Source organism: Macrotis lagotis, chromosome 1 (genome assembly GCF_037893015.1).
Source record: "Macrotis lagotis isolate mMagLag1 chromosome 1, bilby.v1.9.chrom.fasta, whole genome shotgun sequence".
NCBI lineage: Eukaryota > Metazoa > Chordata > Mammalia > Peramelemorphia > Peramelidae > Macrotis > Macrotis lagotis.
In genome coordinates, this window is record NC_133658.1 from 643,908,686 (window position 1) to 643,980,774 (window position 72,089).

At 39.1% G+C, this 72,089-nt stretch overlaps 1 long non-coding RNA gene across 2 annotated transcripts; it reads left to right on the forward strand.

Annotated features, from left to right (window-relative positions):
• Positions 1–5,051: 5,051 nt before the first annotated feature.
• LOC141522252 (uncharacterized) lies at positions 5,052–34,992 on the forward strand. Of its 2 annotated transcripts, none has more exons than XR_012478169.1 (4): positions 5,052–5,118; positions 10,119–10,208; positions 11,245–11,391; positions 34,917–34,992. It is a non-coding gene; the product is annotated as an uncharacterized LOC141522252 (long non-coding RNA). The 2 variants fall into 2 exon arrangements; XR_012478168.1 differs by lacking the exon at positions 34,917–34,992 and adding an exon at positions 13,361–13,445.
• The last annotated feature ends 37,097 nt before the right edge of the window (positions 34,993–72,089 follow it).

A 72,089-nucleotide genomic window follows, 5' to 3' on the forward strand; every position in this document is an offset into this window, starting at 1 on the left:
AAGCCTCCTATGCCCTGGACTGCTTCATGATGACCCAAAGCAGATATCCTTGGTTTGTATTGAAACAGTAGTGTCTCAATTGCAGTCAGGAAGTGGGTGGGGTAGGATGGGAGTTGGGAGGGGGCAGGATGTAAAGTGGTTCCAGGTTCCCAAGTAGATAATGCTTTATTGACAGGTCGTTTCATTTTCAGTAACCAGTTCTGAGCACAACAGATCAATTTGCAATCATAGCAGTTCTATTTCCCTGGCCTCTCCAGACCCAGCACAGTCATCAACAACCAACATGAGGGGATTGAGCCTGAGCTGGATGCTCTCCTTACTTTCTCATCACAGAGATGCAGGTTGGAGGAGATCAGAGCAGGGACCTGTGGCACTTAGGATATTTTGGGTTCCTTTTCCTGTTGCTATTAAATGTCTCTTTGGTGTAGAATCAAGATCCTGGAAACTAGGTGGAGGTGGGGGGTGGTTAGTGGTGGTGTGGAATACAAGGAAAGGAGGAGATTTGGTCCTTCACCTTCAGGGAGCTTCCAGTCTAATGGAGAAAACCAAGGAAACTTAAGACATTTATAAAGAAACAAAACTCATTGTAGATGACAGTATTGCTTATAATGCTTGTGAATGTGAAAGGACAAGGCTATTCAGGAAAGGTTTTATAAAGAAGGTGAGTGTTGAGAAAGGTTTGGAAGAATATTAGGGAGGAGATATGGCCAGGAGGAAAGATGAGAGAGAGGCTCTTGTCAGCAGGTAGAAAGGCCTGTGGAAAGCATGAGGCAAAAACAAGCAAACTTGAATTCAACAACAAATATATCAAATGTTTATTAAACACACACAGTTTTCAAGAATCTGAGGAAGCAGAGTAGATAAATATAAACTAATAATAGCTCACATCTCTGTAGTACTTTTGTTGTTGTGGTTCAGTCATGTCTGACTCTTTGCAATCCCATTTAGGGTTTTTTTTTGGTAAAGATACTAAAAGGGTTGCCATTTCCTTTTCCAGTTTATTTTACAGATGAGGAAAATGAGGCAAAAAAGTTAAGTGTTTTGCCCAGGGTTTCTGAGGCCATATTTGAACTCAGGAAGATGAGTTTTTCCAGATCTACCAATCTATCTACTATACCACCTATTTACAGATCTATATTACAATTGACAAAATGTAAATTGTAAAGCAAAACACTATTTCATGACTCTGTGAGGTAGGTCATGGAGGTATTTTTATCTTCATTTTAAAGAGGGTAAAACTGAGACTCAAAGGCATTAATGTGACTTGCTCGAGGTTCCAGGTCTGGAAACTAGGCCTTCCTATTGAGTTCAGTGCTACATCATAATGAGATCCAGTTCCATTCAATTCCATAGGACAATACTTATGAATAGTGCTTGACTACTTGGCATGGGAAATCAAAAACAGTCCCTGCTTTCAAGGAGCTTATATTCTAGGAGAGGGAAGAGGAAGAAAATGTATACAATAACATAAATACAATATTCTTTCTTTAAAGGGGCAGTATTGGTAACTGGGGGACTCAAGAAAGACTGCCTTTAAGTTGAGAGATAAGGAGCTGAGTTTTGAAGAGAGCTTGGAGATAGAGGTGAAGAGGAAAGACATTGCAGTGAAAAATCATAGAGGTGAAATGTTAGATTCAGGGAATGAATAGTTGGAAGCTGTGTTTGTGCACGTGTATGTGCGTGTGTGTGTGTGTGTGTGTGTGTGTGTGTGTGTGTGTAAAAAGATTTAGAGGTCAAACTGGAAAGGTGGGTTCAGTCAGATTGGGAAGGGCTTTAAATACCAAACAGAAAAGGTTTTATTCCTTTTTATTTTTTTATCCCAGAGGCATTAGAAAGCCATTGGAGTTTCTTGAATAGGTGAATAAATATGTCTTATCAGTTTGATGTTAGATGAAGAAGGGATTGATGTCAGAAGAGAGTGGAAGTAGAAAGACCATTTAGGAAGTTTTTGCAGTAATCCCAGCAAAAGGTGACAAAGGTTTGAAGTCCAGGTAGTGACCTTAGAAGTAAAGAGAAGGGAATAAAAATGAGAGAAATAAGGTAGTCCTGAAATTCCAGGGACCCTATTGATTTCTCCCTCCTTTGCCAACAGAAATCCAGTATGAACCAGAGAATTTGTCTTTTTTGCCTTTGGAATCAGCTCTTATTTCCTCCCTATCACACCATCATGAAGAGGGTGATCTAAGCCCTGTACTCTAGGCAGCTGAGAATGGGTATATTTTAGTCTGGGTTCTGAGGTCTGGGTGGAGTTTCAGGGACTCTGCCCTTTGTGGCATTGATGGATATTCTGGTGGGAAGCAGTGAGGGCTGCAACCCGATCAATACTCTAATCAACACCATACAGAGCCTGAAGCACCCCCCCCTCTCCTAGGTAGGGGGTGGAGAGAGGAGACGAACGAGCAAGAGATTAACTCCCACTGCTTAGGACTCCACTCAGTGAATAATTGAATCAGTAGGGCACAGAAGGGAGGAGGAAGAGGAGGAGTAGAAGGAAAATCTTAGAGCTAGGCCCAGCCAAGGGGTGAAGGGTTTTTAGCTTTGAGTGAGGCTTAGGCAGTCTCTAATTGGAGGGAGTTGCTGATTTGATAGGGGATGCAAAGTAACAAGGCTTGTGACTTTGGGGTAAGATCCTGGACACACAAAAGGAACACTGCAAAGGGAAAGGTACTTTATCACTGCAATTATTGTAATAGTAATGATTATTAAAACTATGTACACACAAAAACATGCTCCAATATATTCAGCGGTTCATATTGCCTGTGAAGTTGAGTCCAGACTCCTTCATGGTACATTAAGGGCCTTGCCACCTATACACTCTATCTGGAGCCACCATGTCTTCTCAGCTGCATCTCCTACTATCTCAGCCTATAAAGTCTAGTCAAACCATCACTTCTCTCTGGCCCTCTCTGGCCCAACATCTATGTGTTAATGTTATCTCACTTGTTATTTCCTATTCCTAAAATTCTAAAATGTCTCTTCTTCTTCCTTTTAACTGTCAAATACATCCTCTTTTAAAGTCTAATTCAATAGCACCTCTTTCCTGCCATCCTCTCTCCATTTCCCTAGTCCCAGGGAACTTAATGAACTGCCCTCCTTTAAATCTCCCATAATAACTGACTTTCTAAATACCTGATGCACTTAGCAAACCTTGAATTTCTCACCTATCTAATCGATTTGCCCTAAGCTGTTAAAGCAAGCAGGTAAATACAGACTTGAAGCCAGGAAGATCTGATTTCAAATCTAGCCTTAGGCACTTCTAGATGTGTGACCCTTGGCAAGTCATTTAATCATCATTTGCCTCAATTTCTTCATCTGTAAAATGGGAATGATAACAGCACCTACCTCCTGGGGTTGTAGTGAGGATGAAATAAAATAATAAGTTGTTAAGTCCTTTGCAAACCTTACATTGCTATATAAAGGCTAGCTATTAATAGAACTCCTCGAAGGAAGGGACTTGGTTTAAGTTTTCCTCTTTATCTCTACCTCTTAGCTTCCTTTAAGTGCCAGACAAAATCCCACCTTCTATGAAAAACATTTTTCAAATCCTCTTAATGCTAGTGCCTTTCCTTTGTAGATTATCTCCAATTTACCCTGCATATATTTTGTTTGTACACATTGTTGTTGGCATGTCATTTCCCCATTAGACTGTGAGATCCTCCAAAGAAAGAACTGTCCTTTGTCTTTCTTTGTAATAATAATGACAATTGATGATTAATAATTAATTAATAATTAATAATAATTAATGGCAACAATAATAATAATAATCTCCCAACCTTTTTCCTTGCTCCTGGAATTCTAAGCCTTCCTGGAACTTCCCTTAGTCCTAACTTGGAATAGCCAACTACTCCATGCCCTTCTCAAGGAGGAACATCTTTCTGGAAGCCCCTCTCTTTCTTCCATTGGTGACTTCCATCTGGAGTCTCTATTTGTGGAGGAGCTTGGGTCAGCTCGCTCCTCATTCCCCTTCTAGTCCTGGTCTTGGTTTCCAGACTTCCTAACCCAGCCCCTTGCTTCACCCCACACTCCTGCTTTTCTGCTCCTTTTTGTTATGGTCTTTCCCCATCAGAAGGTAAGCTTCTTTGGGGACAAGGAGTTATTCCCTTTCTTTATTTTCACCTCTAATAATTAGCACAGTGCCTTTATTTAGTAAACTCTTAATAAAATGGTCTTCTCTCCTTCTCTCTGGTCCTCCCTTCTCCCTTTTCTTCCTTAGCTATAGGGGCTAATTTAATAAATGCTTGTTCAGGGGCAGCTAGGTGGTGTAGTGGATAAAGCACTGGCCCTGAAGTCAGGAGTATCTGGGTTCAAATCTGGTCTCAGACATTTAATAATTACCTAGCTGTGTGGCCTTGGGCAAGCCACTTAACCCCATTTGCCTTGCAAAAACCTAAAAAACAAATAAATGCTTGTTCAGAGGCAGTTAGATTATGCAGAGCCCTGGCCCTGGAGTTAAGAGAATCTGAGTTCAAATTCTACCCCAGATACTTATTAGCTATAATGCCCTAAACAAGTTACTTAACCCTAGTTGCCTCTAAAAAAATTCCCCTCCCCCACCATGCTTGTTTATATGAAATGAATGTAAATTAATGCTACTAAAGCAGTTTTATCTCTCTCTCTCTCTCTCTCTCTCTCACACACACACACACACACACACACACACACACACTTCACAAAATTCCTTAATGACTTCCTCTTACCTGTAAGATAAAGTAGAAAATCCTCACCCTGGAATGTAAAATCTACTACAATCTGGTCCTTGTCTACCTTTTCAGTAATATTTCATTTTCCTGTTAACCTGTTAGCTATTCCCAGTTATTATTAGTTTCTAATTCTTTAAATTACTGTGTATTCATATACTTTATATACTTTTATTATAGGTCTAGATGGCACAGTGGATAGAATTATGAATCTGGAGTAAGAAAGACCTGAGTTCAAATCCAGCTTCAGATATATACTTGCTGTATGACTGACTCTGGGCAAGTCATGGAATCTCTGTTTGCTTCAGTTTTCTCATCTATAAAATAAGGATAATACTATTACTTAACTTCACACCAGTATTGGTGTGAAGATCAAACTAGATAATAATTGTAATGGACCTAACACTGTGTCTGGCATAGGGTAAGTACAGTCTCAATGATAGCTGTTATTATCATTTACTTACTTATGGACATGTTCCACTCTCCATCCCTACCTCCTTCCCTAACAGAATGTAAATTCCTTGTTCACAGGGACTGTTTAATCACTCTTTGTACCCTTTGGCCCAATGCACATAATAAATGATTAATTAGTTGAACTGAAATGGATATATTACATTATATATTAATTTTATAGTCATATGTATATGTCTTAACCTCTTCTATGCTGTATAATATCAGGGGCCTTTTCATTTAAAAATTTTATATTTTTTCCCTAATGCATGGCATCCTACTCTGTATACAGCAGACTTTTCATAAATGTTCATTAGACGAATGTTAAATGCACAGTGAACCAGTGAGTCTCCATGCTGGTGAAACAGAACAGTGACACAGATGATTTCCAACAGGAAATTCAATCATAAATTCTTTTTAACTTTGGGAGGGAGGCCTTATATGTTGAGAGAAATGAGTTTATCTTCCTAATATGTGATTCAGGTTAATATTCAAATGAATTTATTACCTCATGCTTAGGCTTATATCTTTCCTATTTCCTTCATCTTCTCTAGGTCCAACCCATTTTTGAAAAATTTAACTTATGTCTTGTCTCTTCTCCAAAATGGCACCTGATTTCCCTTGTCTACAGTGCTATCTTTTTTTACACTGATATCTCAAAGCACTTGTTGTCTAAATGCCTCATTTCTCTCATCATTTATTTATAATATGGTATCATTATTTAAACCAGAATAGGAATGGAGATCTACAAAGATTTTTTTTAATCTTTTCTTCTTAAAAATAGATTTTCATTGATATAATTTGTTTTTTATCACTACATTTCCCAACATATCCCTTCTCATCCCACACTCAGAAAGACATCTTTTATATGCAGAATAGAAAAGGGGAAAAAATTTAAAAAGCTAAGCAATATATCAAGAAAACCTGGTATCATATATAGTGTTCCATATCTATTGTCTCTTATCTTTCCAAACCTCTTAAAATTTTTGGAGTTAAACTAGGTCATTATAACTTCTCAGCTTTAATTTTTAAAATTTTCATTGTTGTTCTTTCTATTCACAGTGTTGTAGTCATTGTTATATTGTTTTTCTGATTTTTGCTAGCTTTATTTTGCATCAGTTCGTATATCATCCCATATTTCTTGATAGTTATCATATTTATTTTTTCTTTTGATATTTAACTCTTCCATTTCATTTATATAGTACAACTTTTCTTTCTTAGCTGATTGGTTGTTGTCCTTCTTTCTCAAAGAGGACAAAAATGACATTACTATGTTGGAGTCAAGTACAATATGTCAGACTGTGGCTAATCAGATCAATATGAGCTCAGAAGGCCCCACCACATGAACATTTGGAGTGCTAATGTCTCTAAATTTCTGCATCTAACAGTATGATTTGCAAATACATTAGATTTAAGTGAGGCAGAGTTGCACAAAATTATTGACCTCATTCTCTTTTCCAGAATCATTGGAGTTCAGTGGCCAGAGTTAAGAGGACTGATGATGACTGATGACTTTGATGTCTTTGAAGTATAATTAAGCTCTAAGATTCCACAATGCCTGTTTCAAATGACTTTATGGCCATTGGAATAAATTGTTCTCATTCACCCATTTCACCTGGGGAAAGTTTTCACATGCTTGGGATAACCATTCCTTAACTCATCAATGGATTTGAGACTCTGTGGTTACCCTCAACCTACTGAAATGGTTTATCAGGATATGTCTCCTGCACATGCTATATCTTTTTGTAGTAATAGGTGAGAGACAAGTGAATCAGGTAGGCATCAAAGGTTGAAAGCAGCCCTGAAAAGGGTTGGGCAACCCTCACAGCAGAAGTACTAGTCTTCCCTGAAGAAATCCCTTTTCTTAGCTTTTCTCCCATTAGTGGGCATCCACTTTATTTATAATTCTACTGAAAAGATTTTTGTAACAATTTATTTTAGTCATCAAAAGCACTGAAGCTATCACAATTCTACTCTACCATAATAGTCCCACATCTACTTATAGAAAGAATAAAAAAGACATTATAGAAAATAAAAATTGGAAAAGCACTTTGATTAGACCATAGAGAAGAACTATACTGGAGGTGATGTAATTATGAGAGCATTGAGGGAAACTAAAAGATTCGAAAGAAAACTAAAGGAGTGATAGATACCAAAGGTATGGAAAACATTTGGATATTTATTAATATTGAAAAAAGGTGACCAAAAAAATCCATAACTTTTGGCCAATATAGCAATTCTTTCCTATCTGGGGATAATAATAGCATCTGTCTTCCAAGGGTATTGTATGGGTAAATTGAGTTTATATTTGCAAACTTTAAAATCTTATTTGCTAGTTATTGCTGAGACTTTCAATCCTATGGTCCTAAGTCCAATTTCTTCCCTGGTCAGGAATTCTGGAGTTGGAATTCTTGCACTGTAGAATGTTGGACAAGATGATGTAAACTTTCTTCTGGCTCTCTTTCTCTCTCTGAATCTCTGAGAAAGTTAGGAAAGAAGAAAAGAGGATAGGCCTGAGTATTATCTCAGTATTCTTTCTTTGGATCAGTGTGGACATAAAAAGAGGTCAACATTACTAATGAGGAGACCTGGATTCTGATTCCATCTCACTATCAGGTAGTTGTGTGACATTTGAAAAATCAGTTCCTTTCTTTAGGTCACAGCTTCCTCATCTTCAAAATGAAAGGGCTAATGGACATCTGAAGTCCTTCCTACCTCTGACATTCTGAGATCTGATTCTCCTTCCTCACAGGCATCATGTCTTGAAGTTGTTTCCTTTTCTTTTGTTAAATCTCTCCTCCAAGGCCATTTTTTGTTTGCTGCTTGGACATCAGTAGCCAAGACCCATCATCCCTCCCATCTGTTCAGAGTCATCTCATCACTTTGGCTCGAGGGCCTAACCCAATTCTCAGAGGTATGTGGGCATGTGTGCAGATATGAAAAGATACAAACAACATGTTGGAGAACTAAGGTTGATACAGCAAAGTAAGGGATAAAAGATAAGAACGACTGGGTCTTAAAGGACAGATGCTTCTAGTGGGACATTTGAGAATTGAACAAGGTCAATAACCAGGTCACTCATTCCCTTATGGGTCACTGGGTTATTTATTTGAATCTTTCATCTGAATAACAAAAATGAATTTTATTTCAATAAGCATCAACTGGGTTAATGTTTAGTTGACTTAAATTAATTTCTTGCTGAGTCAATAGAGTTAATTCTTGTAGAGATGCAGAAGTGTATCAGAGAAGTATTAGTATATAACTGGGAGAGACAACATGGGTCATTTAGGTCACTCCCTCTTCCTTTATTTTTTTATAGGTGAAGAAACTGAAAGTCAAAGGAGTTTAGAAACTTGCTCAGGGTCACCCAGATAGTCTAGTGCCTATTTACCACACCATAACCTTTTTACCCCCGGTTTCTCAACCAACTTTTTTCAAAAAACAGCAACCCTGGAAAAAACAATACTAATAACATATATTTCACCTAACTGCAAATATGTAGCAGTCAGGCTCAGAGCCACACACTTTTCAGAGTGCTATGTTCTCTAGTTTCTGTGGACTTTGTGTTGACCTAATGTGGAAGAAAAATCATCAACTTCCTTTAATTTTTTTTTTATTCATTAAATTTTTGTTTTGAGTTTCAATTTCTCTTCCTCCCTCTACCCCACCCCCATGCATTGAAAGGGCAAGAAACATGATTACTATTATTTACATGATGTCATATTTTCATATTAGTCATGTTGCAAAAAAAGGGCAAAAAAATAAAGTTAATAAAACAACATGCTTCATTCTTCACTCAGAATTCTTCAGTTCTCTCTAGAGGAATTTTTTTTATCATGAGTTCTTTGGAATTGTCATGGATCATTGTATTGATCAGTATAGCTAAGTTGATTGTCATTACTCCATTACTATTACTATGTACATTGTTCTTCTGGTTCTGCTCACTTCACTTTGTAGTAGTTCACATAAGACTTCCCTTTCTAGACCCACTTCCTTCATCCCTTATCATTTCTTCCAGAACAATAGTATTTTTAAAATCACAATCATATACCATAATTTGCTTAGCCACTTCTAAATTGATGGGTAATCCCTCAATTTCCATGTGACCAACTTCCTAGCCCACATCCATCCCTTTCCCCATCAGACAGGGAAGGAGTAAGCAATTAACTGATAGTACTGCTCAGCCCTTCCTCAGTGTTTTAATACTTTAAAAGAGTTGTGATTCAGTAGTTATACGAGTTTCTTTTGCTGAGGCAAATCTCAATTGCCTTATGCCTTAGTATTCAATTAATATTTTTAAAGTATCTACTAAATACAAAGCACTGTGCTGGGTACTGGGAATATAAGTCATCACCATCATCATCATCATCATCTTTATCTCCATCATCATCGCCATTACCATCACCTCCATCACCAATCACATGCTCAAGAAACTGACATCCTCCTAGATTAAACGCTGGGTCTGCTTGTAAATATTTAATAACTGGCTTTCTGAAAAAAAGTTGCTATGATGTACTTCAAAGATTAATCTATATTTCTTATGTCTAAAAATCAACAACATAATAAAATGAACCCAATTTTCTAGGTGTAAATGTTACAAATCTGAAAGAATGAAAAGATGTTTATGCTCCCAACAGAAATAGGAAAGTATGAAGCTGCTATGATCTCAGAAATTCATTCACACTAGTTATCTTTCTATTGGTAGGCCTCTTTGAACTTTATCTGACCATCAGATACCATCTATAGCAAATATATAATTGGTTGGATGCCAGTAACTATGTTTGATCATCGTGACCTTCAAGAACCCATGGTTACCACCATGCTATGATGAGGCATTATAATTCCATATGTTTTTACTTTGGCAGCCTTGCTTATAGCATATTGATGAGGTTTGGAAATTTTCTCAAATATTTTATTTTCAAATGTTCCATTATCCTAACTTTATCATCTTCTGTTTGATTTTGGACACAGATACCTCTTCTGGGCAAAGTGGAGCTCCAGAAAAGATTATAGTCATCTCCCAAGCAGCTCTATATAGTAACTGGGGGACCAGGAATAGAGGTAATTTTTCTAACCTTGGTAATATGTCAAGGATGCTTCTGGAGCATGAAGTTAGATAGAAGTTATCTTAATATGGAGAATCCTGGAATTGGAGTCAGAAGATTTGGAACTCAAAATCCCTCAATACCTTTGTGTCCTCAGGAAGGATATAATTTTTCAAAACCTCAGTGGTCTCATCTATAAAATAGGGATAACTGCACTTATGCTAACTTTTTTTTTATAAAGAGTGTGTCATTCTATCTTATTCACAGAAGTACAGTGGCCACTCATGGACCTATCTCAATACTGATCAGCTTTAACTTCTTCTATTCTTCTGACCTAAGCCATTCACTGGTACTAAAAGTCCTGCGTTTGGTGGCTTCACAGTCTTCCACTCCTGAGGTTTCACTATATTTGGTGCTGGACTTAGTAAGGACACAATTAGCTGTACCTCTAACAAAGTTCAGAATATCAGAACTCAGCTTCCCCAGGGACAGGGCCCACAGGAATGCTTCACTACACCCAGCCTCACTAACAAAAGAGAGAAATGCTATGTAATGGTCAAATGCCACATTTTTTTTGAACAATTTGGCTTGTGGATCATTGCTTTTAAATTCACACTATCTCTCTCCACACTTTTCCTTGTTTATAACTAGAGGGGATTAGAGTGAAAGCAGGGAGATCAGTTTAAAAAAATTTTCCAAATGTGGGGAGTATTCAGCAGTCCTTTGATGAAGTTTCTTTACGTCATATAGAGGAAAGAGCACTGCCCAGAATTTCACAGGTATAGATTCCAGTTCTTTTTCTGACACCTTGGACAAATCACTTCATTCTGTTGGACACTAGGCATCTCATCTTTAAAATGGAAGCCATTTGTCTCACCTGGAAACTTAGAATGTTACAGCCAGAAGGATAGAAACAACTAGGAAGACCAGTGGTTGTTGCTTATCCTTTGTTATTGAAGAGGACCAAGGGGGGTGATGTGTTGATTTGTGTGTGAATGTGATTTAAGTGAGGCAGCACTGCAGAAAAGTCAGCTTCACTCTCTCTTTTCCAGAGTCATCAAAGTCTAATGATGACTTGGAATGCAGTGGATGACCTTGGTGTCCTCAATGTCTGACCAAACTCTAAAGCGCTCCACAGCGCCTGCTTTCATCTGACTTTATGACTGGAAAAGATTGCTCTCATCTGTTCATTCTGCCAGGTAAAGCCTTCACATGCTTAGGGTAGACATCCTTCTAATTCACTGGCAGGCTATAGATGTATCATTACTTTCAACCATCATCAGAGATGGTATTACGGTGGGGGGGTGGTGGCCGCAGCTTAATTTATAACTTCTTGTAGCAAAGGTAGACACCAAAGATGAATGAGCAGTCCTGTAAAGGGCTTGCAAGTCCTCACACCAGAAGTGTATCTTTATTGAATACCCCACACACCCCAAGAGCAGTGGATAGGAGAATGAGGAAATTCTGAGTTGAAGTCTGACTAGCTGTGTGACCCTGGATAAATCATTTAACCTTTGAACGAGTCCATTTCTAAAATTGTAAAGTGAGGATCATAATAGCACACACCTCGCAGGCTTTTAAATTCACACTATCTCTCTCCACACTTTTCCTTGTTTATAAGTAGAAAGGATTAGAGGGAAAGCAGGGAGATCAGTAAAAAAACTCCAAATGTGAGGAGTATTCAGTAGAGTTCGTCCTTTGGTGACGTTTCTTTACATCATATAGAGGAAAGAACACTGCCCAGAGTTTCACAGGTATAGATTCCAGTTCTTTTTCAAATTTTTGTAAAATGTTTACCACAATGTCTGACACATAGCAGGTGCTTAATAAATTTATGATCCCTCCCTCCCTTCCTGCAAAGGAACTTTATAGTGGAAAAAAGTGAAAAAGACATGGATTCCTTTGCTATTTCCACCTACCTGACTTTGAGACCCAGATGCCTTTTGTTAAGATTAAATGAAAGTTCTATGAAAGGGGGTCCCTGTGGATCCCCAAATATTGAATGAAGGATGCAGAAGAAATTTTCCAACATGCTGAAGGGCGACCTCATTGGAGAATTACAGAGATCACAGACAAGAATCACAGAGGATGAAAAGGAAAGACTGGATTGTGATCTGCACTGATAGATAGGCTACCCACTTCATGGAAATCAAATCTTGGTAAAAGCATTGACTTGCAATCTGTGCATTAGGCCCTGACTTGTGACAATATAGTGGTAAATAAATATTTGAGTTATTGCTCAAATACACATAAACCTTCTTACTTATTCTAGAAAGAAATAGACAGTGCCAATACCTGATTTGTTTTTTCCTGAACCCCTATATATCTGCCTTATCTTGGGAAACATTTAGAATGCTAATACTTGATTTGTTTTGTTACCCTTCTCTCTCCCCAAAAGGATGTTCCTCAGTTTCCCCGTAAGCATTCGGATGGAGACATTACATCCAGGATGGGTTTTATTTAACCTAACAAAATTTACTAAACAGGCCCTTACTCTAGTCCCCCAGTAGTTACAAAATATTTCCTTTCCCGGAGGGTGTCAAACTTTCCTCCCTTCTGGTGGATTCCACTTTTGACTCACATCTCTCTTGACTTTTTGAGAAGGGATAAGTTAGAACTGCTTCTTAGAACCTGTGATTCTGTATTTTGCTGACTCTTCTTCCACTTCAGGACCATATCAAAAGTGTGACCTGTGAGCTTGTTTCCATGTCCAAGGAGATTGGGGGGTCTCTGACTCCCTGTCTTTTCTTGTTGAGGCTTTGAAACAGTTCCTGTCTTTCATAAAGACTCCATATCCTTTGCCTTTTTCCATCAAGGTCCTGTCCCTTTTGCCTGTAAACTCATCATCTCTCTTCTAGGCATTGCCTTTTTCTGTGTCTCTGTCAGACACTGACCTCACATTTACACAGAGGCCACCTGCACACACATGTTTCTCTCTGGCTCTAGACACAGCACAGTAGTGCCGGCATGTCTCATTTTCAGGTCCAAGCCTAAGGTCCAGCTGGGCTTTGTAGAGCTTTTTCATTCTTGGGAAGTCAATTCTGAGGAAGTTATGAGTCAGCAACTGAACAATGGTCAGGAGAGTAGTTAGTCAATCAGTCAATAAACATTTATTATATAGCAGTGGTGTGCCAGGAAACTGAATTGCTTCCATTTAAATTGTCTTAGGAAGATTCTGAAGATCACCTGGCAGGAGAAGACATCAGACACTGAGGTCCTTTCTCGAACTAAACTGCTAAGCATTCACACTTTACTGCAGAGAGTGCAACTTTGATAGACTGGCCACGCTGTTATTTGAATGTTAAATGTGAGCTTGCCAAAAAAGATTATTTTATGGAAACCTCATACAAGGTAAATGGTCAGAAGAAGAGATACAAGGACATTCTCAGGGTCTCTCTTTTTTAAAAAATTTATTTATTCTTGATTTTACAATTTCCCCCAATCTTGCTTTCCTCCCCCCCACCCCCCACAGAAGGCAGTCTGATAGTCTTTACATTGTTTTCATGCTAATACATTGATACAACTGAATGTGTTGAGAGAGAAATCATATCCTTCAGGAAAAAAATAAAGTATAAAAGATAGCAAAATTACACAATAAGATGCCACTTTTTTAAAAAAAATTAGAGGTAATAGTCTTTGGTCTTTGTTCAAACTCCATAGTTCTTATTCTGGATACAGATGGTATTCTCCATTGCAGAGAGACCCAAATTGTCCCCGATTGTTACACTGATGTAATGAGCAAGTCCATCAAGGTTGATCATCACTCTCATGTTGCTGTTAGGATGTACAATGTTCTTCTGGTTCTGTTCATCTCACTCAGCATCAGTTCATGCAAATCCTTCCAGGCTTCTCTGAAATCCCATCCCTCCTGGTTTCTAACAGAACAGTGGTGTTCCATAATGTACATATACCATAATTTGTTCAGTCATTTCCAATTGATGGATATTCTCTCAATTTCCAATTCTTTGCCACCACAAACAGAGCTGCTATGAATAGTTTTATACAAGTGATTTTTTACCCTTTTTCATGATCTCTTCAGGGTATAGGCCCAGTAGTGGTATTGCTGGTATGCACATTTTTATTGTCTTTTGGGCATAATTTCAGGGTCTCTCTTAAGAACTTTGGGAGTTGATTGTGTGACATGGGAGACACTGGCATAGAACCACCCAGCATGGCATGTCCTCATCAGAGAAGGTGCTGTCATCAGCAAACCAGAAATGTAGCTCAAAAGAAGTGAGATGTGCAAATTTGGAGAATACTCTACTTAATGGGCTATTTGTGCTTGATCTGTGGTAGAGCATTCTGAACTAAATTGATCTGAGGAGCTACAGTTGAACACACTAGAACTTGACTCTAACATACTGATGCCATTTTGGTCTTCTTTGAAAACCAAGGACAATGGCCAACCAGCCAGTCGACTATATATTAGGCACTGTGTTAAAGCACCAAATACAAATAAGGGGGAAGGGAGTGAAGAGAGAAAAGGAGAGAACCCCTGACCTCAAGGTGCTTACAATCAAATGGAGGAAGGAAAACACAAAAGGAAAAGGTGGGGGGGAGAAGGTGCCTGAGTTGGGTCATGATGCAGAGTAAGAGAAGTCTCAGAATAATGCTTCCAGGTGATGGAAAATGAGAATAGAGCAGAAGGAGGGAGGAGAGGGGAGACAATGAAAAGTCACACTTTGTCTAGGAGAGAGAATGTAGCAAAATGGATAGAATGAATGGACCTGGAGTAAGGAAGGAGTAAATTCAGCCTTAGACACTTACTAGCTGTGACCCTGGGCAAGTCACTTAACTCTTGTCTGCTTCAGTTTCCTCAAGTATCAAAAAGGTTTAATAGCACCTTTTCTTCCAAGGTTGTTGTGAGGATTAAATTAGATGATATTTGCAAAGTATTTTGCTAACTATAAATGCTGGGTATAATTACTATTATGTGACACCTCTTGGCCTACGCCTGCAGCATTAGCTTGTGAAAATTTGAATAAAAATGTATGGGGTTCTTATTATTGTTATTCATGCAGTTTTCCTACCTCAGAATAATAACACCTATAAAGCTTTAATGTTTTCAAATGCTTACATTCATTATTTCATTTGATCCTCATAACAATCATGCCAGGTTAAGTGTTACAGCCATTATTTTCTCCATTATATGAATGAGGAAAGCAAAGCTCAAGGAAGGTTAAGTCATGGCCAGACAGTAAGTATCTGACAGGAAGAATTTGAATCCAGATCCTTCTGATCCAAGGCCTATACCATAGTGCCCCAGTGGTCTCTCTTGGTTAGGAGAACCAAGAAGCTAGTGTTCCCATGACAGCTATTTCCAATTCCTGTCACAGGTGGTAAGTTGTTGCCCCCCAGCAAATGGGGAGGGACAGGTTTCACTGGGGCTTCCTTAGGTTGGGTCTTGGACTGCACCAGAGAACACGTCCCACTCCATTCATCCTGCCTGTGAAATATATAAGAATTACTTCTGATGGGAGATGAAGCCTATTGGAACATAAAACATGCAGAAAATGAAATATTCACTTTCCTCCTGGACCTAGTAATGGCTGTTATGTTTTGTATTATGAACCATTAAAGTGCTGAGGCCAGAATGGAAAAAAGATCCTGGTTCCTATCGGGTCCTGTGGATAAACAACTGCAGGTTGTGGCTAATAAAATGAGAAAGTTGAAATACAGTTTCAGTTTAGTGCGAGTTGGATATTAATAGCTCCAGGGACAGGCTCAAAAGGGAGGAGAAGGAGGGAAAGAAAGGCGATGTGAACACCATTAACATCCAATTTCCCCAAGAACCAGGAGCAGTTTGAGATGCTCCGACTGCCTGCTGGAGAGAGGCCGAGGAGGGAGATAAGAACCCGAGGTGTTACTGTCAAAACGGCTGACACTGCAGCTTATCTGGAATCGGGCTCTGCTTTCAGAGGGCAGTTCCTGCTGGGGGGTGGGGTGTAAGGGTGAGGAATGCAGCCCCAGATATTGGGGGAGAGAGAATAAAGGAGAAGTTTGGGGAAGCCTGGGTCCTGAGATCATTTGTACCCAGGCTCAGAGCTCTCTACTTATCTGCCCACCACCAGAAAGGTGAGAAATAGTCCTAGAAGGCTTTTGCCCAGGGCAGAGTGCTTATAGGTTTGAGCCTTTGCTGCTTCCCTGCCTCCCCAAATATATAAATATGTAGGACCTTCCCCTTCCTTTTAATCTCTCCTTTCCTGCCCCTTATATGCCCAATTGCCCAAGAAATGGTCCATTGGCCTCCTACATTGTCCCACAGGACTGTTGCTAACAATTTTGGCACCTGGAACCAAAGGATTGATGGTATTGGGGCAGGGAAAGAGGAGATCTTTGGAAAGTGATCTTGGCTTCAGATACAAGGCTTTATGGTGGAAAGGACCCTATGGAGGAGAGTTAGAGACCCTGTGACACATTGTTACTGGGTAGGTCGCCATAAGGAGAGGGAATAAGATAGAGCCAGGTCAGGGAAAGAGTGCCTTGGATCTAGGAAGGGCTCAGGATGCTTTCTCCATGCAGAATGGCTTTCAGTTACAAGATTTGTAGATGTATTTCATGTGGATCAAATGTAATAGTTACATGTAAAAACAATTTTTAACATTCACTTTTAAAACTTTTGAATTCCAAATTCTTGCCCTCCTCACCCCCCACCCCTATGGAGAAGGCAAGCAATTTGATATAGGTTATACATGTCTAACTATGTTTCAAGACATCTGTCATGCTTCTCCAATTCCTTTCTGGTTCTGTATTGGGTAGAAATGCTCTCCTTCGGCAAGTCTTCCCTGGCCATATCCATTCATTTCTCTCTCTCTCTCTCTCTCTCTCTCTCTCTCTCTCTCTCTCTCTCTCTCTCTCTCTCTCTCTCTCTCTCTCTCTCTCTCCCTGTCTCTTGCCATGCAAAATCACTTCATGATTTTAATGGAATGTTGTTATGTATATTTCCCAGATCACCTAACAGGGAGACACTCATGTGGTAGTAGGTGTCAGGGATCAACTTCTGGGAGAAGATTCTGGTTTTCCTACTTACCACATTAGTGGGAACAGCCTCTTTCCACTGGCAGCAAAACTAAAACAGTGTCTGAATTTTAAAAACTATTAGACTGAACCAGTTTTTCTCTCTTGACTCTGCCTTATAAATTGATCTGGGTGAGGGGGAAGACTTACTTCTGCCACCCCCCCCTTTTAAAGCCCTGTAGTCCTGAAAAATTGGGTTTCTCAGGGCTGCAGGCGTTTTGGTTTGTGTTTTTATCTTTCCAGTTCTAGGTATAAGGTAGATTCAGACCCAAGTCATGCCAATGTTGGAAGCCAAGATTCTGGGCTGGATGCTGTTGCTAGTCTATCAGGGAAACCCTGAGAAGCCAGAATGCCTGGGAAGCTTTGAACATGGACCCAATCCTCCTTTCCTTCCCCAGGAACAGAGCTGGTGGTATTGAGGTTTACGTCTGACTCTTCGACCCTGTGAACCAACTGTCCATGGGATTTTCTTGACAAAGTTACTGGAATGGTTTGCCATTTCCTTCCCTAGTGGATCCAATGGATCACTTTGTCAAGCAATCAGAGGTTAAATGACTTGCTAGGTTCACACAGCTAGGAAGTGTCTGAGACTGGAAACTTGGGTTTCCCTGACACCAGGTTTATGCTCTATCCACTGAACTACCAGCTGCCTTTTGAGATGGTGGTGGGGTAGGGGTGTGGATTGTCCCCTACCCAGGTCTTGGGGAGAGAATTTTATGTTTGTTCTTGTTTTAGCTTTTAAATATTTATTTGTAAAAGCCAAATTGACTATTTAAATGTAACTGGAGTGTAAGGGACCACCTCAAATTAGAGATTAACAATTGAGGGGAGCTGGAGCCAATAGCAGAAATTAGATGCTCCTCAAATGCTTTTAAAAGTTCTGGAGGACCCTGGGATTGGAATGAAATGTGACATAACTGACCTTCAGTCAGTGGGGCTCAGGATAGACTTTGGTACATAATCTATCAATCAATAAACATTTATTAAACACCTTTTATATACCATAGACAGGAGTGAAACAAGACTTGAGTGAGTTTCTAAGCTGATGGAAATAATATATAATCATAGAGGTGTGAGGCTAGGTTCAGGATTTGGGCTGTGATTTCATTGACCTAAGGAACTCCCTCTACCAATGCAGGGTCACACTTCCTCTAAATCTTATAGTATTGCAGGATTGTTTAGAGAACTTATATGATTTTCCAGGGTAACCTAGTCAGTATGGGTCAAAGAGAAGGCTTGAATCTAGGTCTTTTTGACTTTAAGTCCAGTTCTCTATCCACCATCCCACACTGTCTCTCCATTTATAGTAATGAACAAAACATAAACAATAACAACAAAAAAAAACACAAGATGATGGATGTAGAAGAGGGAGGCACTAGCAGCTGATGAGATCAGGAAAGAACTCATGTAGAAGGAACAGAGCCTTGAATGAAATTAAGGAATCTAAAGTGGTAAGGAGGTAGTATATTCCAGATACTGGGTCCAGTCAGAGCAAAAGTACAAAAATGAGAGATGAGAGATGGGGGTCGTGGGTAGGAGAAAAAAGATTGCAGTTGGTTTTCTCTCATTGTGTATGGAGGAGAATACTGTGTAGCAAAACTGGAAAGGTAGGTTGGAACCAAGTCATGAGAAGTTTCATTAATACTTCGATGTAACATCAACTCAAATCAATTCACTTCAACAAATATTTATTAAATATCTACTGTATTCAAGGTACTGAATTGGGTTCTGGTGATGCAGAAGTAAAGAAAATGCAATCATCCCTTCCCTGAAGGAGATTCCAGAATGCAGTCTGATGTGGAATATATATGACTATATACCTAGGTTAGCTACTGGTCTCATGTCTGGATTTTCATTCTTGTTTTAGTTGTATTAGTTGTGTAGTTGTATTACTGTCACATTCACTGATCTTCTACAGCTAGAAGATCAGAGTCTACATTTAGAATCATCATTGAACGGTGCATCTGTTTGATCCAGGACTCTGTTATTTGGTAGCTGTGTGATCATGGCTAAAGCACTTAACTTCTCTAGGGTTATGATTCTTCATCTGCAAAATGAAGATAACAATAACAGAACATAAGGCAACCCAGACTTCATCCAGTTCAAGTTTCTACAGAACAAGAAACTGAGACTAAGTGACTTGACCAAGATCACATAATCAGTGATAGAAATGGATTCAAATTCAAGTCCTGAAGTCCTGTGATCTCAAGTTCAGTGTTCTTCCATTGCATTATGTTCTGCTAATTGCATCAAACTCTAGAATGCTGCAGAAAATCCTAAATGAAATCTATAATTATTCAAAAGGGGAGGGAAGAAGGAAGAAAGGAAAGCATAGAGGAAAGAAGGGAAGGAAAAAAGGAGTGAGGAAGAGAGGGAGGAACAAAGGAAGAAGGGGAAAGAAGAAAAGTTGAAGAAAGGAAGGAAAGAGGAAAGAAGGAAAGAAAAAACCATTCACACAGGAAGCAAAGAAGCAAATGAATGAGAAGTGTCAATTGTCTAGTATAAACAGCAGTCAGAGCTGCTCCATCAAAAATACAAGTATTTTAAGTCAATGCCATGCATGGACAATAAGCTAGGCCTAGAACTGAAAAGGCAGAAAGTAGATGAGATTGCTTCAGAGAAAATATGCAGTGCTTTAATGACTTCAGGAACATGTATTATCAGAGATGGAAGGAAAGAAGGAAGGAAGAAAATAAAGAAGTAAAGAAGGAAGGGAGGAATGAAGTGAGGAAAGGAAGGAGGAGGGAAGGAAGAAAAAGTGGAAGGAAGGGAAGAAGAAAGAAAAGTAGGAATCTAGGAAGAAAGGATTGAAGGAAAGTAGGGGGAAGGAAATAAAGTAAACAAGGAGAGGAGAGAAGAAAAAACAAGGAAGGGGATGGAAAGAAGAAAAGAGTGAAGGAGGGAAAAGAGAGAAAGAGCAAAGAAAGAAAGAAAAAGAAAGGAGGCAGTGAGGAAGGAAAGGAGGGGGGTAGAGGAAAGGAGAAAGGGAGAAAAGGGAGAAGGAAGGGAGGAAGGAAAAAAGCTTTATTAAATGTCAGACACTGTACTAAACATCCCACAAACATTATCTAATCAGATTCTCACAACAATCCTATAATTAGGGAGCATCATTATCCCATTTTTTGCAGTTGAAGAAAACAAGGCAAAAGGATGAAATGACTAGCCTAAAGTCACATTACTAAGAAGTGTCTGAGGCACCTTTGAACCCAAGTCTTCTTGACTCCAGTCCCATAGCCCTGTTCTCTGGCACCGGCTGCTTCTGGGAGGGACTTTAGAGGCCTGAGCCAGAATTCTGACTCTTTTTTTTTAAGGTTTTTGCAAGGCAAATAGGGTTGAGTGACTTGCCCAAGGCCACACAGCTGGGTAATTATTAAGTGTCTGAGGTTGGATTTGAACCCAGGTACTCCTGACTCCAGGGCCGGTGCTTTATCCACTACGCCACCTAGCTGTCCCTCTGACTCTTAAAATTCTGAGCAAGAGGTCATTTTGCCATCTTCCACTGGATTCTTCAAATGAAACAAAATATGCCATTTTGAATAATGCCAACTATTAGGAAGTTATTTCCCTACCTCCTCCTACATTGAACCTAATTCTGAAACTTCTTTTTTAGTGGGACCAAGAAGAATAAGTGGGATCTCTCTTTTTAATAGCCCTTTAAATCTTTAAAGACAGCTACCATCTGTTCTTGGGTTCAACACCCCTAATTTCTTCAACACATCCTTAGTTGGTGTAATCTTGAGGCCTTCCATTATCCTGGTTGCCTCCCTGGACATCCTCTCCAATTTATCAATATCCTTTCTATAACATGGCAAGCATATACTACCCCAGTACAGTGGCACTACTGTCCCTGCTTTGTTTCAAATACTGGATAAATTAATGTGATTTAGGATTGAATTAGATTTTTGTATCTGCCATGTCATTCTGTGGATTCACATTGAGCTTGCAAACCACCAAGACTCCCAGATCTTTTTTTTTGGCAAATGACTAAAACCACTAGGTCTTTTTCTCATGAATTGCTAGCTAGCCACACATCGCATTTGAGAGTAATACATCACTGTATGGCCAAATGAGATAATATTTGTAAAGTAGTTTGCAAACCTTAAAGTGCTATATAAATGCAATCTATTATAATTAACTGTTATCATCATGAATTCAACTGGTCTGGTCTTTGAACAATAGGCTTACAATCCATCTCTGAACCCTTGTTCCCCCTTTCTACCCTGGGGGAACTTTTTACACCATGACAAGACATCAGGATAAGACAATTCCGAAGTTGTTCATCTGTAAAACAGGAAAGGAAAACAAGGAAATAAGCATTAATTAAGCACCTACTATATGCCAGATGCTATGCTAAGGGCTTTACAAATATGATTTCATTTGATCTTTACAACAACTCTAGGAGAGAGGTGTTATTATTATGCCTATTATTTAGAAGTGAAGAAACTGAGGCCAATAAAGATTGAATGATTTGTTTATGGTCACATCCTAGTAGGTATCTTAGGTAGGGTCTGAATTCAGACCTTTCTGTCTTAAGGCCCAGTTCTCTACTTAATGAACCACATGGTTGCATCAAAATGAGGAAATAAAACTTATAATACCTACCAAACAAAGTCATTGGGTGGAAAGTGCTTTGCAAACTTTAAAGAATTACAAGGCAGGTGAATTATTCTTATTATTCTATTCTCTACAGCAAGGGGAAGTATGGTGTAGAGGGTACAAAACTAGGTGTGAAGCTAATAGTTCTGGCTTCAAAGCCCACCTTTGACAAATACTGTCTGTGACTATGGGAAAACTGCTTAGTCTTTCACTGTTCTAGGCCACTATCTGTCTAGTTTTTTTGGGTTTTTTTTTGTTTTTTTAGAAAGATGTAGACCTCCATTACTAGTGGGAGTTTTCTTTCCCAGGTCTTCCATGTATCAATGAAATCAGTCCTTAGAGTAAGTCTATTTCTTCTCCTCCCTTTTCCCCTCCCCCAAATCATCAAGGACCACAGAAGAGATGTGTAGGCGGAGTAGTCTGCCATTCATTGGTGGTTTTAGGGTTAATTAGGCTGTTTCTTCTACTTTGAGTCTGGGGGCAAAGGATGAGAGATGGGAACATGGAAGCCTCAGAATATGCTTAATTGACAAAGCTGGGATTTCCAGGGTGTTGTGAGCAGTTGATAATGTAATAGATGATAATGAGGCCTAAAATTATCTCTCGAGCAGCCTTTCCTCCCTTCCTCCCACCCCCCAGGTGTGGGGAACCACAGGAAACAATGTCTGGGAAAGATGTAGTGGGTGGTATTGACTTCCTGGGCAGTAGGTGCTATCAGTGGGATCTAAGAGAGAGACTGAATATTGTAGTCTGGAGCCACATATCTGGGAGGGAAAGAAGGTGATAGAGTTGGCAAAATGGTGACAGGGTTTGTCTTCAGTGCCCTCCCCTTTCCATCGTCCCCTATTCTTGATCTCCTCAGCATTCAGCTTTGGCTTCTTTTGCCTTTCTCTCCCTCTCCCCCTCCACCACTTCCCATCTAACTCTCAGCTAGTCATCAATTTGTCTTTCTTAAAACCTGATAACAGCTTATAGGGTGTTACCCCTTCAGGGTTATTTATACTTTAAAAACTAATCATGAAGAATGAAAATCCCCAAAGGAATGACTTTTTAATGAAAGAAAGTCACATAGCACTATGATGCTGCTGGAGGAGGGGAGTGAAGATATTGTGGAACAGGGTTGGGGAGGGCATCTTTCAACTTATACTGAGTAGGCGACTGCCTATTTCACCTACTTACAAGGTCAGGCCTGGTAGAGTGAGATTGGGCTATCAAATCACACACTTTGGTTCAAATAATTGATACTCATGTCTAATGAGGGCAGAACAAGAGCTGGATTCCGACCTAGTGCTTAGCACAATATACCTGTAACATAATAGATGACTAATATGTGTATATAATACTAATGACTAAAATAGGATCTATTTTATTAATCTATAATTATGAACAATAATGCTTATTGACTAATTTAGTCCATAGTAGGCCATAAAATAGCAACATGAGGAAGAAAAGGGAGCTTATCATTGGGGATCCCTGTCCAGCAGAGATCCTGGCATGACCCAGGGGAAAGAATGCCAGTTTGGGAGGTAGATGACCTAGGTTCAAATTTTTCCCAGAACACAGTGATATCATCTTGGACAAGTCACTTAATTTCCTTGGTTCCTCATCTATAAAATGAGAGCTGCATTAGGTCAGTCAGTCAATAAACATTTATAAAGCACCTCCTATGTACCACTGTGCTACAGATAGCAATGCACATATGGAAAAGAAAGACAAGCCCTGCCTTCAAGGAATTTACAATCAAGAGGCAGAGTCAAGATGGCAGGGACTTGGTCTGAGTTCTCCCCCAAATCCCTCCAAATCCCTTTAAATAATGATCCTAAACAAATTTTAAAGTGGCAGAACCCACAAAAATATTGAGTAAAACAATTTTCCAGCCCAGCACAACTTAGGAGATTGACAGGAAAGGTTTCTTGCACCAGGGTCATAGAGGAACATAGTCCAACACAGACTGTGCTCCAAGGCTCCCTTAACAAACTAGGAGCAGACCTCAAGGGTCACAAAATCAGTGACAACAGTGGCAGTTTCCAGACCTCTCAATCATCAGATACTAAAGGGATTGGATGAGTTTCTTCTGATAGCCTCATTCATATTCTTTGACCACATCAATTGGGGAATGGTAACTATAGGTATGTAAATATGGTGTTGAACAAGATAAAAACTTGCATTTTTGGAAGGTCTTGGTGAAGGGTGGACTGGAATGAAGAAAAACTGAGGGCAGGGAGAATAGTTAGTAGGCTATTGCAATAATGCAGGTATGAGATGATAAGGGCCTAAGCAAGGGTGTTGACTGAAGTATCAAAAGTGAGAGAACTGAATTTCTAGTAAGAAGATCTAGGTTTGAGTTCTAACTCTGCCATTTACCAGTGGTATGAACTTAACCTTACTGAGCCTCAGTTTCCTCATTTAAAAATAATGTAATCATACTTGAAATACCTAACTTTGAAGGTTAGTGTGAGGAAAACACATGGTAAACCTTAAAACACTGTCCATATCTGAGTTTCATTGGGAAAGATGGAAATATAAAGGAGAACCATTTTAGGGGGGAATTGAGAAGTCATTGTGTCTGATTTCGTGAAGGACAGCATAATTGACTTTGAAGGGGCGGCTAGGTGGCATAGTGGATAAAGCACGGGCCTCGGAGTCAGGAGTACCTGGGTTCAAATCTGTCTCAGACACTTAATAATTTACCTAGCTGTATGGCCTTGGGCAAGTCACTTAACCCCATTTGCCTTGCAAAAACCTAAAAAAAATTGACTTTGAAGTTATAAGTCTGGCTGTTTGGAAGCACAGATAGCAAGACTTGGGGAAAAAGAGCTGTTTTTTTCTATTTTTTCTTTTTTTGGGGGGGTAAAACCAAATCAAATGTTTGGTCTGGATATATTGAATGTAAAATGAAAGTAGGGTATATAGGTGGAGAAGTCAGAGTAGGAGATACAGATCTCAGCCAAAAAATGGTGAAGTTTTTTTTGAAGCAAAGATGCCAAATGAACCTACTGGATTGGTGTGAGAGGAGAACAGAGAATAGAGGATAAAACCTTAGGGGCCAACCCAATGTCTAATGGCTCTAGTGAGTCTGAGAGAGACCTTGGATGCCCTTGACCGTTCCATCTCCCCTGAACTCAGCAATTATTTTCTATGTTGAAAAGAAATTATTTTCTCTATACATGCTGTGGTAGGCAGGAGACTAGGCTCCTAAAATCAACAAATATGTATCAAACATTTCTTGTAACATTTAAGAAACAAGTCCTCAAAGAGCTGTAAATAGAAAACAACCCAGCTCCTATCCTCAAGGAACTTACCATCTATTTAATTATAAACGTGAATATTCATCATACCAGGAGAGTAGGGTCTAGCCCTCTTCACCAGAGAAGGTCTTCACTGTTGACTCTATATGAAGAGATTATACATGCATAAGAAAGAACTTCCTGACTTTGAAGATGGTGAAATGTTCTATGGATAGAATGAAAAATTGTGCTGATCTACAGTCTAATCATGCTTGAAATTCCCAAAAATATGAGAGAGAAGAGACAGCTTCATCCTCTCCCCTAGTCTCCTATTCTGATTTGTGAAAGGAATGAATGGATAGTTCTTGTTGTGGAAATGTATGGTGTCATAGTCTCTTTTGGGTATGTGTTTGTGTGTGTATCTGTGAGAGAGACAGACAAATAAAGAGACAGAGACAGAGAAAGGGCATTAGATGATCTATAAAGTTCTTTCTATCACCTCTAATTTGGCTATGAAACAAAAAGATAGATTAGGAAGTCTTCCACACTGATCTTTACAAAACACTCATCTCCAGGCAAGAAGAAAAGACACAGCTGATGAAATGGAGTCTATTGAAAAGAATGGAACTCTAAGAAACTTGAGAATATTTTTATGAACTGATGCATAGGGAAGAAAGCAGATCCAGGAGAACAAGATACAATGATGATAATTATGGAAATGAAAGAATCATGAAAAGACAGCCAAACTCAGATGAATTTCAATGACCAATCTTAGTCCCGTAGAACTGGTGATGAAACATTTTTTTTCCTTCCTCTTGACAGAGATGTGGAATACTATAGATATGGCTATTGCATTCATGAGGAGCCTTGGTCAATTTTTCAGTCTATTTTGCTTAAATGTCTCTCATTTTTTAAAACTATGGTTTTTATGGTGATAGATGCCTATCAGTAAGTGACTGTGATATAAAAACAAAAACCATAATAATCTCTTACATTTACATATTGCTTTAAGAATTACTTGATAAATGTTATCTGGATTTATTCTCACAAAAATCCCATTATTATCACTTCCATTTTTCAGATAGGAAACTGAAGCTGAAGTGAAATGACTTACCCAGAATCACATAGAAGACAAGATTTGAACTTAAGTCTTTTTGACCATGAGGCAACTAGATGACTCAGTGGATAGAGCTCTGGGTCTAGGATCAGGAAGACCAGGATTCAAATATGATTTCAGACACTTCCCAGCTGTGTGATCCTGGGAAAGCCACTTAATCCTGTTTGCCTCAGTTTTCATCTGTAAAAATGATCTGGAGAAGGAAATGACAAACCATTTCAGCATCTTTACCAAGAAAACTCCAAATGGAGTCACAAAGAGTTGAACGTGGTTGAAAAATAACTGAATTTCTTGATTATAGGTCCAGTACTTTCCTACATCACCTAGCTTCCTAGATTAGAATAGAATTCTAAATTGTAGCCAGATTAGGCAGCTCATTATTCTCTAAACATGGCAAGACTATTCCTGCCTCCTTGCCTTTGTTCCATTCTTCTCCTTCCTTTCCTTCCTTCCTCATCTTTAAATGTCTCCTAATTCTCCCTATTCAAATCATATCCAACTTTCAAGGTTCTCATCCAGTCTCACCTTTTCTGTGATGTCTTTTTCAGCCATTGTAGCCATTAATGACCTCACTCTCCAAATGCCTGCCATCAGATATTGTTCCCTGATACCTCTTGGAGGGCCCTTTAAGCTGCCCTTGGAGTTAGAAGACTTGAGTTATAGATGAGCAGAGTCATAGTTCTGGCAATGACTCCCTCTGTGAACATGATTTAACTTTAGAAGCCTCAGTTTCCTTATTTGTAAACTGATCTACTCACTGGCTAGTTATCTACTGGGATGCTCATGAAAGGATATACTGAAGTCTTCTTAATGATTTCTTTTGCCATATATGACTATACAATTTGTTTCAGGTATATGGAAGTACCTGGTATAGCACGTGGGCTAATACATTATATTTAATAAATACTTTTAAAATGGATGATCATTAGGACTACCTCAGTGTCTTTGTCTTCTCATGGAATTAGTTTCAGATGCCTGGACAGTCTTCTCAGTACTGTGAAGTTCTAAAAGTGTTACCTCTTCTTTCTGCAAACTGTACTATGTGGGTCTAATCCTGCTTTGCTCCAAATCCTTCAATAAGTTTCCATTACCTATCTATTGAAGTTCCAATTCCTTAGTTAGACATTCAAGGACTTTCAAAATCCGAATTTCCAGACTTGTCCCATTCTTGCATTTCACAAAGTCTATTCTTTGTGGCTATCTGTGGGTATATTTCCTGTCTTTATCTAGAATGCCCATTCACCTTTCCTCTCCCTTACCATACCTACATCTCCAGCTAAAGTGAGTCACCTCCCTCATCAAACTTTCCCTGATCACAACCCACTAGAAGTGATCTCTTGGTCTTCAGATGCTTCAGAGCACTTGGAAAATCTAAGTATATATTATGTTCTAGGAATGAAGGGAACAAGCATTTATTAATCACCTACTACTTGACACAATGCTAAGGGATTTTTTTAGGTTTTTTGTTTTTTTTTTGCAAGGCAAATGGGGTTAAGTAGCTTGCCCAAGGCCACACAGCTAGGTAATTATTAAGTGTCTGAGGTCAGATTTGAACTCAGGTACTCCTGACTCCACGGCTGGCGTTCTATCCACTGCACCACTTGGCTGCCCCATATGCTAAGGGTTTTTGACAAATATTTCATTTGATCCTCATAAAAACCCTAGAAGATTTTATCCCCATTTTATAGTTATGGAAACTGAGGCAGGCAAAGGCGAAGTGACTTATCTAAGGTCACACAGATAGTAAGTATCTGAGGCAAGATGCATTCCCGTGTCTTCCTGACTCCTATTCCATAATCTATTATTGCTACAGTTAGGTCCTGATCAGTATGAATAATGAATTCCACGAAATGGTCACATTATTCGAATTCAAGCTGCGTATTTCCACTGGGCTGGAACTAATAGCCATATTTTCTATACTTACAACTTCAAATAGTGTCAATTTGAATACATGAAAGACTGCTTCTCAGGATTCATTATCCTCATTCATCAGGACCCAGCTGTATATATACTATTAGGTAATGTTTGCTCCTAACTAGCAGACATTGGCAGAAACTTTTCTTTCTTGTCCACCTTGTGTTCCTAACTAGGGTCAGATCTTACTTAGGTAAAGGGCTGACTCTTCCACATCTCATAGGCAGCTCCAAATCATATTAGGACCCCAGTCCATGTTGGGGCCAAGTGGGTACCCCTTTGTTTTACCCTCCCCTTTTCCCAGTGCTCCCTTTCCCTTTACCACAATTTGCCAGACACTGAATGCTTTCATCCTTATCACTGTAACAAGAAACCCAGAATCTTTATTACAAAGTAATAAATTTTTCTACTTGCCACTTTCTAATGGTGGTGAGTTACTTCTGTAGGACAGAAGTCCCAATGCATCCTAAGAAATCCTGGGATGTGGATTTTGTCTTATAATGAAAACTTTAAGAATTTCTAACCTTTCAATCTTCCCTGTAGCTGAGTTCTCCTATTCCACAATATCATACTTTAGAGCTGAAAGGGACCTTAAGGGTCATTTAGTCCAACCCCCCCTCCCATTTTACAGATAGGGATACGAGGCCTAAAGAGGTTACTTGATTTATGAAGAGTCACATAGTACATGCAGATTTTTCCCAGATCCTCTGACTCTAAACCTAGTGCTCCTATCATTGCATCATTCTGTCTTTTTGTTATCTTTCCCAATTAAATTATGAACTCCTTGAGAGCAGGGACTATTTTTCTTTTTTTGTAATTCCCAGCATTCAGAACAGTTCTTGATATAAGTGCTTAATAAATTCTTTTTCATTTATTTACTTATTCATTCACCAGGGAAATCCTTGATCAGTTTGATAAGGTCCTAAATTGACTTGATGAAGTTACAGGGCATGAGCCTTTATTTGGAGGGATCTGAGGGCCACCTCCCTGTGGAGGAGGGGAGTGCCCATGGTGCCTTGCTGAGAAGAATTACTGATTGGCTTTCAGAGTCTAGGTTGGCCTGATTGTTTGGCTGAGACTCAGGAGTACAAACTCCCTGTCAAAGGAGCTCTTCACATCATTGTCCACAAAAGCCTGATGACTTTTTAAATTCCCTTTTCAATTATTCACTTAATTCTTGCTTCCCAAGTATTATAGGGTAGGGGGTGAGAGCTCTTCTGTTCCTCCTCCCAGGAGCAGTCAATACATCTTGTGACTTGTGTCAGGATGGAATGACAGAAGTTTATGTGTTTACACTAAGCATGAGAGATGAGTGACTCAAAAGTGGACTTTGCCCAGCCCAGGAAATAGCGGCTACCTGGTTGGTGACATAGTTCCTGTAGGAATCAATATGTATATACCCATTCATCCTAAAAGAGGAGTTTGTGGGCCTTGGCACCCTCCTTTATGAAGGCCAAGGGCTGGATTTTATTTCCTTTACAATTCGACCTCAGAATCTAGCCTTCTAGCCAGAGATTTCCTAGGTCTCATCAGTTTTGTGGGCTATCTTGTGGCTAACTCTAAGTTTGAGACACCCCAAGTTTGAAAGTTTAGGAAGTAGACCTTATAGAAAGCAGGGAATTTGTTTCTAGGAGAAAGAAAAGTAGAGTTTACATAGTTTCTGAGCAGAATCCTATTAGAGAGTTGAATTACAGTTCAAGACCAATGGGAAGGGGATGGCTTTCTCAGATGCCACTAAAGTATGTTTACCTTCCAGGAAGCATCTGAATCACACTGTGACACTAGGACTCTTGGGGGTACTAGACAGAGCACTGTGATAAAGATGCAGCAATCATAATGTTAAAGGATTGGCCTTCTAGTAATCCCAAGTTCATTTGTTTGACAGGGAACTGACATACTATTTAGGGCTGTAAGTGTTTTCTATATATAGCTATGGGCTCTTGTGAGTCCTTTGCCACATTTTTTTTGTGTAGGGAAGTAAAGGCTGTCCTATGTTGAAAGTGCACTTGCTACCCTGAGTATTTGTATGGTTAATAGGGACCCTATTAGGGATGCAAACTAAATGTAAATTATATTTTGGAGAGTTCCTAGAATAAATCCAGATAGGGAAATTGGACCAAAGAGATATAGTGTGACAATTTTTGTGGTTCTAGTTCTCAAGATTTTTTTTGTAGGTTTTTCAAGGCAAATGGGGTTAAGTGGCTCGCCCAAGGCCACACAGCTAGGTAATTATTAAGTGTCTGAGACCGGATTTGAACCCAGGTACTGGTGCTTTATCCACTATGCCACCTAGCCACCCCTTAGTTCTCAAGATTTTATGAACCCCAAATCTTTGGGGGAACCTGGGTTATTCCTAGTGGGTGCTTAATAACACTTTGTTGAGTCAGTGTGGAGTGGTAGATAGAGCCCTGGGTTTAATGTCAGAAATATGTCTATTTAACTCCCACTTTAGATACTTACTGGCTGTATGAATCTGGGCAAGACCCTTAAGCTCCCTCTGCCTCAGTTTTCTCTTCTATTAAAAAGAAGGTTGGACTCAGTGGTATCTTTAAGCACTAAATCTATGTCCTGTAAATTAAATTGTATCTCTCTTTCAGCAATTACATTTCATATAGCTAGCAAATTATAATTCTATCCTCTCTGTGAAGGCAGGACACATCTCCATCCCTTTGGTCAAGGACTAAGGTTGAGACTCTTCCTTCCCCTTCCATGAAAAGTTCAAACAGGCAAGGTTCCTGCCACTTCCTGCTAACAGGGTCTCAGGCCAGGGCCTCTGTCCCAGAATATTCTCTGAAGCCTTCTTTCCTTCCTCCATTTCTTTTATCTCTCATTTTTTCCTAGATATTTTTCATCTTCTAAGTTCCCTTAGTGGGATAGACAAAAGCAAATTTGGAGGCAAGGTAGAGTTTTAGCCCTTAAATCACATGTTGGGCAAAATAATCAAAGAATCTTCCAAAATTTGTCAACGCTGGCGTGCTGGGCCTGGCTGCTCAGTAATGACTTACACTTGATGACAGATCTCGAGAAAACGCGTTTTGGAAGCAATCAGTATATGCTGAATAGGATTCCATTTTACAAGCATTTTATCTACTCTTAAGGACACGGGAGATGAGGAAAACAGATAAGCCTCTCTATTAATATTGATTAGACCATTATATATTTGAAAAAGAGATTTTAGTCAGAGATGATTGCATCTCACCAGAGCAGACTTCCTCCTCCAATCGTTTAATCTGCTGCTTGGAGGTTGTGGGGAGGGAGGCAGGGATGATGGTGCTTTGGGCAGATGGAGAGGAGAGACAGCTCATACAAGACAACTTAAAGGGGGAGGGACATGGGGGGCACTTGAATGTTCTCTTTCAGTTCTCCAAGGATTACCAGCTGGCAAAAAATTGTTTCCCATTGTTCTAAAGAGGAGAAGCAGGATGGAATTAGTTCAACTTTAAGGAGGACTGTTTGCTGTTTGAGGCCAGAAGAAGCATAGAAGCATCTTTTTTTTTTTCTGCCCGGAAAGCTTTAAGAATAAAATAAGAAGTCTGCTTTGAGTAGGGGAAACCCAGCTCTGTTTGGTGGTTAGGAGATGAGCTGAGCAACTGGAATAGCCTGTTCCTTGTTTAAGGCCCTGATTACACAGGAGAGAGAAGCTCCCTAGTTCTGGGTGAAAACCCAAGGGACCATAGAATTATATAGAAGGTCATGGGTTTATATAATCTAATGGGGCAATAATATACAAATAATACAAAGCAAGCAATATAGAGGATAATAATTAAATACATGAAATATATAAGAAATAATTAAAAGATGGAACATACTAGAATTAAGAAGGGTAGGATAGGCCCAAGATTCATCCAGTTTTCATTTGGCACCTAGATTTAGAGCTGGAAACGACCTTAGAGGTCATTGAGCTTTACAGATAAGGAAACAGACCCAAAGAGGTTAAGCAATTTGTTACATAGACAATGAATAGCAAAGTTGGGATTTGAATCCAGTTCCCATGTCTTTTCCCACTCTACAACTCTGCTTTTTTTGTAGTTTAATAGTGAAGCCAGCTCTAGAAATCAGGTCTCTTGATGGTTCATTTAAGTAATCACAAACCTTGATATGTTTCCATGAAGGTCTTATTCTTCCATAATTAGGGAATTTGGAGGATGGAAAGGATTGTGAAAGGTTCTTGATCTTTTATTTACACATCTTCCACTCAGATAAAGAGGCAGGGGAAGGAAGGAAGCCAAGAAATCCCAGAATTACTCTTTTCTTCCTTCTGCTAGTGCTGCCCAACTGGGGAGACATGAGATCATAGACTTAGAACTGAGAGGCCATCTCATCTGAAAGTCTCTTAACCCAAATCACACAGAAGAGTCTCATCTAGATTTAAACTTAGCCCTACAGATTCCAAATCCTGCCCTTTCCCCCACAGAACAACACACCTATCTAATTAGTGTCTGACTTGATTCAAAAGTTAAAGATGGGGACTGGACCAGTAATTTTACTGGCTTGGGGAACTCCTAGGTGAGAAAACTGTCCCTATTAATGCAGGTCACCATTCTCTGCCTGGAACCCTAAAAGATTAAGTGACAACCAGTATATATTAGGAATAGGGCATATACTCAGCCCTTCTTGGATTTGAGGATATCATTTATTGACTGATTATTTGTTTGTTTTTTTTACCAAAGTCATCTAAACTCACATCTTTGTAGAAGTTGGCTCTATAGTAGACAGAATCTATAAAGTGTTCATTCAATGCCTAGGCTGTCCACAGTGCTGAAAGAGAGAGGAGGGGGAAGGCTGCAGTAGTATCAAGCAGGTTGCTAGCCCTTCAAGTTGCTTACAATGAAGTAGACATTACAGTACAACACAATACAACACAATGCAGTGCAATACATTACAACAAAATGCAATGTAACAAAATACAATAAAATATAAGATAGAACATAATATTACAACACAATACAATGGAATACATTACAATATAATACAATGCATTAAAATATAGCATAATGCAATGCAATACATTATAGTACAACACAGTACAATGAAATGCAATGCAGTACAGTACAACCCACAATTTATTAAGCTCCTATTTTGTGCCAGTCCCTCTGTTAAGAAATGAGAATAAAAAGAGGTAGAAAGAGAAATCCCATTCAAAGTAACCTCAGACAAAATAAATACCTGGAGTCTACCTGCCAAGGCAGACTCAAAAACTTGTTGAAAACAATTAAAAAACTCTCAGATTTAAATAACTAGACAAACATCAACTGTTCATGGATAGGTCGAGCTAATATAATAAAATGACAATTCTACCAAAACTAAACTACTTGTTTAGCACCCCACCAATCAAAATTCCAAAAAATTACTTTAATGAGTTAGAAAAATTGTAAGTAAATTCATATGGAGAAATAAAAGTCAAGAATTTCCAGAGATTCATTGAAAAAAAGTGCAAAAGATGGTGGCTTAGCATTACCAGATCTAAAATTATATTATAAAGCATTGGTCCTCAAAACTCTCTGGTATTGGCTAAGAAATAGAGTCATGGATCAGTAGAATAGATTAGGTACAATAGCAGGAAATGATTATAGTAATCTGCTGTTTGATAAACCCAAAGAGTCCAGCTACTGGGATAAAAACTCTCTCTTCGATAAAAACTGTTGCCCAGGAAAATTGGAAGTTATTATGGAAGAAGCTTAGATTAGACCAACACCTCAAACCCTATACCAAGATAAGATCCAAATGGATACAGGATTTAGACATAAAAAACAATATTATAAGCAAACTGGAAGGTCAAGGAGTAGTTTACCTGTCAGATTTATGGAAAGGAAGAGATAGAGAACATCATTCAAAACAAACTAGATAATTTTGATTACATTAAATTAAAAAGTTTTTGCACAGACAAAACCACTATAACCAAGATCAAAAGAAATGTAGTAAATTGGGAAACAATTTTTGCAACTAGTATGTCTGACAAAGGGACTCATTTCTAAAATATACAGAGAACTGAGTCAAATTTTCAAAAGAACAAGCCATTCCCCAATTGACAAATTGTCAAAGGATGGGCAAAGGCAATTTACAGATGAGGAAATCAAAGCAATCCATAGTCATATGAAAAATTGCTCTAAATCATTACTTATTTGAGAAATGCAAATTAAAGCATCTCTGAGATACTACTTCATACCTCTCAGACTGGCCAATGTGACCAGAAAGGACAACGATCAATGTTGGAAGGGATGTTGGAAATCTGGGACACTAATACATTGTTGGTGGAACTGTGACCTCATCCAACCTTTCTGGAGAGCAATTTGGGATTATGCCCAAAGGGCAACAAAAACGTCCATACCCTTTGATCCAGCAATACCACTACTGGGTCTATACCCTGAAGAGATGATGAAAAAGGGTAAAAACATCACTTGTACAAAAATATTTATAGCAGCTCTGTTTGTGGTGGCAAAAAATTGGAAATTATGTGAATGTCCTTCAATTGGGGAATGGCTTAACAAACTGTGGTTATGTATATCATGGAACACTAGTGTTCTATTAGAAACCAGGAGGGATGGAAATTCAGGGAAGCCTGGAAGGATTTGCATGAACTGATGCTGAGCAAGATGAGCAGAACCAGAAGAACATTGTATACCCTAACAGCAACATGGGGGTGATGATCAACCCTGATGGACTTGCTCATCCCTTCAGTGCAACAACCAGGGACAATTTTGAGCTATCTGCAATGGAGAATACCATCTGTATCCAGAGAAAGAATTTGAGAAACGACTTTGAACAAAGACCAAAGACTATTACCATCAAATTAGGAAAAAAAACATTATATTAAGTAATTTTACTATCTCACACTTTGTTTTTCTTCCTTAAGGATATGATTTCTTTGTCATCACGTTCAACTGAGATCAATGTATAACATGGAACCAATGTAAAGACTAACAGAATGCCTCCTGTGGGGGTGGGGGGAAGGAAGCAAGAATGGGGGGAAAATTGTAAAACTCAAAATAAATAAAATCTTTCCTTAAATAAAAAAATGAGAATAAAAATAATAAAAAAAAAGACTGTCCTTTCCTGCAAAAAACCTTACAGTTTAACTGGGGAAGACAACATGAATAAGGAAACTGAAAGATAGGTGGCGGGAAAGATAAGCAGTTCAATGCATGATGCTGTTGGGGTGAATCTAAGGGATCCAGCTGGAAGGAATTGGCCAGGCTTCTGAGTCCTCTTAGAATTGATACTTTGGGAGGAGTTTTTGGCACTGTGTTGCTACTCTCCAATCTTTGAGGCAGAAGCTACTGATGAGTTGTGAGTATCAAAGCTGATGAAACCTCTGTGATGATGAGTTTCCTAGTAATGAGCTTTCACTCTGGGGAGGGGGCAAAGAAGAGGGCATGATGATGGTGGATTTGAATCCAAGAAGTATAACCGGCAGGAAATGAAAAGGGGTTTCTGAGCCCCCTTTAAATGGAGGCTTTGGGCAGAACTTCTGGCTCTATTTTTCAGCTCTTCTATCAGAGGAGCAGAGATGACTTAATAGTATGCAACATATTTTTTGAAATTTTATTTTTATTTTCAGTTCCAAATCCCTCCCTCCCTAACCCTCTACTAGCCAGTGAAAAGGCATGAAATACAGTACATGCAAAGCTCAGTTTTTAGTGTGCAACAGTTTTAAATTTTATATTTATTTATTTATTCATTCAGTTGTTGATTGATTATTTGCTTTTATTTTACCAAGGTCAAAACAAAGGAAAAATCAGTTTAATTTTCAGTAATGTTAGGCAGAAAGTGCTTAAAAATTTTATTAAAGACTTAACATGTTTTCACTTGAGCTTCATTTGAGCTTCATGTTAACCCTACAAGATACATACTACAACTTATTAATGTCCCCATTTTACAGATAAGGAAACTGAGGTCAAGTGATTTTGCCTAATATCACACCACTACATAAACTAGTAGGTGTCACAGGTAGGAAGTAAAGTTCTTTCTGATTATATAGAGGTGGAAGGTGCACTTCTGACTACAAGTTTATCAGCCTATTCACCACAACAAATTGAATCTTGGGAGAAGGAACAGAACTGATCATTGTAGTATGCAACAGTTTTAACATGCAATGCACAGATTAGAATTAAATGACAGTCATCCAATATATATTTACTAAACATTGATTGTGGGCATGACAATAATATTAATTGCAATACAAAATTTAGATAAGACATAGTTTTTACTCTCATGGAGCTTATAGTCTAATGGAGGGGGATAAGATGGAACTACAGAACTATCCATAATATAACTGCTGTAAGAATCTTAGAATAGCTCGTATTATTAATATAGTTGAGTATTTCTTTCTGACTCATTCTCCAACCTCCCACTCTCACAAATATGATAGGATTCAAACGTCATTTTTCCAGTTGTGTCTGACTCTTTGTGACTCCATTTAAGGTTGTCTTAGCAAAGATATTGCCATGGTTTGTTATTTCCTTCTACGGTTAATTTTACATATGAGGAATCTGAGGAAAACTTGCCCAGGGTCACACAATTAGTGTCTGAGGACAAATCTGAACTCAGGTCTTCCTTACTCCAGACCTGGTCTCTATCCCCTGGGTCACCTAGCTGCCTAGGGACACTATTATTTATATCAAATGGGAAACCAACATCTTTTGAAATCCATTTCAGCCTCTGGTTAATGGAGTGACAGAGGATGAAAAACAGAAGTTCTCTCCTTAAGTGTCTCCCTTTCAGAGATTTGACTGAAGTTGCTCCATTAATAGATGGCTTATTATTGGAATGATGGATTCTATACTGCCTTGATATTTTATTTGAGCCCTCAGAGGTTGTGACTGCTTCTTTTCAGTCAGTCACAAGTCAGGTTCTCATGTCCTTTGTTGTTGATGTCCACTTTCATTCAATGGTCCAATTATTTCATTTTAACCAAATTTATTAAGGATTAATTTCTTTTTTTCTTTGATTGACTCAACAGAAGTGTCTAAAATTATTCACACCTATACCTTTGATTTATTGACTGATTCTGTAACTCATTCAAAGAGCATTCTCCCTTGATGAGGGTATCAGGGAATAGAGCATCCTGTTAATTATATTAATTGGGAAGGAGAGGTGTGGAGCATCCATCTTACAATCATCAAAAACTGGAAGAAGCTCTATCCAGAACCTAGCTTAAATTAGACATCTAATCTAAACTCCCTAATTTTGCAAATAATATGCATCAGAGGTTGATTCGATCACTGGAGTCAGCATTCTTTCCATTGTATTATACTGCCTATCATTATGTCATCCTTTCACTATTCTATGAAGTAGGCAGGGTAAGTATTATTATCTCCTTTTTATAGAAGTGAAATGACAAAGTAGTAGATTCTGAGCTTTAGTCTAGTTGTAGCTTTCTAATCTGTGACTTGCCATTGACTTGCTGTATAATATTAGAAAAATTTTTCATCTCTCAGTCTCTTTAATGGGAAAAAATGATGTAAATCTAGACTTCTTTCCACTATATACCCTATTGCCTCCCATCACCACTCCTATACTCTATGTATGAGAAAGCGTTAGGCTCCTGACTCCAAAGGGCCTGGATTTGAGCCCTGATCCTAATTCTAAATTGACACACATCTGTGAAGGCAGAAAGATGGGCATGAGCATGGTGAGTTTAAGAAAGACAGAATGGACCTGCCAGATTATTACTACTAGTGACAATTTACACAAAACTTTAAGGTTTCTACACAGTGCTTTGCATACATTATCGCATTTGATCCTATCAACAACTGTTAGGAGTATGACAGGTATTATCATGTCCATTTTATAAATGGGGAAACTGAGACTTGGAGAGATTAAGCAAATTGAACAGGGTCACATAACTAATAAGTGTCAAATCTGGGAAGGAAAACCAGCTCTCTTGCCACTTCATTCTTTATATTATTTGATAGTTCTGCCATTTGCAGATGACTCCTGAAGGGGAGGGGGGCCCAGCTTGAGACTCATTTTAAAAAGTCTAAGCTTTAATGAGCTTGGTTCTAGATGGCAAACTCCTGCCAGGGCCTTCTTAATCTCCCTGGTAAGGGGGACTCACTTTGACTGATCACTTCCTTAGAGGAAACTTAATTTCGATAAGGTAGGCCTGATTATTTATCTATTTGGGGATTCTTGTCAGGAAAAATGAGCTGATAATATAACCATCCCCACAGGGAAGAGAAAAAGAAAGCCCCTGAATCTTCTTCTTTGGAGTTCTAATTTCTTGCCTTGGGCAGGTAGAGTAGACCCAACCTCATTGCCTTTGATTTCTGTAGGAGTCCAGGTTTCTTTTTGGAAGGATAAAGTTCCCAGGGCTGCACTTTGACAAGCCTAAATTTTTTTTTAAAGTATTAATATAACTAGTTTATGAGACATTGAAAGGTGATCCAAAAAGGCCTGGGAGGGGACCAGGAGGAATGGAGCTGTCCCTTCAACAACCTTGCAATTTCTTTCCTGACAATCTAAATCCCTTGTGGAATAGAAAGCACTGGTGGGTTAGGAATCAGACAATCTGAGCTCTAGTCTTCCTGCCATTGACTAACTGTGCAGTATTGGAAAAGTTATTTCACTTCCCAGTTTCCTCAATGGTGAAATAATGATGGTGTATCTAGGCTTTTTTCCCATTATATAGCCTTCTGTCTCCCATCATTACCTCTATATGCTCTGTAGAAGAATGAGTTAGGCTCTGATTTCAAATTTCTGGGTATTTACTTACTGGAGCAAGAGGGAAGCTTTGCTTCTTGCCTTAGTTTCTACTGGAACTACCCCTCTCTTGGCATCAATTTTCTTCTACAAAGACTGGGGATTGGGGATCCATCCTGGAGTCAGAAAGATGAGAGTGCAAAGACAGTCTCAGACACTTACTACCTATATGACCCTAAGGCAAGTCACTTAATATAATGATATATATATTATATATGTAAATCATATATAACTTAATCTGCCTCAATTTCCTCAACTGTGATGATAATGACACCTATGTCCCATGGTTATTGTGAAGATTAAATGTTATAATATTTGTAAAGTAGTATAGTCTCTGCCACATAAAAGGTACTTGATAAATGCCTGTTTCCTTCCTTTCTCATCTATGAGAGGTTTGAGTAGATCATCTTTTCCAATTCTTAAAAGTCTAAGTGTTTGTAAAGAACTGGGAACAAAGTATTTGTTCACTGATTGGGGGAATAGCTACACAAATTGAGTTATATGAATGTAATGGAATTTTACTGTGATGTAAGAAATGATGAATATGAAGAACTTGTACATGTATGGGAAGATTTGCATAAACTGTTGCAGAGTGAAATAAACAGAATTAGAAAAACAATAGGTACAATGACTGCAACAGTATAAGCTGACAAAACACTCCCCTACTCATAAAAAAAATAAAAAAGAAGAAAATGAATGTGTAAGTTCAGGCTTTCCCCCAAAGTAATAAGAAAATGTACTTCTTTCCCTTCTTTGCCAAAACCAGCGACCATGAGTATGGAATACAGTATATGTAGATTAGTTTTGCTGAATTGCTTTTTTTCCCCCTCTTTTAAAATTCCTTTTTCAGCAGGATGGTTCTTTCAGCAGGAGAGTTGGAAGAATACATTTGGAAAGGAATGTGATGCAAAAGCAAAAAATATTTACATCTATATCCATGTCTAAGTCTATATCTATATATTTTTAAAAGTCTATGATTAGAGGATAGAGCACCATGGATAGAGCACCGGCCCTGGAGTCAGGAGGACCTGGGTTCAAATCTGATCTCAGATACTTAATAATTACCTAGCTTGGGCAAGCCACTTAACCCTATTGCCTTGCCAAAAAAAAAAAAACCCTAAAAAAAGTCTGTGATTCAGTGAGTCTGAATACTTATCACTAATTCAGAGAGTAGGGGACAGAGCAAGTCTCAAACGAGGCAGGTCAAGATATGAGGTCAAAGGCCAGGTTGATCCTGGCAGAGCATCCACTTGGCACTTGAATATATAGTTTCATGATATTTCTCTATAATTCAATTTATTATATGAAAGTCATTTACATTAATTAGTCAATTCTACAAACCTCACAATACAGTCTAACCTTATCAACTTTTATTAATGTTGAGTAGGTGGTACAATGAATGCTGGGTCTGAAGTCAAGAAGATTCATTTTTCTGAGTTCAAATTTGATCTCAGATACTTACTAGTTATGTGATCCTGGATAAATCACTTAGCCCAGTTTGTTTCAGTTTCCTCATCTATAAAATGAGTGGAGAAGGAAATGGCAAATCACTCCATTATCTCTGCCAAGACAACTCCTGTAATTAGATAATGAAGAGTCAGATACCATTGAAATGACTGAATGACAACAGTGTGCCAGACTCTATGCTAAGCACTGAGGATACAATCAAGAAAAAGATAGTCCCTGTCCTAAAGGACTAAGAACACTGGAAGTTAGGTAGAACTAGAGTTATCAATCCTTTTTTTTAAATGGAAATATTAAGACTCAAAGAAGTCACATGGGGAATCATAAGCAGGGATGTGCTGGAGTCAGCTCTAACCAGTTTGCAAGAGCCTACTGCAAGAGCTCATTTTCAGTATGAGCATTTATGCCTCAGAAATCAGTAGCAAGTTTAATTGATTTTTATTTGATTGGATAGACATAAGAAAGTGTTAATAATGCAGATTAAAATTGTATATTTGTAAACATTCTGTACCTACCCTCAACTGACCCAGTTGCTAAATATTTACCAGCATATCCCTGGATTACTTTATAACTATTGCTTGAGCTCAGTAAGAGCTCTTACTGAGCTCAGTTTCATGATCAGACTGAAAACTTGGTGCCTCTAGAATGATAATAATAATAAATTATTATTATTATTGGCATTTATGTATTTTATATATACATATATATAATTTTTTTTAGGATTTACAAAGTAGTTCATATCTGAATTTAAAGTCTGGGTTCAAATCCTGGTTCTCTTACTGTGGTTAAGCCCCTTCTCCTCTTTATCCCTCAGTTTCTCCAAACTGAGTAATCTCCAATACAAGGAAGATAGACTAGATGATCTCTAAGGTATGTTTCTTTATCCTGTGATTCTGACAGTCATACAGTGTAAGGGGCAAAACCAGAGCTTAATATCAATTTTCTTGATCACCTGATCTTTCCAATATTTTTCACATTCCTGTCTTCTAGACCTGTCTTTCATACCATTGTGAAGCTTACTGAGAAGTTGAGAATTTACAGATAGGTTGCTTTGTAGATGTGTTATCACTCATTACCTTGGCTTCTATTTCACTCATAACTGGAAATCCCTGGAGACTGAGTCCAGATATCCTCCTTCTTCTAAATCTTTTCTCTTCTTTCCTCCTCCTTCCATTCCCCTGGGCATCCAACTGGATGCCCACATGACCTGGGATCTCGACTATGAAAAACCTGGGCTGGGGCTGACAGTGAGATGATGGATGGAAGGAGAGGAGACTGGGAAGTTTTCTGAGGTTTTTTTCTCCTTCTTCTTCGGGAAATTCATTTCAGAATGTTCCAGGGTTGACCAGAAATTGGCCTGCTTGCATCCCCAATTTGAAACCTCCTTGTATTGAGTGGCTTCAAACTGAGCTCTGGTTCCTGCTCTGTGATAGTGATCCATTTTAAATGCCAGCTCCCGGAATGACATATTTTTCTCTCTGACAGTTCTGGGAAAGTCTAGGGAGATGGATAGCTAGAGAATCTAAGACTGCTGAGGGACTGGAGTCAGGAAATAAGGCTGGATGGGGAATGCCCTACATCTTCCCTTTGTGTAAACCTGCTCTCTAGTGATGTCTTGGTTATGAACCCCCAACCTATCATCAGTTGCCTCAGGTGAGACCAGGCCTACATATTCTGGAAGCCACATTTAAATTGGAATTCTGAACTTCTACCTGTAGTCACAGAGCCTCCACTTAATCCCATAATACAGAATCTCATCAGTAATTTAGACTGGCATACACTTCCTTGGCATGGGGAAGACATTATAGATGGAAAGAATGCCCTTTGTGAAGGTTCACAGACAGCAAGGCTTGATGGGAGATTCTAGGATGATGAGTTTGTCTGGAACAGTCTATGGTGATAAACAATAAGGAATGAGGATTGTGAGATAGAACAGAATGGGGGGAATAGGAGCCTCAAAGGCCATGGTAAGTAAACTAGATGTATTTCCTATCTGAACAATTGGGAGTCCCTTGAACATGGGTAGGGAATTGGGAAAATGGGTAATTGGGTGTCATAGGAGTGGCTTAGTAAAATGATTTAGGGAGAAAATAATTCTAGAGTAGATCTTAGGTGGATTTACCATAGTATAGTAGAGAGAAAGCTGAATTTGGAAGGATGAAAATTGGAATTCACATCTTAGCTCCCATTCCTATTCTTTGAGGTTTCTAGGTCTCAATTTCCTCACTAATGAAACCAGGTGGTCCAAGTAGATGATTTCTAATGTTCCTTCCAGTTCTAAATCCAATGATTCTAAGAATGAAGAGATCTCTTCCCCACTTCTCAATGTTGCTTAACCCTGCATTTCTCCTTCTCCAGCTTCTATGGTTTCTCTGAAGAGAGAGCTCAGAAAGGCACAGAAAAGCAAAGCCTGGTGCCAAACTCTCTTTTTCTTTCAAGAAAAAAAAAAGATTATTAAAGATTTAATCTTTAGGTCTAAAAATACCAGAATGTAAATGCCTCTACTCCCCCCTCCCCTAAACCCTTTCTTTCCCCTCCCTTCTTTCTATTATCTCTCCCTATTTTAATCAGCGCCTGGAATAATTGCATGGAGGAGCCTGGGTGCTCCCTTGGTGGAGAGTCACTGGTATTTCCAGCCGTTCCAACAAAAGACAGGGAACCCAGGGAGGAGAGCCGGGTCCTTTGTTGGGCGGGGCTGCCTCAGCCCTGATCTGCTCCCGCTAGAGGCTGGTGGTGGGTGGCTCAGCATCCCTATCGCCTGGGATGCTCAGCAGTGAAGAGAATGGATGACTGGCTGCTTATTATGTGGCTTCATGTTATTGCTTCTGAATGTTTAGCAGTTTCCCTGCACACTTAAGTGAAGTTGGACTTCTTCCTCTTCCTGGCGAATGTTTGATTTGGACTTTATTGATTCCATTTGCTGGAGTATTTTTCCTTAAATATTTTCTGCATCTAATGCACACTGTGTGCGTCCATTATGGCTCCGGCAAGCCCTGGCTTTCTGTGGAGCCTGTAAAGCAATTTGGATGAATGAAATTGGACTTGGCAATGCTGGGGAGTGAGTGGCTAGAGATGTGCTCAAGTGGAGGAGGAGGAAGGGAGGGAAGATGGAGAGAAAAACTGGGGAGGGAATGAGGGAAGGGCAGAGAAGAGCCAGGAGGGAAGGAGGGAGCATGGATAGATGGAGAGTAGGGTTGAGAAGAGTGAAAGAAAAGAAACAAATAGGGCAAGGGAGCTTGTAGCAATGGAGCAGGAGGAAGGAGAGAGGAGAGTGAAAAAGCCAGAGAAGAATCAAGGTTGAAAAAATGAACTCCATTTTATTTCTTAATAGAGATCACAGTAAAATATCTTCTTTAATACTTCAAGGACTGGTGATATCATCATCAGAATGGGTGTTCTCTCCATTGGGATGCATTTGGAGATTTCCTTAATGTTTGGCTGAGGGGCTTTGAGCTGCTTTGGCCCCCAAATTCGATGAACTGTAGATAGGCTTCTCTGAACTTAGCAAAGTTATACCTTTTTTGGTGAGGCAATCAGGGTTAAGTTACTTGCCCAGCGTCATACAGCTAGTAAGTGCCAAGTATTTGAGACTGGTACCCCTGATCCCAGAGCCAGTGGTCTATCCACTGTGCCACCTAGCCAGTTATTTTTCTACCAATTGAGAAATGATTTGTTGCTTACATGCACTCACTTTCCAGTTTTAGAAGACTTGCCAGAATTTAAGCTTTGTTGGTTGTAGCCTCAGAGAATCCAGGGTCGCCTCTACACTAGAAATAGGAATTGGAAGTGATCCCTCAAGTAGGAGAAATTCACGAATAGTTTTGCAAACCTTTTTTTTAAAACTAAAAACTCCCATTTTCTTTTCCTTCCATCTAGCCTTTCACCAAAAAGTGATATTTATAGTTTATTTTTCATCCCCTTTCCCTTTCCTAGTCCCCTAGCATTACACAAAGTCTTTGGTCAAGTGAGACAAAGTGTGATAGGTTTGTAGAACTTTGCTCCCTTACATATGACTGGTACTAAAACCCCCAGAATTAATATATATTTTCTTCCTCTGTGGAGGTTGCCCCTGAGAATAACTTAAAATGTCCCTAAAGAGGTCAAAGATAGTGTCGGAAGAGTATGTGCAAGAGAAGGGAAGATAGTGCTTCTGGCCCCAAGTTGATAATAAAATAATATTTATAAAGGGCTTAATTACCACAGTGCCTGGTATGTGATGGGTACTCTATGAATACTTATTTCCTTCCTTTCCCCTTTGTTAACCATGAAGGGCCTAATTTCAGTGATCATGGGAAACACCATGGAAATGAGTCACATAAAAGTAACAAAAACAATTTGATAAAGGTCTGGAAAGTACAAGTAAGAGAGACCTTGTATATTTAAAAGATGAGTAGGCCCTAAACATACCCCTAGGAGTGGAAAGCATGGGGAACCCCCAGCATCTTGGGTTTAATATGGGTAGAAACCTCACTGAATTAGACCAGAACAGTACTTTTTAAAAAAAAAACATGAAATTGAGCTTTTTTTCCTAGGAACCAGCCTAGCAATTGGATATTGCACAACATGTTAGTCAATAGTTTAGTTCTTGAGTATTAGACAACACATTGGGGCAAATAAAGGCATTCTGGTATCTGGGTTTAAGCAGAGTCTCTAAAAGTCTGAGACAAAAGAAGTCTTTTGTTCAACTTAATTTTAAGGAAATAATCTTATCTACAGAATTCCAAGTATATGATAGTACACATTATCAGAGGTGGTATGCCATCTTCCTTTTTAAATTGTAAGTTTCATAAAGCTAGGGACAATGTAGTCTCTGTAGATGCTTTGGGGCACTTGGTCTATAAGAAAAAATAACCCAGGTGCAAGGCTCTCCATGGGCCAGCACCCACTCAAAATCAGAGCTCACAAGACTCCAATGAGATTACTTCTACCAGCTAGATAGAGAAACAAGTCATTTAATCAAATAATATATCAAAGTAAAAACGATCTTCCCACACATACATAAGATACATTTTCCCCTAGGTTGACACACATATTGGACACACATGTAGAAATCATGCTGGGCCAGGTAATATGCAACCAGCTCACATTCAGGGGACAAAAATCATTTAGGTAACTTGTATGATGGAGTATTTGTAATGGCCAGAGCAAATCTATGGGAATTTATGTGGCCAGGGTCAATGGGGTCTAGGGAAACTCATATCCCCAACGCAGCGGAAGAGTCCATAAGCCCTCTGATGAAGTCCTGTGCTGCTCTCTATTGGGTATTACTTTGTCTCTCTTGTGTATGTTGTGGTCCCTGAGCTGCTCTCTGCTACCTCCTGCTAAACTCTATCTTTTCAAGCATTTCTGCTTCCATTTACTGAGCAGGGATGAGGAAGCTTCTCCCTGAATGGTGCAAATTGATATTTTTTTAATGAAGTCAAGACTTCAAGTCCACATAGCTAGGGCAGCAAATAAAATCCTTCAGAATGCTCCTGGACTGAGATAAAGACAAGAAGAAACTTGATTAAGTAGGAAAGAAGACCTGAGTGCAGATTCTGTCTCTAACATTTACTAGTTATGTAAAGGTAAATCATGAAATCTCTCAAGATTTAAAAATCTTGGTTAAATTGCTAGTTTGCCTTAGGAGAAGGAGTTTCCACACCAGTGAGTTCCCCTACAAAAATCAAATATAGGTCCAGATACAGGTCCAGATCCCTTCAAAAGGCTTGGCCTTTTACTGCCTTTGATGCTGATTTGAGGTCTGTTTTAGGATTAGGAAATTTCTTGTAACTCCTGATATAGTCTTGACTTTGAGTTCATGTTCCCAAAACTTGTTTAGGAGATTCTGCTCCAGAAAAACTCAGAGGAGACTGAAATGGTAGAATCTTTCTTATTCCTAACATCCTAATGAAGTTAGGACAAAACCAAAAGACCAGGAGAAGTATCAGAGCCATATTCCTTCATTATGTATTTCTGCTTGAAAAAAAAATACTCTTCTTTTTTGTTTACTCCTGCCCAGAACAAACACACAATCTTTCCAAATCTCTAAACTTCTTCCACCCCAGTCCATGGTCAGCTGACATTCAACATTTAATAAATGTTTGGTGAATAAACAAATGAATCTCCAGTGTCAGGGGATAGATTAAGATCAGATGATATAAGGACTACATATAGAGGGCTCTTGCCCTTGCCTTACTTACAGTCTCTCAGGAGGGAAACCAGATGAAATAAAAAGCCTAAGAAAGAGAGTGTGGCTCATTAAAACCTGCCTTGTCTATGGAGGCAAGCTTTCTCTCTTTTATTCCTCATCTAGTCCCAACTCTTATCCAAGTGTTCTGCTCTAACCCTGCAGAAAAGTAATGCAATTCCATCCAGTAATCTGGGCTATTCCATATTATCCAAAGTACATCCCAATGCTGCTAAGTCTTGTTTCATGGGGAAAGTTCCATTGTTGACCTAAAGGAATATCATTACCCAGATTTATTAGTCATGGACAGAAGGTCTCTAGCTCCATTTTCACATATTCTCCTGACCTGACTGTGAGGGGAGGAAAAAGAGGATCCTTTCCTGTATACTTGAGAGAGAATTGTATTTTTTTTCCCTAGTTCCTGAAGGTCTCCATTTGTAGGTAAAGGAGTAGGTGTGGGGAAGTGGCACAGGAATGGTGAGATTAACAAGACAATAAGAAAACATCTTTGGTTTTTTGCTTTTAATCACTCTCTTCATCTCTCCCTTAACCCCCTCCTCCAAAGGATAGGAAATGGAACCACATTTCCCTCCCCTTTCCCAAGGCACTCTTAATGAAGCTAATAGTCTACAGAGCACATGAAGACAGAATTCTAGTATTTTAGCCAATTCATTTCTGTTCAGCAAACAATGCTCTGCTGGCAATGGATGATTATTAAATATATATCCTTAAGCTTGGCCACGCTCCTGCCTCAGAAGGCCCACCAGTTTCCTTATGAGGCCGATGATTCTGATTTTATCAGGACTCGGGTTGGCTACTGGGTATCTGAAGGGTCCTTGGCAATTGGTAGCCCTCCACTCAGCCCTTTATTAGCATTTGATATTGCTCATGTCCTAAGGAGTTAATTTGTTTGAAATTTTTCTGTATCTTTTCTAATCAAGACTTGACTTCTCCAGAGGAAATAGCCTAGTTTGACAGAGGAAAGGATATATACTTCCATGGTATGTTTTTCTTAGCTGGAGTTGGGAGGATGGAGAGAGCAGTAGTATTCTGAATACTGGACATTTCCCAGTAACTTGGTATCTTGAGGATTATGGCGCCTACTTTGGAGAGATTGCCCATCCTGGCCTCCAGCCAGGTTCCCACCCCCCCAGCTGCCTTGCTTGGGCTCACAGCTGCCCAGTAGCCTTTCCTCATATGCTGGAAGGAGGGGGGCATCAGACCCAGCATTCCCCTGCCCTTCCATATGCCACCCAATTAAACAGGGAGGTAATGCCTGGCTGGGAAAGGAAACAATCATGTAACTTCCATCTGCCAGCAGAGAGCGTGTGTGGAGGGAGCATATTAATAGCCCCAAATGGTGCACCAGCCTCAATTAGCAGAAGCGGGAGCAAAGGGGCAGTGAGGGTAATAAAATCGCCAGCCGGTTGGAAGAGGGATACTTTGGCTATCCATTGTGTGTCCTGGGAGAAGCGTCATGAGAAAGACCAAGTAGCTTGAAGCAGCTGGGAAAACATTAGTCAGGGAGGGAGGTGGGGTAGTAATTCGGGGGCAACTAGGGGAGGGGCCCCTATGCTTGGGTCTCTCTTGGGGGGTGCCTACAAGGGCCATCTAGGAGGGAGAGCAGGTGGTGACTTCAATCACTGCCGCACTGAGCCTCTTGGTATTGAAGAGGAAAGGATCCTGGAAGCTAACTGGGGAGACTTTGAGCATTCCAGAGTCGTAGGATGGGAGGCAAACAGGAGCTCTGAGCAGCTGCGGAAAGAGCCCAAGGTCTAGGGGAGAGGCGGCCATTTGGGCAAGGTTTCCTGGATGCAAGATTGGGTGGGGAGGGATCCAGTTAGGCATTTCATATTATGGTCAACATTCAGGACACACAGGCTAGAGAAGCAAAGGCACCTGTCCTCAGAGGAGATCTCATCTGTAAAGAGATGGTTCACCTTGGACTTATAGGGTGAGACATTTCTCTTCTTTTTCTTTCTTCTTTCTTCTTTCTTTCTTTCTTTCTTTCTTTCTTTCTTTCTTTCTTTCTTTCTTTTTTTCTTTCTTTCTTTCTCTCTCTCTCTCTCTCTCTCTTTCTTTCTCCTTCCTTCCTTCCTTCCTTCCTTCCTTCCTTCCTTCCTTCCTTCCTTCCTTCCTTCCTCTCTTTCTTCCATTCCCTTCCTTCCTTCCTCCCTCCCTCCCTTCCTTTTTTTCCTTCCTCCCATTGCCAATTATTAAACGTTTAAGGCCACTGCAAAGGTGAAGGAATTCACTGTCTGAGGATTTAAAACTGCTCAGGATTTTATTGTGGCAAAATATTACAAATATACAGATTAAAACTCCTAGATAAGCGGTAAGCACCTTAAGAATAGATTAGGTGAAGAGAGAGAGAGAGAGAGAGAGAGAGAGAGAGAGAGAGAGAGAGAGAGGAGAAGGAAGAGGAGGAGGAGGAGAAGGAGAAGAGAGAAAGTGAGAAGAGAGGAGAGAAAAGGGAAGGCAGTCATGAGGCCTGGGGAGGTACAAGGTGCTCCATGTGGCCTAAGAAAGAGCATTAGAAAAATCCATCCTTCCATAGTCAAAGAAGAGGAAAAAAAGAATAAGCTCAGAAACCTATTAAATACCCTTCTGTGGTAGGTTGAGCATGGTGCAGGACTTTTGGCAGTGGTCTTACATCTTGGGCAAGTTATCTTCCAATGGCTGGCTAATGTACTGGTCCTTCCTGTCCCAAGGTGTTTGATCCCTAAGTTCAACATGTCATTTCCTGTCATATCAGCATCAAGGGCCAAGGTTAGGTGAAGGAGAAAATGAGGACAAGATATAAAACAACAGGGTCAGGGGTGATAGGATACAATCAACAATCAAGGTCAGTTAACATCTCAGGGGCAACCAACCTTCCATAATTAACAAGATTTTAACACCATTAAAGCCACATTCATAATTCTCTATATCATTTCCCTGCATTGCTTCCTTTCCTCCTTTCCTCCTTCCTTCCTTCCTTCCTTCCTTCCTTCCTTCCTGTGTTCTTTCTTTTCCTTTCTTTGTTTCTCTTTGCTTGTTTCTTCTTTTCTGGACTGGAGCCTAGTGAGGACAAATGGAGCCAGCTGAGGGAGAAAGATTAGTAAATCTTGTGTGTCAGACCAGAAAGTTTCAAGATGAGGTTCCTTTGAGTTTCCAGAGCATCCTCTCTTTAGGGGAGAAGGATAGGACCAGTTTTGTGGGTAGCTGTCCCACTAATGACTTGTGCAGGAGTAGAGTCTCTGGCTTCCAGCTCACTTGGAAATGGGGAGGCTACCCCTGAGCATCTCTGCAGTATCTTGTAGGGGAAACAACTTTTTGTAGTTTTCACAGGGAAATGGGGAGGATTAATGGAAGAAACTCCTTGTCACTCTTTCTCATCTTTAGTGGAAATAATGAATGAGTAAATGAATGTGAGTTATTGAATAAATGAATAAATGCATGCATGAATAAATGGGCGAATGAATTTGTGAGTAAGTGAACAAATGAGTGAGTTAATAAATGAATAAATGCATACATATGTGAATGAATGGGTAAATGAATATATACATGAATAAGTGAATGAATAAATGAATGATTGAATAAATAGATACATGCCTGCATGAATGGGTGATTGAATGAGTGAATGAATAAATTAGTGAGTGAATGAATAAATAAATGATTGAATGAATGAATAAATGTATGTATACAAATATGAATGAGTGAATGTATAATTGATTGAATGAATGAGTGAATGAATGTGTTAGTAAATGAATAGATGGATGAGTGAGGGAAAAGAATAAACAGTGATTAAAAGAATGAATGAGTGAATGAATGAATGAATGAATAAAAAAGTACTGAACTAGGAGAATAAATGGATGTGATTCCCAATTATCTATGTGACCTTTGGCAAATCCCTTTACCTCCCTTGGCTTTAGTTTTTTCAATAATGAAACAAGAGTATTAGAATGGATGTGTTCTGGGGTGGCTGGGTGGCACAGAAAATAGAGCACCAGCCCTGGAGTCAGGAGTACCTGAATTCAAATCTAGCTTCAGAACTTAATAATTATTACCTAGCTGTGTGGACTTGGGCAAGCCACTTAACCCAATTGCCTTGAAAAAAAAACCTAAAAAAAAAGAATGGATGTATTCTGAAGTTCTGGGCAGCTCTAAAAAATCTACCTCTGGAGAGTTGCTGTGCTGTGTTTGGATCCAGGGCTTTTGCTAGACAAAGAGGAGATAACCAGGAATTCCATCTGCTTGGGCAGGGTGTTCCCCCCTCAATGGTAAAGCCTGGATTTGGGCAGAGGAAGAGGTGTAGATGGGCACATAGATGAAGAGGGAATAGGCCTAGCTCATGGACTAGAAAGGAGAGTGGAGCTGAGTGCCCTGCTCTGAAGAACATTCTCCTCCATTAGCTCATCTATCCTCACTCTGCCCCAGGAGACACGCAGGGCAGGCATTATTCCCAATCAGATTCCCTTTTACTCTGATGAGCAGAGAGAGCTCAGGCATCTATCTATCTCAGCTCCCTCTAAGCACCAGTGTCTGTCTCTCTGCCATGGGGACTTTCACCCTCCCAGCATCTAAATCTTACTTCCCCAAGGTCTGGAGAATGGCTCTGAGAGTAGTGTAAGATGTATAAAAGGATATATCAATATCTCCATGCTAGGCCCTGGACATACTTAAATTGGGGAACCAAACGGTGCTGAGAGGCCTGGCTGGGAGATCTGTATTTATTTTTATTTTGTTATTTGAAAAAAGATGCTCTGCCGCTGTCCCTCTCCCCACCCCACCCCCACTTGCTGAGACTCTGGATAAGTCTGTGAGGAGTGAGAATGCATGAAAATAGGCCAAAGAGCAGGGGAGACAAGGTTTGAAAGGGACAACTCCTCATTAAGCTGATGGAAGAGGTCCTAATGAGAGGTCTGGCGGCTCCAGGAAATTACAAACCTGCAGAGTTCATTACACATCATGTCAGAGTCCCGCAGTCCCACCCCAGATGCATTTAAATATATTTTTCTCCCCAGCGTTGTTCCCCACAGTTGGTGCTCCAGGGCTCTGGTCCATCTGGTTTTAAATGAGCAAAACGATAGGACTTCAGCTCCATACCTTAAGAGAAGATTCCTCAGGCAAATCGCCCTCAGCAGGACAAACCTGTTCTGATCTTCAACAAAAATTCCACCTCCCCTTTGAAATGACTCCATAATATCCTTCCCAATTCCTTCCAGACTAATTTTGCATTAGCTCTCTGATAACAACTCCAATGCAACACCTTCCTGAACATTTGCCTCTTGCAAGAGGCCTTCCTTGACCAACCTCATCTGGCACTATATATGACTGTATCTGAATTTATCCTCTCAGTGTTTCTGCTCCTCTCCCTTGGAATTATTTGCATAGTTATGGATTTCCATTTATTGAGACAGAATTTCTTGAGCTGTACTCTGGGCACTCCACAAGGGCAAGAAGCAAGACTTCTTTGTCTTCCTCATCTTATCCCCAACCACTGATGCCTTAGCCAACCTTCAAAGCACAGTTTAAATGTGACCTGACTTCCATTGAGCCTTCCTTAATTCCCCTTCCTGCTTTGTACTCTTACTGGATCTTGCTTGAATCTGGCATTCACTTGGTTTTATACAGTTATCCCTTTGCCATGGCAGTTTCTATATATCATGGGTTGGCATAAGAAATTCTTTGGGGAATTTTGTGGAAGCCACAGATGACATGCAAAGGCCAGCAGACAACACAGAAAAAGTTTAGAAACTCAGAAATGTATAATATATATGTTGGTACTGTAAGTACTCTATAAAATAAAAAGAAAAAAATTCAGACTTCTCTGGTATGAAAGAAGGGCCAAAATATTTTATGCAGATTTTCAGATTGTGGGAGTACTGTGCCCCTACTCACCTTGATGTGGAAGGGATAACTGTAATTATTTGTTTATTTGTCTCATCATTGCTCCTTCTCCCCCAATCAGGAGTAAACATTCTCTGAAGGTGGACCCATATCATGGATTCTCACAATATAGTCTATCTAGTCCAAGCCAGGGATGATTTAGATTTTCTTCTATGACAATGCTGACAGGTAGCTGTCTAGCTTCTGCTGAAAGATTTCATTGAAAAGAACCTCCTACTTATCTAGATAAACTCATGAATATTTAAAATCTTACCCTCTGCTTCACCTCTGCTTCCAATAAAACCTACCACAGTATGTTGTAGAAAGCAGTGCCTCAGTAAATATTTGGTGAATAAATGAATGAATGCTCTGTGTCTCAGTGACTTGAAATTAGCTTCTCAAGGAACCAGGTCCTTTGCTTAGAACAAGCCTTTGGATCCATGACTTTCACCTTTCACAACTTTCCAACTTTCCTAATGACTGGAGCAGGATATCAAGAGGTCTAAGATTCTTGATACATTTGGATTCTGAGATCAGATATCTATCCCAACTTTTTCTTAATTTCCTATCTTTTCTTCTGTTTCCATGACCACAGCTTTATAGTACTGTTCTCTAATTTCCCTGATCTCCTTCTCCTCCATCTTCTTTTCAGGACCCTATGATAGCTTTCTAAAGTTTACTCTCAAGGGGAAGGGGTATGTACATAGTCAGGTCTTATAACTAAAACTCTGATTTTAAAGTGGATGAATTCAGTCTTGGGAGTACATGGATTTTTTTAAATTTTAAACTAATTTCTTTCTTTCTTTTTTTTTTTTAAATTTTATTTACAATTACAATTTTATTTACAATTTTCCCCCTAATCTTGCTTCCCTCTTCCTACCCCCCCCACAGAAGGCAATTTTCCAGTCTTTACATTGTTTCCATGGTATACATTGATCCAAATTGAATGTGATAGGAGAGAGAAATCATGTCAACATAAAGTATAAGCGATAGCAAGATCAGACAATAAGATATCTGATTTTTTTTCTAAATTAAAGGTAATAGTCCTTGGTCTTTGTTCAAATTCCACAATTCTTTCCCTGGATACAGATGGTATTCTCCATTGCAGATACCCCAAATTATCCCTGATTGTTGCACCAATGGAATGAGCAAGTCCATCAAGGTTGATTATCCCCAACCCATGTTGTTGTTAGTGTGTACAGTGGTTTTCTGGTTCTGTTCATCTCACTCAGCATCAGTTCATGCAAATCCCTCCAGGCTTCCCTGAATTCTCATCCCTCCTGGTTTCTAATAGAACAATAGTGTTCCATCATATACATATACCACAGTTTGTTCAGCCATTCCCCAGTCAAAGGATATTTACTTGATTTCTAATTCTTTGCCTCCGCAAACAGGGCTGCTATAAATATTTTTATACAAGTGATGTTTTTACCCTTTTTTTATCATCTCTTCAGGGTATAGATCCAGTAGTGATATTGCTGGATAAAAGGGTATGCACATTTTTGTTGGTTGGGCATAATTCCCAATTGTTCTCCAGAAGGGTTGGATGAGTTCACAGCTCCACCAACAATGCATTAGTGTCCTAGATTTCACACATCCTTTCCAACATTGATCATTGTCCTTTCTGGTCATATTGGCCAGTCTCAAAGGTGTGAGGTGGTACTTCAGAGATGCTTTAATTTGCATTTCTCTAATAAGTAATGATTTAGAGCAATTTTTCATGTGACTATGGATTACTTTGATCTTCTCATCTGTAAATTGCCTTTGCCTGTCTTTTGACCATTTGTCAATTGGAGAATGGCTTGTTTTTTGAAAAAATTTGACTCAGTTCTCTGTATATTTTAGAAATGAGTCCTTTGTCAGAAATACTAGTTGTAAAGATTGTTTCCTAGTTTACTACATTTCTTTTGCTCTTGGTAACTGGTTTTGTCTGTGCAAAAGATTTTAATTTAATGTAATCAAAATCATCTAGTTTATTTTTAATGATGTTTTCCATCTCTTCCTTGGTCATAAACTGCTTCCCTTTCCATAGATCTGACAGGTACATTATTCCTTAATCTTCCAATTTGCTTATAATATTGTTTTTTATGTCTAAATCATGTATTTATTTTTATCTTATCTTGGTATAGGGTGTGAGGTGTTGGTCTAATCCAAGTTTCCTCCATACTCACTTCCAATTTTCCCAACAGTTTTTATTGAAAGAGAATTTTTATCACAATAGCTGAACTCTTTGGGTTTATCAAGCAGCAGATTACTATAATCATTTCCTGCTATTGCACCTAGTCTATTCCACTGGTCCATCACTCTGTTTCTTAGCCAATACCAGACAGTTTTCATGACTAGCACTTTATAATATAATTTTAGATGTGGCAGGGCTAAGCCACCTTTTGAGTGCATGAATTTTTGGATCATGCTTGGCCTAGAAATTCTCCTGGAACATTAGGAGTAAACTCATGTCTAGTTTTTTTTTTTGTTTTTTTTGTTTTTTTTAGATTTTTCAAGGCAATGGGGTTAAGTGGCTTGCCCAAGGCCACACGGCTAGGTAATTATCAAGTGTCTGAGGTCGGATTTGAACCCAGGTACTCCTGACTCCAAGGCCAGTGCTCTATTCACTGCGCCACCTAGCCGCCCCTATGTCTAGTTTTTAACAAATAGGAAACACTCAGTTCCTAAGGAAGTATTCAAGTTAACAAAGCTAACTATAGGACAGATTTTATTTAAATCAATAGCAAATATAAAGTGCTCATATCCAAGGTAATAGACCATTCTCCTTCCCTCTTTAGTAGGAAGATAATTTGAGTAACTTCTGCTTCCCAGGTAGATATATCTATAGTACTCTATACTTATAGTACTACTCTGGTAGTAGAGATTATGAGAGAATAGCCAATGACATTATCTGGAATGAACACCTTCTCCACTACCTCACCCCCACCCATGCTCAGGCGTGATGTATTCAGAGTTGATAGAGAATTACTCAAAATCTCCCTACCTTCTGGACATGCACAGTCTACCAAGCTCACAGTACCAGTGAAAGAAAGGATCTGAACACTTTCTGTGGCAAAATCTGAGTAGGTCAATAGTAGATAGAGTAGAAACAACAGGCATTAGAGCTATGACATTGCCCACAAAGACCCAAAGGTCTGTATAGTCAAAACTATGGTTTTTTTCCAGTATCAATAAATGACTTTGAAAGATGGACTATAGGGGAAAGCTGAGTGCTGCCGATTCAATGCTTTTGGATTGTACTGGAGATGACTTTTGAGAGTTCACTGTATGACAAGGAGATCAAATCAGTCAATACTGTTTATTCAGGTTATTCACTGGAAGACCATATGCTGAAACTGAAGCTTACATACACTGGTCACATAATGAAAGTTCATTGGAAAAGACTTGGAAGTTGAGAAAAATTGAAAGCAAAAAGAAAAAGGGGCAGCAGAGGATGAGTTGAATGGATAGTTATGGAAACAATGAGCATGAACTTGGACAGACTTTGAAAGATAGTGGAGAAGGGTCCATGAAGGCATGAAGAGTGATGATGATAATGTTTATCCTTTGTACTTGAAGAAGACCATGATATTAGGGAAATGATGCCATGGCATGTACATGAATTGTATTTGAGTAAGGTGGGGGAAGGGTGCTGTGCTAAGTCACCAGCCCCATCTTTTTCCTCCAGAGCTAGCTGAGTCCAGTGGCCAGATATAAATGAAGAGTGGAACACAACTTAATGACCAAACAAGAAAACAACAAACATAATATCGATCAATCCAGGAAGGTTTCATAAAGGAGTTGGGATTTATTCTTCAAATGATCTGGATAATTGCTTTTTGCTTCTTTTAGAGGAAGATAGGTGGAACAGCATATGGATTGCCAGACCTGAAGTCAGGAAGACTCATCTTCCTGTGTTCAAATCTGGACCCAGACACTCACTAGCTGTGTGATGCTGGGCAAGTCACTTATAATCCTGTTTGCCTCAGTTTCCTCATCTATAAAATGAGCTGGAGAAGAAAAAGGCTTGCCTTTTTTTTGCCTGCCACTCCAGGATTTTTAACAAGAAAACCCCAAAGAGGATCACAACTGATATGACTGAACAACAAGGTGGTTCAGTGGATATATTACAAGGTCTGGAGTTTAGATCTGTCATCAGATACTTACCCTAGTTATGATAGCCTGATTGAGGTGCTTAACCTCTATTTGCCTCAGTTTCCCCAACTGCAAAATGAGAATAGCAATAGTATCTACCACCCAGTATTGTTGTAAAGATCAAATAAAATAATTATTGTAAAGTGCTTAGCAAGTTTCATGGCACTATATATCCTAATCACTATTTGGATTAAGATTAGGATTGGGATTCAATCATTATATATGATTATTAGTGAACTAGTGAAGGCAAAATCACAGGAATATGGAATCACAGAAGTTGGAAGGGATTTTAAAAAATCATCTTGTCTCACCTCTCACCCATTATATGAATTCCCTGGAAGGTGATTAAGCAGCCTCTGCTTAAATACTTCCAGTGATGAGAACTTGTTTCCACCTAGGCAGCTCATTCTACTTCCAAAAAGCTTTATTTGTTAAAAGGTTCCTCTGTAGATAGAACTGAAATATACTTCTTTGTGGTTGCCACCCATTGATCTTCATTTTGGCCTTTAGAGTCACACAGAATAAGCCTAATCTCTCTTCCACACAATAGTCTTTCAGATATTTGAGGATGGCGGTTATGTCTTTTAGCTAAGTATCCTCTTTCTTGGTAATATCTGTAGTTCCAGCCGCTGATCCTTATATAGTATGGACCAGAATACTAATTAGTGTCCTGTCTCTGAGGGGCTCAAGTCATGGGAATGACCACCATTCTGTGGTTCTCCTCTTTATGATTGCTGTCATAGTACCAGTTTACCATGTCTGGGAACATGCTGGTTGCTCTACCAACATCTCCTTTAACACGTGTCACTTTAGGGGATGAGAACATTTGAGTGTTGGAGGATGAAAAAAAGATTTTTTTCTTTCTCCTTTAAAAAAATGAGTCATGATCAGTTTAAAAATAACCATGAAAATCAGAAGGAAAAAATAATAATACTGAAAACCCAGAGCACCTAATTATAGGAGAAATGAAGAGGCTTGGCAGATTTGGAATTCCAGCAATGTTTTCATATTTTGTTTGAGTCATACATCATTCAGAGGGGGTGTGCTCTATTAGGCACCATCAGAAAAATTCTCCAATCAAGGGAGATTTTTGTTCCTCTATCAGGCTGCTTATATCCTCTGTGGGAATTTTTAGTTTGCAGTGTTTTTCCTTTTGGCTTCTTCCTTTCTAGCCTGTATTCATCATGGAAAACCTCATACCAGGGGTAATAAGCCAGTCAGTTTTTCAACACCAGCTGTTTTTCCTGTGTATGAAAGTGAAGATGATTAAATTGATACTATGTGAGCATTTATAAAAGAAAGGGGAGGCCACTAGGAACCAATGTAGGTTCATCAAGAATGTCAATTAACTTCATTTTCATTTTAAGTGGGTTATTTGATTGGTAGACCCTGCATCTGCCATAGATGAAGTTAATTTCAAAAGAGCATTAGATAAAGGATCACAAGGATTGTGACTAAGATGGAAGGGATCTGGACAGCAGATTAATATGAGTAGGTGGATTCATAACTGGTTAAGCAACCATATCCAAAGAGAAATTAATGGATGGCTTTTGATCTAGAGGGGTAAAATGGAATAAGTATCTATTGAGTACCTGATTTGTGTCCAGTACTGTGTGAAGTTATTTAAACACATTATCTAATTTGATTCTCTAATAAATAATCTTGGGAAGGAGGAGTTGTTATTATTCTCATTTTACAGTTGAGGAAATTGAAGTGGATAGAGGTAAAATAATTTGCCCAGAGTCATGTGGCTAGAAAATATCTAAGGTCAAATTTGAACTCAAATTTTACTGGTTCTAGGCCCTGTACTCCATCAGATGTAGCACCTAGGTATCTGTAAGGTCTCTGGTGTCATCCTACAGGGTTTCTGACCCTACTCAGTATTCAATTAGTCATTTATCTAATGCCATGGATTGCCCACTTATAAGATCTGATGATGACACAAAAATGGAAAGGCTAGTTAATATGTTTGTAACAGAATCAGGATTAAATAAATCTCAATAAGCTTGAATGATGGGCTAAAACTAACAAGTTGGAATTGAATAAAGATAATAAATTTTTAACTTTAGGTTAAAACAGCAACCAATAATTATAGAATGGGGGAACTAAGCTTAACAGAACTTCATGTGAAAAAGGCCTTGGGGTTTAGATACCTGTAAGCTCAAGATAAATCAAATAATGGGAACATGGCTGCCAAAAAGCCAGCCTTGGTTCATGATGATAGAATTAAAAAGTCTAGAGCAAGAGTTGATAATATTCTTATCACTCTCTATATTTGTCTGATGGTAACTGGAATGAGGCACTTGCTTATTTTGCTCACTTCTTGGGATCACATTTTAAGAGAGATGTTGGAAAATTGGAACACATCTTCAGCAACCAGGATGCTGACAGGTCTGGAAAATTAGTCATATGAGGAATGGTTGAATGTACCACAGATTAGCCCAGAGAGAGAAAAATTTGGGAGGTGGTGGAATAATTGCTATTTTTAAATATGGAAGGGCTGCCAAATATTTGAAGACTCCAGAGGATAGAACAGGGCCTAATGGGAAAAATGTTTAGGGAGACAGATTTTTAATTCATACAAAGAAAAATTTTCTAGCAATTATTTTCTAATCCTCTCCCAATCCCCAATGGTGATTTAATCCATGTGCATACACCCTTCAGTGATACAGATTGTGACCCATCCATGCCTGCTCATCTTATGCAATTATTGTCCATGTCCTTCTAGAAAGTCAACCCAGAGACTTCATTCAACATGTCAGGGACCTTCCTAGTCTTCCTTTGACATTTTGTGGATGCCATTGGAGCACACAAGAGTGCATTTTCCTTGTTCTCACCTTGTTACTGGCCATCTTTTTTGTTGATACATTTTCTAATGACATCTGATAAACCAGTGATATTAAACTCAAATTGAAAAGAGGACCACTAAATAGGATATAAGGATTTCTGTGGGTGGATATTAACTTTAAAAAATCACACGTTAACATTATCCATGTTCTATTATATTTTTATTTTGCTAAATATTTTTTATTTTTAATCTATTCTGGCCCACATTTGGGAATGTTGTGGATATATGAAGTGGTTTGACTCCTCTGCTTTAAATGACTTCTCCTGGGCAATTCCTCATTCGTCATGTGATTTAGTCAATCAGTTAGTCAACTTGCTACATGCCAGAGTCCCTGCTAAGTCCTGGCCCAACCTGTTCATACCCACCTTGTGCCGCTCTGTGGTCCTGTGAGTGATTTTCAAGTTCATCTCTTCAGACACTGTGCTGTTCCATGACTCACAGTCATCCAATGCCAGAATATTGGTGTTAATAAAGATGGGTCTTTGTTTCAGAGAGAAACCTGGCATCATTAGAACTGTGAAAATTTCCAAAATCAGCCCTTTCTCTTCTTGCTCATTTCTGGGCCTAGGTCATTGTCCATTTGCAGTGGCTTCTATTAATTGTTCAGCCATTGCCCATCATGGTCTGGACAATAGGCATTCTTAAAATTGAGGCTATTTACAAATGGAATCAACCAGACTTGGAGTCAGGAAAAGCTACTTCAAATGTGATCTCACACTTATTAGCTGTAGGAAAGTCACTTAATTTTTATCTGCCTCAGTTTCCTCAACTGCAAAATGGAGATAATGTTAACATCTAATTCCCAGATTTGTTTTGAGGAGCAATTGAAATAATAATTGTAAAGCTCTTAGCTTAGAGCTTGGCAAGTAATAGGTGCTTAATAATCTTATTCCCTTTCCTTCTCTCTTTCACTGAGTTCCTTCCTTTCAACTTCCAAGTTCCCTTCTAAGAGAATCTAAGATTCTGTAGATAACTGATTTTAGAGGAAGAAAGGATTTGATTCCTTTCCTTCAGGAAGCTTATTGTCTGGTTGGGGAGTTTATGTTCCTACACATCTCTGTATCAAAACCTGTTGAATAAAAAATGTGCTTTGAATTGAATCTTCAAATTATGGGGGATAAAGATTCAATCAAACATTGGCCTAATGAGCTGGCAAAGAAGCAAAATTTAATTTTAACTGATGATGCAGCAGAATACTAAATTTGGAGTTAGGAAGACCCAAGTTCAAACCTGCCTCAGTGGGTTGACCTCAGAATGTTTTGTAATAGCCTCAGTTTCCTTGTCTATGAAATGGGAATACTAACACCAAGTATCTCAGAAGATTTGGGGGAGTATCTAATGAAAGTTTTTATTGTTGTTGAATAGTTTCAGTCACGTCTGACTCTTCATGAGCCCATTTGGGGTTTTCTTGGCAAAGGTATTGGAGTAGCTTGCCATTTTTCCCTGCAGTTCATTTTACACATGAGGAAACTGAGGCAAACAGGGTTAAATGACTTGTCCAGAGTCACATAGCTAGTAAGTAGTATCTGAGACTGGATTTTAATTAAGATGAGTCTTCCTGATTCCAAGCTTAGTGCACTATACAAAATAGTATGTGTGCAAACCTGAAAATACTATATAAAATGCTAACTCTTATGGAAGGCTTCCTGCGAGTGAGTTTTGAATTTCATTTGAAAGGACATGGTCTGATAGAGAAGGGGTAGGGGCCATTCTAGGCAATGGGAATAAATGTCACCAATTTGGCTTTTCCTTCACAGAATGGTGACCCTTCCTTGCCTGGTGGTTTGTGTGAAATAAGTGTATTGATTCACCTCTATAAGGTGATTTCTATATTTTCCACTGTTCCTTACCTAGAATAAATTAGGTAATCTCCAACTTCTATGGGAAAATGGGCTAGACTTAGAGGTGAAAGGATCTGAGACTTATTCCTAGGAAAACTTTTTATAGGCATAGGTGGATAGAATTGCTGTTTCTAGAAGAGAATGAACAGAATAGGGGCAGTTCAGCCTGAAGGCAGGGGAGAGATGAGAGAGCCTCCAGGTGTTCACTCCAGAGGAACTATACCTTTTCACTATTTGGCTTTGGAATCTGATCAAAAGGTCTGGCTAGCTGATGCTGCTCAGATGCCTTGGAGGCAAGGGGACCTGAGCATCAGTCAGATACTGAAGGCTCATAGATCTCACAGTATTCTGTCTGTTTCGTCTGAATTGTATGAGTAGTGGAGTAGAATGGAGAGCACTTTGGACTTGGAGTATAGCTACCAACTAGTTGTGTGATTCTGGGCAAGGCACCTAACATCTCTAAATGGAGTTCACTGTGTGTGTGTGTGTGTGTGTGTGTGTGTGTGTGTGTGTGTGTGTGATTTGAAAAATACTTCTCATTGTAGACCTCAGAGTGCTATAGAAAGAAGTTTTGTTTTATCATATCATCACCACCCATCATCATCAGTTTCATTCACATTTACATAGTGGTTTAAAGTTAGTCCAGGGTGGGGGCGGGCAGAACTAATATTATCTCTCCCATTTTGCAAATTAGGAAACTGAGTTTGAGAAAACTTGAGTGGCTTTCCCAGAGTAACACAGCTAGGAAATTTTAGATATGGGCTTAAAACCTAGGTCTTCCTGACTCCAAGCACAGTGCTCTACATACCACACTGAGTCTCAACATCATCTAACTATTACTCTGCCCTGCCTTGAGACAGAAATACCCTTATTCAATTCAGTCTCTTCTAGGAACAGCAATCCCACCTGCTTTTGTCAGAAGAAAGTTCTTCCTAGTATTGAGCATTGGATTGTTTCTCCTCCAAGCCTAGTCCTTTTGCTCCTTTAAACTGGAGACAAGTTGATCAGACTGAAAGAATACCACATTGTGTCAGCATGATCGCACAATACTATGGGACTGCCAATCTTTTTTGGTGAATGATACTAGGGGCAATAGACTGGTTTGCTCATGAACCCTCAGAGTTTCTTCTCCATACTCTTGGTACTTCTGTGAAGTCCTTGACTTTAAAAGTTCAAGAATCAGGCTCAGATTCATAATGATAATTGATAGATGGGAATAGGACTCCTGTGCTACTTATCACAGGCTCCCCTCTATTGTAGTTACCTTTTTAAGGTGTTTGTCCCTTCTCAACCAGATAGTTCTTCAAGGTCAAGAATAATGTACAGTTATCCCTTCTATATTGCAGAAGTTTGGGGCTTAGTGACCCGCTATCTGGAAAATTCACATAAAAGTTTTTGACTCTCCTTTCACACCCGAGAAGAAATCTGAACTATTGTGGTATCAAAAGACAAAATGTGTTGACACTATATAACACTATTCATATACTTCATACATTTCTGAATTTCTCAATTATTTTTATGTTGTCTATTGGACTTTGTATGGCCTTTGTGGCTTCTGAAAAAGTCTCCCAAAATTCTCATTTAATTTCTTATGCCAATCTGTGATAAACTGAAACCACAATGAGGAAAATCGAAATGTGGAAAGGATAATTGTAGCAGACTTCTGTATTCATGTGTTGGCAAGCACAATGCTCTTCACAAAGTGGATATACAACCTGATTAAATGACATTTCCCAGGTTTAGAACTATTTTCTCATCGAGGTGTTTGCACTCACCTTGGCTACATTCCAGGATAGAAACTTGCAGAGTGCCTAGAATGTCCCCTTCTCTTTTCTCCATACCAAAGGAACTATATGGCTTAAACTCACAGGGGTCTATAACAAAAAGGCTATGAACTTTTTTTGATAACTATTTTAGTAGAATTGGGTTTTTAAAAAATAATTCTATTATTTTACTTAAGAATATTATTTTGAGGGATCCATAGATTTCACCCAACTTCCTGCCAAAGGGATCCATGACACAAACAAAGCTGAGGACCCCTAGCCTGGAGGTATGGAAGATAGTTGGAGTTCAAGAAATGACAGAGCAAAATGGGGAGCTGAAGTTTGAAAGAGGAGGCTCCTATGATCAGCAATATATGCTATATTGCTGAACTCAAAGATCATTATACCCAGAAAACCTTTTCAACTGCAGTTATTTTGTGATTCCCTCTTCTCAGAATTCATTCACTTTGCAAAATATTCACTCATAAATTCAATATTCAAACCTTTATCAAACCCTGTCCAAAGGCAAAGCAACATAATAGAGGATGGGAGAGATATGAAAATGAGTGGAAAATGAGAGGAGGAACAAGGTGCTTTAAGAGGGCAGAGGGAGGAGGAGTTGGGAAAGGGACATATCAACATGGGCTTCATTGAACAAGTTGCATCAGACATATCTAGAAGGGTGGGATTTTGAAAGTCAGAGAGAAGAGGGAGAGATGAATAATTAACATTTATATAGTTATTATCTCATTTGATCCTCACGACAACCCTGGGAACTAGATACTATTATTAACTCCATTTTATAGTTGAGGAAACTGAGGCAGAGACAAGTAATGTGACCTACCTGGGGACACATAGCTAGCAAGTATCTGACACTGGATTTGAACTCAGATCTTCCTGATTCTAGGTCTGGTATTCTATCCTTTGTACCACCTGCCTTCCTTACAAGTAGAAAATAGTGTGATCAAAAGCAAGAAGATAAGAAAGTATACAATTATTTGAGAAACATAGTCTAATTTGACTGGAATTTAGGGGGTGTGGGAGAATAGTATAAGACTGAAGAAATAGAAACAGGATTGTAAAAATCCTTCATTGCACTTTAATGGAAAATGGGGAGTCATGGATGATTCTTAAATACTTATTTCAGAAACAGATTTTTCAGAATTGGGTGAGATCTCAGAGGACAGTTAGCACAACCTGTATTAGAACAAGAGGTACCCATCCAATACACCCCCTCAAAATGGTCATCAAATGTTGAAGACTCGTGGGAGGGGGAACCCACCCTGTCCTGAGGAATCTCATTTCCCTTTAAGATAGTTCAAATTAAAAAAAAAAGATAGTTCAAATTTTAAGAAAGCTTTTCCTTATATTAAGCTTAATTTTGCTTTTTTACCATTTACACTCATCAATCCATGTTCTGTCTTTTGCATGAAATAGAGATAATAATCCTCTTTAACATGCCAGCTCTTCAAGTCGACCACCATGTTCTTTGATAATTTTCTCCAGGTTAAATACCCCCAGTGCCCATTCTCACAAGTAACAATCTGAAGCTCTTTATCATCCTGATTGTCTTCCACTAGACATTCTTCAGCTTATCAGTGTCATTCCCACACCAAACAGTTTTCTAGATGTGTCTGGATCAGTCTAGAATACAGCAGGGTTATCATACCTCCAGTCTTAAGCATAAGTCCACTCTTTTGATGTGGCCTAAATTGACATGTAATTTTTTGGTGACCACATTATAGTTGTCTCATTTTGAATTTCCAATTCACTAAAACCCCTACATCTTTTTTTTTAATCATATGAAATGAAGCAGCCCCTCTACAACCCTATCCTGTTCTTAGGAAGCTGATTTTTTGTTTAACTCAAGGATAAGACTTTATATTAATTCTTATGAAATTCCATCTTATTGGATTTACTCCAATAGTTTAAGAAGAAAAGGAATAGCTATTTATTAAGCAATCAATACACATTAATTAATATATATTAAGTAATCAATATACATTAATTAATTAAGCACCTACTATCTATTAGACAATTTGCTAAGCGCTTGTTCCTCACAATAACTTTGGGAGATGAATGCTTTAATCATCATTTTATAGATGAGGCAACAGGCAGAGAGAGGTTAAGTGACTTGCCTAAAGTCTCAAAGCTAATCAGCATCAAGTTATGTTTGAACTCAGATCTTTTTTGAGTTCAGGCTCAGCACATTCATGCCTCTACTTGTGGATTCTGATTGATATCAGATATGTTACTTGTGTCCCTCAGATCTATGAAAACCATAAACATATCGTCTACTCCCTTAATCAGGTATCTCATAAAAATGTCAAATAACACAAGGGAAGCCTTCAATGGGACTCTAACTAAAAACTCCTTCCAAGCTGGGTGGCCCATTAATTGTCAATATTTGGGTGAAACCATTGTACTGTCCTATCACCTGCCCCATTCCCCTCTTTTTTTAATAAGAGTAGCATGAGAGACATTGTCAATGATTTGTCATAATCTAGATAAACCAAAATTTACTTCTTATTGCTCTCTAAATGTCTTGATGTCATTTTCAAAACTCATAATTTTTTTTTTCAATCAGTGGCTGCTTTGGTGATTCTATGTTCATAATATCTCCTATCCATCCTCCTCTCTCTTTCACACAGCCTCCAATCTGATTTGGTCCCTTACCCACCATTGCAATGATCTCCTGTCTCCCTGCCTCCAGAATCTCTTTTGTCCACACAGCCCCTAAATAGATGATCCTAAGACCCAGGTCTGACCATGTCACCTTCTTGTTCAAAAATCCTCACTGACCCCTACTGTCGCCAGCATAAGCTAGACACTCCTCTGCCTGCCATTAAAAATCTTACCCAATTTTACTGCAATGTACCTTTACTGACATTTCACGTTATTCCCCTTCATACGCTCAACTTTCAGACAAAGTCGTCTATTAACTATTTTCTGAACTTGGCAGCCCATCTACTTCAATGCCTTTTTCCTGACTTTCCCCTATGCTTAGAATACATGCCTATCTCACCTCTGCCTTTTACAATTCCTGACTTCTTTTAAAGGTAGCTCAGGCTCCACATCTGAAGCAAATTGTTTCCCCAATTGCCTCCTTTTCCCATGCTGGCAGTGGTTAGTGTTCTCTCCATCCTCCAGAGATTTTCTGTTTACTACCCTGTTTACTTATTAAATGTTCTGACCATTCAAGTAGGATATACAAGTAAATGCACACAATGCAAACACAAACAATTATGTATGCAATAATATACATATGCATCTAACACTACACAACACATTTGTGTACACATATGATCACTATATATATATGTTCAAATGCATGTGTATGTATGTGATATAGGTACATGTGTTATATGCATACAGTAATATGTACTGGCATATAACATTCCACACAACACATGTGGATGCACATATACTCACATAATACACAAATGCACACACATGTATAGGTAGAAAATATAGGTGCACATAATAATTGTATGAAATCATATGTTTACGCATTTACCAACCCATACAATGAATATGCATGTGTATACATTCACATACACACACACACTATATATATATATATATATTATATATATATATGTATACCCATATATAGTATAAATATAGGCACACACAATATATATTTGAAATATTATGTATATGCATATAACACTATGTAATACATATGTATATATTGCACTATATATATATGTAGGCATACACATGCATATGTATACAATATAGGCATACAAAATATACATGCCATAATATCCCCATACATATAATGCTCAAAACAACAATATAAACATGCATATATTCACACAATAAACAGAGGACAGTTAACTCCATTTCATAGTTGAGGAAACTGAGGCACACACATAGACAATACACTTATATATACATACATACATATGTAAGCTTCTTGATGAGAAAGACTTTTTCCATCTGATTTTGTATCTGATTTTATCTTTGTATTAAGCCCAGGGCCTTAGTAGTTTGTTCAACTGAATTGTTTAAATTGTTTTTTAGATATTCATGTCTTGTTACTGTTAACTTATAAACCACTATGGTTGTAGGGACATTTTTTCTTCCTCTGTCTAACTCTCCCCTACTCTCTACTTACAATATAAGAATGGACCTTGCAAAACTGGAGTGGGGTAGGTTGGGAAGCAAAGGGAAAGGAAAGGAGAAGAGATGGCTGCCATAGTTGCCCTCCTTATAGAACCTGAAAGCTGAGAGTTCCCCCCACACACACACTTAGAGACTCTCCTACTCCAAGTAAAGGTTGACTCCAGCTCCCTCCTAGGTCTCCAACATTACTTTTGGTCCTTTGGGAACTGACCTATAAACCCTTTACTGAGTCTGTGAGTAGGATCATAGAAGATTAAGAGCTGGAAGGGACTTTAGAGAAGATCTTAGTACAAAGATAAAGAAAAATAACTCATATATCTAGCACCTGGGGCCCTCTTCACATGGATCCCAGAAAGTTATCCTTAGTTTGATGTACTGAGAGGGCTAAGATTTACTCAAAAATATCTCCCAAATATTCATTGTGATGCTTAATTTTATAAGACTAGAGAACACATTAGTAAAAACCATTTAATCAAGCAGCAGAGAAAATTAGTGGCCAACAAAATCTCCCCATGTGCATCTGGAGTATGCTTTCCCACTGGTTACCATACTACCTAAGGCTATATCCATATTCAAAGAATGGAAATCACAGAAGAAAAGAACATATATGACCAGAGATCATGTGGGAAGGGACCCATACTATAAAGTTATGTGACCAGCGCTCTCTCTCTCTCTCTCTCTCTCTCTCTCTCTCTCTCTCTCTCTCTCTCTCTCTCTTTCTTTCTCTCTCTCTCATACACATACATAAGATATACATATAGCGAATATTTTGTTTTTATTATACATTTAACAGGAATAGCAAGTTGTACATAATTGATTTACTGGCCAATTAAAAAGACATCCCACCTAAGATCCTTTGAATTCTGGCCTGCTCACAGAATCTTAGAATAGCAGACATGTTGGGACTGAAGAGTTCAGCTAGCCAGTTCCCTTCATTTTACAGATAAGGAAAATGAGATCCACAATTTATTTAGTTCTTAAATGCTTACAAAACATGTCTTTCACCACAAGCCTGTGAAGTAGGTGATGAAATTTTTTAATAATTCATAATTTAGGGAGTAAGAAACTCAGAGAGATTAAATGATTTGTTCAAGGTCAAAGTTTGTAAGTACTTGACTTTCTTACTCCAATATAGTATTCTTCCTTCTCTTCCACTCTCCTCATTCCCTACACCTTACCTGATGGAGCTTTACAACCAGCAATGAGAGAAGACCTCTGCCAGGGACAGGGGCTTATACCTCAGTGGGGTCTTAGGCTTTATTTATTTATTTATTTATTTATTTATTTGTTTGTTTGTTTGTTTGTTTGTTTATTGCAATTTTCCCCCTAATCTTGCTTCCCTCCCCTCACTCCCCTCCACAGAAGGCCATCTTTACATTGTTTCCATGCTATACATTGATCTAAATTGAATGTGATGAGAGAGAAATCATATCCTTAAGGAAGAAACATAAAATATAAGAGACAGCAAAATTACATAAGATAACTTTTTTAAATTAAAGGTCTTTGGTCTTTGTTCAAACTCCATAATTGTTTTACTGGATACAGATGATATTCTCCATTGCAGATGCCCCCCAAATTGTCCCTAATTGTTGCATGATGAAATGAACAAGTCCATTATATTGATCATAAACCTCATGTTGCTGTTGTGGTGTACAGTGTTCTTCTGGTTCTGCTCATCTCTCTCAGCATCAGTTCATGCAAATCCTTCCAGGCTTCCCTGAATTCCCATCCCTCCTGGTTTCTCATAGAACAATAGTGTTCCATAACATACATATACCACAATTTGTTCAGCCATTCCCCAATTGATGGACATTCACTCAATTTACAATTCTTTGCCACTACAGAGCTGCTATGAATATTTTTGTGCAAGTGATTTTTTACCCTTTTTCATGATCTCTTCAGGATATAGACTCAGTAGCGGTATTGCTGGATCAAAGGGTTATGCACATTTTAATTGCCCTTTGGGTGTAATTCCAAATTGCTCTCCAGAAAGGTTGGATGAGTTCGCAGCTCCTCCAACAATGTATTAGTGGGACTTAAGTTTTTTGGTAAAAAGGATATTTGAGGAAGGCACAAGAGAAACACTCTCCTGAGCTCTGGAAACTGCCAGGAACCTAACATTCTGCCCTGGGGAGACTTCATTTCTGCTCACAAGTTCACAGGTGGAAGAGGAAGCAATGTTTGTTCAAAATAATTGGTTTAGTATTGCCCTGGGAGAAAGGAGTAATTGTCAGAGGAAGGAGCCTAAAAAGGAGCTCTTCCCTTCCTCACCATATTTGCTAAACTTATAGAAGTATTCCTCACTTGGAACAGCACATTGAGATCTTGAAAAGATGGATAGATAGATAGATAGACAGAATGAAAGGGAGGAAGAAAAAGAAAAAGGCAAGAACGTAAATAAAGAAAAAACATATTAATCACAGTGATAAGTGCTGGGTATGCGTATACAAGCAAACAAGACAGTTTCTATCTTCAAAGAACTGATATTCTAAAGGAGAAAAACCATACATCAGGGTACACAAACTGAGGAGATGGTGGGAAGTATTACAGTCCAGTTCCCCACAAGATAAAGCAGATAAGGCAGACTTCCCTTTGAGAAAGAGGTGAGGAGACCTCTGAGTCCCCCCCCCCCAATTTCACAGATTAAATAAGAGGTCCAGTGAGTAGAAGTAAGTTGGCCAAAATCATGTATTGAATATTTAGCAGACCATCCAGTCACTCTCACAGCACTTTTCACTATACATTGCTGCCTTTTCCTGAGATGGTCCCTACAATGACTATCAGGCTTCTCAAATCTTCCTCTCTTTCTTCCACAAGAGTCTTCAGTAACCTTCAAATCCTCTATGCATGCTTTCTCCCATGCTTCCCTCCATCCCTTGGGTTCTACTTTCTCCTCCTTCTCTCCTCTCTCCTCACCCCCCCCCCCTTGTCCTCCCTTTCTCCTCTTTCCCCTTCCCTCCCTGCCCCATCAGCTCCCTCTTTCTCTCTTCCCTGTCCCCCTTCCTCCCCCTCCTCTTCTCCCTCCTCTCATCCCTCCCCTTCTTCCTCTCATTCCCCTCTTGCCCCTCCTTCTCCCTTTCCTCTTCCTCCTCCTTCCTCTTTCCTTTTCAGCTCCTTCTCTCTCATCTTCCCTCCCCCCTCCTCCTCCTCTTTGCAGTTTTCTGAGCTTCAGAAGTAATAGGGTAGCCCAACTTCCAGCCTGCATGCCAGCCATCGGGGGTTGAATGAAGACGGATGACTGTAGCTAAGAGACAATTTGAAAAGGGATAAATACAGGCAACAAGTTATTCACCACGGCAATTTGTAAAGAGCGTTAAAAACCTGCAGATGGGTTGTTTCACATCATCTCCTTTTCCATTTGCAGGCTGACAAGCCTGGGTAAACGACAGTGATGGATGACTTCGAGACGAGCCCCTTAATCTGCCTCTCTGCCATTGATTAGTTGGACTCCCCTGGAAGGGGTGGCCGGTAGACAGTGACCTGTCTTAGGGGAGCTGGCTCTTCACAGCCCAGGCAGAGCTAGTGGGGGGTCGGGGGACTGGCTGGAGTTTAGATGGGGGGGGCGGAATATGGGCCACTGCAGAGGAGTGTATGCGTGTGTGCGTGTGTGTCTGTGTGTGTGTATGTGAATCATATTTTTTTACACTGAGTCCCCAGAACGTCATAGTGAGAAAAGAATTGACCTGGGAGTCAGACAAACCCAGATTCAAATTCCACTTCTCATAATTGCCCCTGTCTGACTGTCAGCAAAAGGCTGAACTTCCCTCAACCTGATCTGTAAAATGAAGGGTTGGATGAGATGGTTCACCCGGTGTCAGTTATCAAATGCTTGCTACTTGTTGACCTGGTCCCTCTCAGCTCTTGATCTGTGATCTTATGATCTCAGGGATCACTTCTGAGTAGGTATTTCCTAGGTGATTCCTGCAGAGTCATGGGGGGAAAGTGAATGCTGAAAAGTTACAATCCTAGGTATGGATTATCAGATTTAGAAAGGGTCATCCAATTCTAGGTCAACCCCTCATTTTTACTTATTGAGAAACTGAGACTTAGAAAAATAAAGCAAGTGGCTTATCTAAGGTCACCTTGCTAGAAGTAATTGAGTAGATTTGAAGTGAGGGTCTCTGAATAAAATTCTAGCCTCTTTTCACCATGCTATGTTATGAAAAATAGGTTGAAGAGGGAATATCTAAACTCCTTCTTGTCCCTAACTTCACCTTTGACTCACTACTACATAATGCAGCTACAGCTGTGCAGACCTCCTCACCTTTCCTATACCACACTCATTCCCTATCCTGGCTTTCTGCTTTCCCAGTTCTGCTAACCAGTAAAATCCTCTCCAAGATTCCTTTTCCTCTCTCACTATATTAAAAGCCTTGTCAAGGAGAAAGGGCACTTCATCACTCTGAGATAGAGGGCAGAAGGAGAGACTGGGAGGGAACATTGAGATTAGATTGATGAATTAGCTGAATGGAAGAGGAGAGATGAGAAAATTCACATTGCATGGACTCAGTTTTCTAGGCAAAGGACAAGTCTGTGTGCTAAGGCTGGTGGCAAGGTGAAGAGTTGGTGGCTCAAGCAAAGGAGCTTTAGAAGCAACTGCAATGATGATGGAGTCATAAAAGGGCTAAGTTAAGAGTTAGACTTGAGTTCTCAAGGCTTTTGGGTTCTCGATTTTATATTCAAATATTGTTGTGACCTCATGGTTGGAGATTCTCCCTCCAATGATATAGACTGCATCCCATTCAGGACTGTCCAGTAGATATAAGGCTCATCTGCATCTTCCCATACATTTGCTATAGAGGGTTCATTCAATACACATGGTAAGAGGACTTTCCTTGATTGCCCTGATAGCTTAAGAATGCTACTAAAGTATACAGGAAATCCATCTGTTATCCCTTGCTTTTGCTACTTGACCAAGCATCTATCTTCTTGTTTGATTATTTATTTCCTCAATAGCACATTTAATGCTAGTTCTTATTTGTAGTTCCTTATTTAACACCCACCAAGTGGCTCCCCTTCACCCTCTGAATGATACTCATTTCAAAATTTGCCTAGACTAGTGTTCCACACTTCACATCCATATAACCCAAGAAAAATG